The sequence below is a fragment of the Cupressus sempervirens genome, chromosome 1 (assembly GCF_028749045.1).
Source record: "Cupressus sempervirens isolate cs-2001-9-10 chromosome 1, ASM2874904v1, whole genome shotgun sequence".
Lineage (NCBI taxonomy): Eukaryota > Viridiplantae > Streptophyta > Pinopsida > Cupressales > Cupressaceae > Cupressus > Cupressus sempervirens.
Window position 1 is genome coordinate 794,552,401 of NC_143118.1, and position 72,089 is coordinate 794,624,489.

The 72,089-nt window shown below is 36.8% G+C and overlaps 1 protein-coding gene across 1 annotated transcript; it reads right to left on the minus strand.

Moving 5' to 3' along the window:
* Window positions 1-5,972: 5,972 nt before the first annotated feature.
* Window positions 5,973-37,593, minus strand: LOC149580267 (WRKY transcription factor SUSIBA2-like). The gene is made up of 5 exons (XM_089790151.1): window positions 36,768-37,593; window positions 14,048-14,239; window positions 12,175-13,319; window positions 11,934-12,092; window positions 5,973-7,030 (listed from the first exon to the last, which is right to left on the minus strand). The coding sequence occupies exons 1-5, from the start codon at window positions 37,287-37,289 to the stop codon at window positions 6,331-6,333; spliced, it is 2,718 nt and encodes a 905-aa protein (XP_089646277.1). The 5' UTR covers window positions 37,290-37,593; the 3' UTR covers window positions 5,973-6,330.
* Window positions 37,594-72,089: the final 34,496 nt, after the last annotated feature.

The window sequence follows — 72,089 nt, forward strand, 5'->3', positions numbered from 1 at the left end:
GTACCAAGATGGAGCACATGGTGTACTTTGATCCATGATGATGGATGTGCTAGGAGGGAGATTTCCCTTGTTCATTTATGTGGCTATAGATTGACCCTATGCAATGTATAGAACAAGTGGGAGATTGTTGAGATAATGGGTGTTGCACATTGCATAATATTGTTATATTGTATTTTTTTTGTGCAACATGAAAAGATTCCCATGGGATATACTTGATAAGTTGTATTGTAACATTGTGCTAATATTTGATGTAATTATTTAATATTGAGAAAAAGAATTAAATGTCCAATATTAAATATGGGGTCAGTGGGTTAGGTAGCACATGGTTTATGTAATATCATTTGGTGGTTTCGTGGGACTTGCTACTATATAAATAACCACAAGGGTAGTTGTAGAGACAAGGAAAAGGACAGAAGTGAAAAATGCAAGTGTTGATCAGGACAAGGCTTGACAGGTTAGCCAAGGGGGCATTTGTGAAGGTTGGAAGCATGGCATGGGATGTATGGGTTCATGCTTGTTCACATGGATTGTTTGGTTGTGTCTATGGCTTTGAAGGCTTCCATGGTTGTATTGCAATGGTGTTTTGTTAAATAATACATAGGGATGGATGCTTTTGGAGGCTGAATTTTTTCTTCAATGAGGATTTCCCAGGGTATATCTTGTGTCACATTTTTGTGGGTATGTTGTCTATTCTCTTGCATGTGAATTTTTAATTACTTATTTATTTTAGATCTATTGAGGGTTATGTGGAAACAGTTATATTTTTGTTGCAAGTTTCCTTATAGGGAGAAATGTCTTGTAGATTTTCAGATTGGGTGGTATAAGGATCAAGTTTTGTGTGATATTATGGACATGAGTAATTGTCACATATTGCTTGGTAGACCTTGACAATATGATTGCAGAGCTATGCATGATTGTGTAAAGAATGTGATTACTATTGAGAAAAGTGGCAGGAAGCATTCCTAGATTCCTTTGTAGAATAAAGAACTCAGTAGGAGGGACCTGAGTATTAGTAGTCAAGTTGAGTTGAAAGATTCTGAGAGGGTTAGAGATCAATGTGGAAAGAAAACATGTAGGGCATCGAGGATGGATGTGAAGAAGCAAAAGGGAACAAGGGAAAGTGTGTGCAATTTAAAGACTTGGAGGACATGTATGTGAAGAAACAATTCGAGATTTATGTGTTGAATCTCAGAAGATGTTATTCCAACTACTGAGAACATCTTTTCGCACCTAGGGTATCTGACGCAGGAGCATCCTAGGGTAGTTGTCAATCATGTACATTGGAGTGGTTTTGGCCTTGGAGTTGGAGAACTTGGTCGTAGAGGGACTGGTGCTCAGTCAATTATTGGGTAGTTCTTGGTCGCAATGTTGGTCGAGGTGTTCGATCACTGAAGGGGCTCGGTTGCTGAAGGCGCTTAGCATCGTTACTCAAAATATATTGTTGCTCGGCACGTACTATGATAGCTCGACAATGGTCGTAGGAGCTCAGAGTGCTTCGTTGGTGGTTGTTGATCCTTGACAGTTTGGGCTTGCCAAATAGAGTTCTTGAGGTTTTGGTTGGCCGACTTAGTACATTTAATGTGTGTGGCATGAGATCGTGACGTGGATCGATCATGGAAGTTTGTGTGGACCTATTTGGGTCTTGATTATTTGTTCTAGGTGTATTTAATGAGTGTTGTAAGCCTTCAAAGATAAGATAAGATAATGATATTAATGTCCAACAAGAGACCAACTAGGGTCTATGGGACTGAAAGATACAACAGTGTAGAAAAGAATAACACAGCGGGAGCACCAAAAGGGCGTCCAAGGAAAAAAAAAAGCGGGGGGGGGGGGCAAACAAGAAGAGAGAAGGATCAACAATCCTTTTTGGGTATAAAGAAATCCTGCACAGAAAGATAAGGCCTAGGACGAGCAAGGGCTAGGGCCTGGCTTTGTCGCTATCTCTGTGTGGCAGTGGGGATAGGGTGCTACCATCTGAGGAACCCAAGGTGAGGTTTGACCGATCTGGTGTTTCTAGAGATGGGTGCATACGGTCATTTCATGCCCATAGAAGTGGTGGACATTGAAGGAAAAAATTTAGTGATGAGTTGATTCGAGGTTTGGCTCTGAGAAAACAAGATCTACAAAGTATGGTCTCTGAGTTGGGACACCTCCCTGAGGTAGAGCACTACGCACTGCTAGTTAGAATAACTTAAAAAGCTTGAGAGAGATCTGAGTCATTTGGTATTTAATATCTGTTATAGGCCAACTTGTGGTTCAACAAGTATTTAATGTAAGTTTTATTTAATTTGCAGTTGGCTAGGTTGACTTGTGGCTTAGTTGGGTATAAGTAGGGGGTTTAGGTGGAGTCTTGAGGCATTGATTCAAGGGACTAAGTCGTAATCATCTAGCTTGGAGAAGAGGACATGGAAGAGGGGCAAAGTTTGAGAAGAGTTAGTAGCTGGGGCTTGGGAAACAAGAAGATTGCTTGGTGGCTTGCAAGCACAAGTTTAGATCTTGTTGGAGGTTTCTACCATAGTGCTATTGTGTTACAGATATGAGCTAGCTAGGGTTTGGATTGGATCTTGAGGGATCTTGTAGAACTATTATATGCTTTGTATTTGACCATAACCAGGAAGGCCTTACAGCCTGACACATTTGTATGTAATCAGTTGTTTATGAATAAACGAGTTTTGTTTGGTATAAGATCTTATATCTTGTGTTGTGTTTCCACTGTATGGTTGGTTTTTGGAGGCTAAAACATCTCCTTTTAGGGTTCTCCTACCTTGCATTGCATCAATAATTATTGATCCTTATTACAACATGCATTGGAACATGAGGTGGTTTGCAACCAAGGGTAGACACAATGCCAATTATTTCACCAATAACTCTATTTTCATAGCTTGCTTGTGTCCATATGTTCCTTGTGAGCATGATGTGTTGGCATTTGCAACGTAGTACTTGTTTCTCAAGTTATTCGTCACTAGTTACACTACATCTATTTTTCTCTTGGTGTTTGTTGCAATACTTATCGCAATAAGATAGTTCAACAATTTCAACATTCTTCTAATGTGTAGATTGATTAAATCATTGGTAGAAAATAGGAGCATTGAGTTATCAAATTCTTCCTATTTAGTTGATGCGACTTGTTTGACTATTCACATCATCAAGAATTGCCAATCTTCTTGTCTTGATTCTCTATTTCATATATTTTGTTACACTCGGCAAAATTGTGTGTGGGTTGTAGTTTCACCTTACTATCAAAGCATTATTTGTAAGGTGACAACTATTGTGAACTACTCCTATTTTTAATAGTAGCTATGGCACTACGAATCTCACTGCATCAATAAAAATGTATCTTACATCATTTAACTCTATGGAATGTCATCAAAGTTTGTCCTTGTAATGATTACATTTTTTTAATAAAAATCCTAAGTGTTGAATGTATGGTTGATGCATGCATGTTTAATGGTGCAACTATTGTATGTGATAGTATGTTTAATGGTAATGGTGCAACTATTGTAGGTGACTGTATGTTTAATGGTGCAACTATTGTAGGTGATAGTGTGAACAACTAACTTTTTTATTGTAGTGTCTTACTATTGAGGGGATTTCTTATGCAAGCAATTAAGTAGGATTTTTCTATACTCTTATTCTTTGAATGATCATGTAAAGTGGTTTGGTAGATGGACATTTGTTGTGGTTTATAATTACTATTATTTCTATATATTATTTTGGTGACAATGTATAGCTTGAATTGTCAAGTTAGACAACATGTTTTCTTCTTGTACGCATGATTTTTTTCATTTATGAATTGCATTACAATTTCATGCAAATGTTGTGATATTGCAATCAAATCCATCTCTTGTGATCACCTTTTGTTAAACTCTTAAAAGATATGAAATAGGAAAAGAAAACTGTAAACAAGTGATTTTTGAAGAAGTATGTGACATGTTTATTGTGTCCCTATATCACACTCTGCAACAATCTCTATCATGAATTTTTTATATGCTACTAAAGCTGCTATTTCTACTTGTTGGACCATCTATTTCTATTTGTTGGACCATCAATATTCTTTTGAAGATGTTAATGCAAATCTAAGAATTTTTTCTTCTCCATCATTTGAGTTCAACATCCATGTGTTCAACATCGAGACTCCACGACTTATCTTGAATATGTTATTTTATTTCATGAATTTGTTTTAAATTGAATTCTTAATAGATATAATTTTGTAGAAAAACAAATTCCAAAAAATCATATGTTTTGATTTAACATTTTTGAAATTAAAATAAATAATTCTTAAACGTGTACTACTCATTACAAAATATTAACTATTTGATACAAATCAAGTTACTCAAATTTTATTTATAAATTTCTCTGAGAATTCCTTAAGTTTTTTAGACAGCACGTACCTAACATATATTAAGAATCATTTCAGTTCATCTTAGCAGGATGACTTTTTCAACCTTTAATATCATCGGATTTGGTAATATGGAAAGAATAAAACCAATTGAAATGAAAAGTATAGGCTAGTTCGCAAGCTGGGGTATTCTTAGTTTAAGCTAAGGCAATATAATGTATTTTAGCTGCTGCTTTGTCAAACTACTTTGCAATACACGAATCCAGATCATCATCAAGTTAATGAATCGATATACATTTTTCCCATTATTAAATTAGGTAGAATCTTACTTCCCAGGTTTTATCTAACCAACTCGCACAATTAAGTCTTTTGCACGACATATTATAACAGTAAAAATGATTCCACATACAGTATTTTAAAGATCCCATAGCCAACGAATTCGAAGTTGGATCAATCACCCAAAATCAGAAGACTGTCTTTTTCTTAATGCAAGTTAGCTTTGTGAAAGTATCCTTCAGATTCAAGACATTGCCAATCCTCAATTTAAATATTAATGATGCAATCAAACTTTAACTTAAAATTGACCATCTAATTTCAGAATATCGCACAAGATACAGATGTTTCAAAGCCTTGAATGTAATTGCCAATGCTAATGACACTAGGCAATAAATGTTCTGCATCCTAGATCAATCCCACCAGTACTTGGCAAGTAATTTTTCTAATGGAAAAATAAGTGATCATGATTACCCAGTTAAAACCCCACAAGCAAACCCTTAAAAGAATTGTAACATTAAATTCTCATGATGGAACTTGATGTGTAGAATGGTTTATAATTTTTGCCTGGAATGTCCTGTAATTGATTGCTAGTTTAGGAATCAAATGATGAGTTGCAAACTCTCCTCAGAAGCGTTTATAAACGTTCTTCCCAGGAAGCATTATCGTACCCAATCTTAACATTGTTACAGTAAAATCATTTCTTTAAACTTGGGAAAATTGATAACTAGCACATTTTTTTCTTTATTAATATATGATTAATCTCCGCAAATCTTCAAATTAAAACCAATTCAATTTTTTTGCTCTCATACAACAATCCAGCATAGTATTAGACATAATATTTGTAAACCGGATGATCTTTTATAAATAAATGCCCGTAAGTGCCCAAAAATCTCAAAGAAAATGACAGCTTTGTAGGTTTGGGTTAGCATTGAAGTCATAAGATGAATTAGAAAACAAAGAATGCACCATGATATTGAAATATTCCAATGCGGTTACTTTATTCAGTATAAAAATCAAGTTATAAAAGAAAATATATTTTAGCTGAGTTTTATCAATTCTGCAAATCATATTCACTTTTATCCGCTAGGGTATTTATCATTTCTCAAATACATGTCAAAAGCATGACACTGGAGCAAGAACCGAGGACAAATGACATCTGGCATGTCATCTATACATCAGTACTTGACTCGAACCAGAGATGAATAAATACACAGTGCTTGCAAACGTCGTTGCTTTAAAACTAGCATGGACTCAGATAAGAATAAGGTAATGGAACAAAGGCTTTTAACGTGAGCCAACATAGCCAACACTAACATACACAGATGGAAACACATACCAACTCTAACCTCAAAACAGATTGAACTGAAAACGTACCAGATCACCACTTTGAAGTATAATATACATATAAAAGGATTTTAAATACAGTAACAACAATACCGTGCACAGCATGAAAAGCTACAACAAAAGCAGTATTACTTGCTTCTGACTGTTGAAATTTAAGAAAGTTATACATGGACAAGAATTAAGATCAGTTCAGGGCCACAATATGTTTACAGGCCTGCAAAGATATATACTCCTTTATTTTCAAATATGTAGAGTGATCACAAATAGTTTGGAACTTTGTGATGATACTCTGCACAAAACGCATCTTTGTGTTTTCAAAAAAATTACCATAGCCTATAGCAAATTTACCTCACAAACGAAGAATTAGCCAATTAGGGTCCCATTTGTAGCCTCCCCATAATTTGCTGGTACAAGGATGAGTTTGGTGTATGTTGACTCAATAACGGATTTCTGAAGCTAGAATCATCAATTGCTTCTTCTTTTGGCCTTAAAAGTCTCATATCACTCTGTGTAGCTTGCCCAAAATACGATTGAATGGGCATTACTGGATTTCCCGTATGTCGTTCAATGCCAGGTAACCCATGGTTCATAGGAACATGCATCTGCATTGGGAGTGTGTATTGCCCACCAGCTATTTGTTGTTTATCACAACGATTACTATCTGGGCTAAACCTCCTAAAATTCATCCCTGCTCCCATTCTCAGGTCAAGAGTTGCTGCATTCTTTTCTTGCAAACGCAAGCTCTCATCTGTGACTTTCCCAAAAAATGTGTGTTTACCAAATTCATTCCCTGAATCCAAATTCCTATCAAAATGGGAAACAATATTTTGTACTTGAGGAATAGACCGCTGCATGGTAGCCATAGATGATGGGCCATTAGCCTGCATGGCAGAAGCAGATGCACCATTTGAATTGCCTTTGGCAACATTGTCATGATTGCTGTTTCGGGCAGCGGGTACATCATGATTATGCTTTCCCTCATATGTCGTGATTACTGCCTTCAAATCATGTGAAGCTCTTTCCACATGCTTTCTCACTGGACATCCTGCATTAGTACATTTATAGTAACTCCTGTAGACCAAACAGTTTCCACAGTGCAAACCATTAGATGGCACTCTAACAAACAAACAAACAAAAACATTGCATGTTTCAATAACAAAAAGTACAGTGTACAACAGAAATCTATGATCTCAAAACATATGATAATGACAAAGACTCTTAATCAAATCTTACTGGATAAAATTAAAGATCAATACATCCCATGGCAACATAAAGAGGCAAACAGAAGACACGGTGAGACTACCAGACTTGGCATTTGGAAATGAAACCACCCTGCCGCACAGAAAAAAAGGGAAAATAATATAGCCCTCACTATTGCCTCAGACCCTCTTATAACGCTAACTAATCAGTACCCAAGAATTTGCAAATAGTAATCAGAAATATAATGTGCATCAGCTCAACAGCTTGAAATAATCCAAATTTATGGCAAGTTAACTTTCTTGCCCACAAACTACTGGAACTGGCAAAGAACTTTTAAGATCAGTGTCAAAATCAGTTGTTTGTTAGTGTAGCAAAAATGCTCTAGCTACTAAAAAAGCGAGTTAGTTTGAATATTGAAACTGAGTCCCAGTGGTTGCAGATTTATTCCCTGATAAAATCATGAATCGCACAAAAAATTGATGACCAATTTTCAACAATTTTTAGCTGATTAATCACAATTAAAACTGTCCAAAAATATCAACAAAATTACCCGCAGAAACCGCAAAAAAAGGAACTAACCCCCTAAAATCAAACCCACTAAATAAGAAAAATTGTTATAAAAAGGCAAGGCATGATGTTCTAGCAGAAAACTCAGCCAGACATGAGAACGATGTCACCAGTTTTGCAATTTGTGAGAAGTTGGGGCACTTACCAATAACAATCAGAGCTCAATCAAAGATATCAGGGAGTTCTTTCAGGTTTTCAATATCAACCCATCTCAAGCTCCCTCATTACTACATTCATTTTAAATTGTCTGATAGACATTCATGAATTTGATGATTCAATGACCTTGTCATGAACAGTACAGTATATGTTATATTTTCTTCTTTTCCCAAACTGTGTAGCTGTCAAGAAGTGAAGATGATATGCTGATAGAGGGTATTGAGGGTAAGCAGCTTCATAATCGCATTCTACGCCCAGTATGAATGTTGTCTGTTAGGATGAATTGTTGGGTCTACTGTGACCAGTTTTTGTCCCTTGAAACTTCAAAACACATATATGTTCCAACAGGGACCAATTTCTGGGTCCAATTAGGTGTACTTGTAATCAATAATATTTGTATCTTCATGTTAACTGGGTTTTGGAAAGAAAATGTAAGCATTTTACATGCAAAACAGAAAAAAAAGCTTTATGGGCTCTTAGGTGGTAAAATAGGGCATTTGTTTGTGAAGAAATTCCATGGCCCGAGTCCAGGGTGATTGTCTCTTGGCCACCAACAAAGACCACGTTGCGCCTGGAAATTTCCTTGACTAAAGAAATTTCATTACAACCATAGACCACTATCAAAATTCTATAGATTGCCAAGTAGATATTTCCAAAATTCCATCAACCACTATCAACGATGATGTCATACTCAGCTGCTCATGGAGAAGAAAATCAACAATCAATACTTGTGGAAGAAGCCATGATTAACTAACTGTATTACGAGAGTCTGTAGATGAAATGGAGCAGTTCCTCTTACAATGCAATTTTGATGTTATCCTCAATCAGTTTGCGTGTACTGAAAAATTTTCAGTAAACTAAAACGTATAAAACAGTTCCTCTTTTGTGGACTGGAAAGAAAGCTTCTTCATACAACACTATTGTCTGCTGTCTGCATACATTTACAATAAAAGTCTTCACCTACACATTAATTGGTCTGAATTTTTTTAGAACACGTGTTGAATTGACCTTTATATTCTGTGACTCAATCAGCAATAGAAACCATAAATTTGACATAAAAAGTTATAATGCAACAACCTGCATGAGCTTACCAAATTGAAATATAACTTTTCTTTCTTATCGGGTCTTCTATATCTGTAAATGAACTCTTCTTTTATAGCTGTTTTGAATTGCTAAAATTTAAGGCTTGCGGTCTCGTGCAGCTGTTGTTTTAGGGAATTCTGTAAAAGTTCTATCGTGTGTTTTTGATATTATGTAACACATCTTGGGTCCATAACAAGTGTTACTGCAAACAACTTGAGATATCCATGTATTCTAGGATACTCATACAATTACTAGCCCCTCATGTCTTGTCATAGGAGATCAATGGACCTCCTGTATTAATTATAAAGGTCTCAAGTGAGAATAGTTACTTCATATATGATTGTAATTTGTAATGTCCGGCACCAGCTTGATCATTAGCTCATTAACATCACCTCCATGAAAAATTTAGAATGCCATTACCAGTGATATTATTACATAGAAAGCATGTTCACCTCAATTTGACAAGGGTGCACCCTCAGTTTTCTGTGTAGGAAATCTACTCAAAAACCTCATAAAGCTTTAACCAGGAGCTTCATCATCAGGACTTCATGCACTCTAGCATAGGCCTATTTGTAGCAGCAAGAGTTTTGGGAACATTATACTTAGTTTATGTTGACTTTGTACAACTATCATCATCTAGTTATTATTTATGCACTCTGAAGCGTACTTTGTGCAATGCTATGTAAACAGCGATATGAATATGAACAATAAGAATCTATTTTTAGATTTTTTACACAAATTCACAGGTTAAACTCTCTATTTTATTCTCTCTAAATCTCTATGCTATGGTTACTTTTGGTTTGCCATTTTTCTCCCCAAACGACTAAAGCTGCTATGAAATCCGGTACAGATCTATGACCAATTTTCGAAGCTTCTGTGATAAAACACAGGTTTGGTCATCTCTGTGAGTTATGTTTCTGTATCCTAAATTTAACATTTTTACTTTTTAGGAATCAAGTTCTACAATTAGAAATAAATGAGCATCTTACAAAACCTTTAGGCAAATGACTGATATTCCCATAAAAATTACCAATGTTACCAGGAGAAAGTTACCTGTACATGAAACAGACTGCAACAGTACAGCATTTTCAAAGAAAAGATGACAGTGAAAAGATTCTTTTACAACTTAAATTTGTTAAAAATATTATACAACAGGGGCAATATTAAATAATGTCAAATACTAAATGCTTCAAAATTGAAAAATTTATTAATTTAAAAACAAAGATTAAGTACTTGATATTTGATAAATCCACATGATAAACAAAAGAAATTTTAATAAATGATAACATAGAGTCAACAGATATGGAGTGGGAGAGAAATTTAAAATATGGGTTTTCTCCAAGATGACTACATGTACATACTTCAAGCGCATATACTTTTTCTCTATGCATGCTATTACCTCTTTCGAGATTTACTATGACTTTTCTATGTTACAAAAAAAAATTGTAAGTTTTTATGCAAAAAATATAAAATTACAAATCTAATAATGCACTTCTTTAGTTTTCTTGGTATTGTCCAACCACATATCAGCAACTAAAGAAAACCTAGAGTATCTTTTGCGATATATCCCATGTTCCCTGGAGCTTTATAGTGGAAATATGCAGGGACGGTTTTAGGTATTGGAGAGACTATGGAACAGAATTTGGGGAAGACAGGAAGACAGTGTGGCTGGTAGCGTAAATATGATATATATCTATTATGGGCTTTGGGGGATAGGACATAACTGGGGCATTCCCCACAAAGGACATCCCAGTGGCATCCTCTGTGTGCCTTTGCCATTGTTTATATTATCACGTTAGACACTAATCAATGGGAGCAGCTGTGGATAGAATCTTGTCCAATTTGCATCATGGAATATATGGACTCAAAGAATTGGTTACAATTGTGCTACTTTGCCCTTGAAAGCACAATCTCTAACTGCAGAATTGTTTAGTAAGAGCAGTTTCATTCCTCTGTGATCACCTCTGATACCCCCCAGATATGGACTTAAACAGAATCAACCCCGAAAATGAGCAGTGAGAAGATATTTAAGTAGCAACAACAGTTACAATGGAGTATGGTTGGACTTTTTACTTTGGACTCTTAACCAGAGACAGATGCAACATCCAACCCAAGGCATCTGTGATACATGTCCAATATAAAATTTATTTTAAGCTGATCTATTTAATTTCCTCAGATTTGAGACTAAGATTGCTCATTGGTAATTCATGTTGTTTGTGTGCATGTTAATCCTTTTAGATTAAATCTATACATGAAAATCACTTTGAGAACTCTATTAAATATTAATTAAAAGGTTGTTGGTAGACTTTAACCCAACATCTGTTATACATATCCAATATAAAACAAAAATTTAAGCTGATCTTTTTAATTTCCTCATATTTGAGATCAAGATTGCTCATTGGTAAGTCACATCGTTTGCGTGCATGTTAATCCTTTGTCTTTAGTGTTTAGATTAAATGAAAATCTATACATGAAAGTCACTATGAGAACACTATTGACTATTAAGTAAAAGATTGTCGGTAGCTATGTACATGACAAAATAATTTATATGTTTATGTGAATTTATAACACTTTCTTATATTATTCTCCTTAATTAAGAGCTACAAATATTTGCTCCACTATATTTTGATCCAGAGAATTTCCCTTTAAAATTACAGAGATATTTTAAAAGTAAAATATCGCAAAGGAAAAAGAAGTAATATCCACATGTTACTAGTCAAGAGAATGGCCACACTGTTTAAAGATCACATTACAATAACACAGCCCTTTAGCTAAATAAATGTTAAGAAAACATTTCACCTAAATCATATAGAGAGAATGCTGGGCTACAAGTTTTTCATCTGCAAAGACAATTTCCTGAAAACTATCTCTTCAAAAATGATATGGAAACCAAAAGTTAAGGAAAAACATACAGAAAGACTTCTCAGAAGGAAAAGAACTGTATTACACAAATTTAAAAAAATAATACCTTGGGTTTGGGTTTCCTTTAACTACTTTCTGGCCATATTTGCGCCATCGATATCCATCATCGAGGATATCAATCTCACTGGTGGTTTGTACCACCACACGTGGCTCACGAATAGCTCTTGATGCTGAAATGATGTCCATTGCATTGTTCTCCTTCTTCCTGCCATGTTAAAGGATCTCATCACTAACTGAAATGATAATATCCTAAAATATTTATAAAGCTTAATCACTATGAAAATCACCTGCGCTTTGAATCAGATTCATCTTCATCAGCATTGTCTCCCAGTGATTTGCTACCATTTGTGCCTTCATCATCACCTTCATCATCACTTGCTAGAGTTGAAGAGGGCTCTGGCGTACCTAGTGACTCTAGCTGACTGGAACTTTGTACTTGAGCTGTAGAGGATGGATCTGAGAGGTCTGTTACAACAGAAGTTGAAGAGGACCTCTCCAGATGCTCATTTTTCCATAGCTTGGAGCAATCTGTACCATCTTTGGGTCCTAATTCTGTGTTTCTCCACATATTTCCACCTTCAAATTTGACAGTAGCATTCAAGCCATCGGTACTTTCTACACCTTCATGTATGATATGAGCAGCACCAACTGCTGATCGACGGCTAGGAAGAGGTTTAGAATGATTATGTGCACCCTTGTAGACTATTTCTGCAATTTGTCCATCATGAGAGCGTTCCACCTTCTTCTTCATTTGACAACTTGGGTGTGTGCACTTATAGTAACTCCGGGGATACTCACTACCTTTCACAAGCTTTTGCCCATACTTCCGCCAATTGTAACCATCTTCTGAAGGTCTACCATTTATGGTCTGGGGAAGTGGGCATTTCTGGTCCATTTCTTCAATCTGCATCTCAGTATCAGCACCTTGCTTCTGCTCTGCATCCTCTGCAGCTATATTCCCTTGAGATGTAAAACCACCATTTTGAACAACTTGTAAAGGTTCAACATATTTTACATCATCTAGGACATTATTAGATGCTACTGAATCAGGTAGAGAATGTTGCACAAACTCTCTTGTCCTAGAAGCTAATGGCACAGCCTGTGCCCAAAGCTGGGCCAAGGCTTGAGATTGAAAATGACCTTGAGCCTGCACCTGTGGTTGACTTTCAGGTTTACCATAAGCTTGAGCATGGGCCTTGTTATCAGCAGGAGCATCACTTTGAGCTTGCACTTCGGTTTGAATTGGAGCAGCAGCATGAATGTATGTCTCATTATGAGCTATTCCATAAGGTTGAACCTGACGCTGAGCATGGGAGAGAGATTGTGACTGAGCCAGACACTGCGGCTGAGACAGAGAATTATCAAACTGGGAATGGGACTCTGCCTGAACTTGAAATCCAGCTGAAGCTTGTTGACTAGGGCAAAAAGCAGGCTTTGCAGAGTAAAAAAGCATATAGTTAAAATCATAATACTCTAAGAAAATGCTTCGTCTTAAAAACCAAATCGATAATTAAATGCAATGCTTCAAACTGGCGCCAACTCTTAGGGAATTGGGATAGAAGCTAGAATAAAATTATAGTCACACAATTAAAATTAAAATTCTCTACTACCATGTGTCATTTGCACTGCCGCAGAAAGATTGACAATATTAGAAATCTAATGGGCCCCCTTTCTGCTTAATCTACTTTACAATCACACCTCTATCTCATCATCTTAGATAAGCCCAAAAGTGCCAAGTTTTTCATTTGTTTCATTGGCTTGTATTATATGTGGCTGGCACCTAATACTTACTAAGGGAGAGTACAAATAAAGAGGAGCATGCAGATGCTTCATTACCAAAATGAAAATAAGAACATGTTGATCTATCATCCACTACATGTTATCATGACAACTGCCTATATTATTCTTGTAGAAAAGTGCCATGCATCCAATACATTTACCTAGCCGAGTTAGGTAAAAATAAGGCGAACTTTTCGATTTCAAACCTTGGATACAAAATGCATAAAGATAAATAACTTCTACATTAAAATGAAAACAAATTTGGGTATCCATATGATGATTTCCAACTAGACCAGAAAATGGAAAGAAAAATAATCCTTCCTTTACATTAGTTCATTAAGAAGATAAAATTGAAAAGTGGAACAGGAACAAGAGAATTACCAAGCCTCCTAATGGGGAGAAGCATGAAGAAGATCCAGATTTCACATAGGGTTTGAAAGCAAAAGAACCTGAATCACCAATCTCATTACCCTTGTCCTTGAAACCATCCAAACCAGAGTTAGGTGAGGGTACCCCACTTTCATAAAACAAAGGAGGCAATGGAAATGTTCCAGTTGTTGGCGACTGCTCTGCCTGCATCATGCTAAATGAATTATAAAAAAGGAAGAGAGACTAAATGGTACATATACAACTACATACACATGGAGAGATAAAACAAATATTGCTAGAATTCCCACAAACCAATAAGGACAAACAAATCCAAGCAAAGCCACAGCAAAAATTAGAATACATCCAAATCCTAGAATTATGTACTAACAGTTTACAACTCTCATTTTTTTTTGCCCATGTCAAAACATGACAAGAAAGTACCCCAAAAAGTTATCGCGGATCATAAAGCTTATTTCTCTTATTCCCTTGAGATGGCATATTGAAGCAAAGAAGCTTACTCTATATTATACAACATTTTTTTCTGTTTTTAATAAAAAGCTAAGGATAAATTTGGAGCCTAAATAAAGCATTAACTGAATAGTGATAGACATTACATTAACTAACTATAGGTTTGATAAAAAAATTATAGAAAGATATCAGAAAAGTTCATGCTAGGAAACTTTTGTACCCCAAAACATAAAACACACATAATCGCATCTCTGCTTCAATCATCATTCATGAGGATGTTTTCACAAAGGAACTCAGAAAGATGCAATGATTAAAGACTACCAACACCATTGTCTATCACTAAGAATGCACGGTTAAACTATAGTCTTAGCAAAGTTCTTCAAACAACTACAATGAGGAGGATCCAAGATTTCTACAAACTTTCTATGGGGATTAAAGAACCAAGTGACAAATTTGTATCCATTAAATGGTTTACAATTCAATTGCACGTTTACCATGTATGTGGATTCACTTGTATAAGTGTGATCCATGTCCAGGCTTGTAGTGGTTGAAATGGGACCCATTCATAAACTTTTAAGATGTTAATGTTAATATACCATTACTATCTCCTCAACCCATAAAAGAGATTAACCATTGCCTAAAAGACTTTAAAAGGCATGGTCATCTATTGAAGAATATTCAAAACTGCTAAATTCACAATAACATATAACATGATAGCCAAACCAGATATGGAGAGTGGAAGCTTGATTAAATATTTGCACATCCTTTCATGCTGCACATAGCAATCCAAATTGAAGATTAATGGCGAAGTAAGGAACAAAATGTGTCAAGGTTTATAGTTTCTTTCCTCCAAAGCGTGCAATACAGAAAGAAACTGACTTAAAGGAGACATATTAAAGAATCAAATGCAATTCTACTTGCCATTAGATAAAAAGGAAGCACAAGAAATGCATTGTATTTACTCAAATAAAGCATTAACTGTAAATCTCCTGCAAGTGCTTGAGGAATATATACACCAGTTGTTGTAAGGGTTGCAAGGGCATTTAGTAGTTGAGCATTGTACCACCTACGGTGTGAATGAATGAATGCTTTTTAATGACGTCCACAAGACCAGAGCAATCTAAGGGACCGAAGAACAACCAAACTAGATAATTTCTGAATTCGTTTCCATTTCTAATCTTTTGGTATGGATCTTAATTAAAAAAACAGCAGTCTGCTTTATCTTTTTCCCTTCAAATAAGCTATGCATGTTGTCAACCTTCAAGATGACATCAAAGAGAGATCGGATGTTGTTGTATGCATATAGTTGGAAAACTCGCCAAATGCAAAAACTCGCCAAGCCCCCCAAAAGTTTAATCGGGAAAAACTCGGCGATTTAAAAAAAAAACTCGGGAAAAACTCAGGAACCTAAAAAACCGCTGAAATTTAATTAAAAATACATTTATTTTGCAAAATTTAATGAGAAGATGCATCTAATAAGTTAATTAAAGAGAATACAAAAGAAAAACATAACAGCTCTTACGCTATGCCGAAGATTAAATCAGAAAAGAATTCCACAACCAATTTCAGAATACAGAGAAAAAACTTCAATAGATTGGTCTCACTGTGCATACAACAGAGATATTAAATTGCGAAGTTAAAAGAATTGAAATTGTACTGATTTGAATTGCTTACAAACTGCTGTATCAGTAGCTTCAATAAATAAAGAGAGGCAGTTGAAGTCTTGACTGTGGATGAACTAAAATAGAAGAAGATATTATTACCTAATGAATCTAATAAGGAGATATGTCATGCATTCAAATGCATGGAGAAGTCAGACAAAGAAACTAGCTACCAAACTGCAAGGAAACTAAAATTGTTAAAACATAACTAGACTCAGCGGAGTATACAATACACATCAAATGCATATTTAACTGAAGCTAAAAAAGATTAAGATTGCAATAAAATGCAGTTTATTGTGCAAAGTTGCAAACAATGATAGTTGAATAGGCATGCATTCAATCTCTAGCAGTTGTTAATACATTAATACTTTAAATACATGCTAGAATATGCATGTCTTAATGTAATGCTCCACTACTTCCTCACTATGATATTTTTCTTTTGTGTTAGCATTTTATGTAAAAGTCAGTATGCCCTCCATGATTGAAAAGACCAAATGAAATTATTTGACAAATTTCATAAGCCCCTTTTCGTTCCAGCTAAGCATTTCTACATTGTCGAAATATATGAAGCATTGAGGAACAGATTAATGCATTTTTCCCGCTGAAAATTAAGCAAAAATCTGAAACTCAAGCAATTCACGAGTTTTTGAAAAAGACTCGCCGAAAACTCGCCGAGTAATTGGCGATTAATCGGCAATTAAACATGGTGCAGCCGAGTTTTTAGACCCGCGAGTTAAGTGGTGTAAAACTCGCCAGGCTGAAAAAATCGGCGATTTGTTAAAACTCGCCGAGTATTCGGCAATTTTTCCATCTATGGGACTCAACTTGTATGTAGTGCATTCTGAGAGAAAATGCCATTCCGTTTCAATCTCTCAAGACTTGCAAAATATGCAAATTCTTTGCTCCCAATCGTCTTTGGGCCTCTTCCATCTTCTCGTCTCACACCTAAGGTGATAAGATCCCATCCTCAGTTGTGCCACTAATAACCTTGCCTTTCCTTTAATAGCAGCCCCAAGGTACACTTTTTCGCCAAGTTCTGCTGTTGGATTAAATTCTTTAATATAATAGGTTTTTTTTCTACTCATATTATTGTTCCACATGGCATTGTGAAACTTCTCTCTAACAAACTTTCTTACGTCCGCATTTGTGTTTGGGCAATCTTGTAACTCGATGTTCCATTTAGCCAACGATTTAATGTTTTGCTTCATCCATGTTTTCTTCCTTCGATGAAGAGCCTCTCCTTTCACAATTTTCGGCCAGCAATGATCTTGCATGTTTTCAATCTTCTTTAAGAAATGAAGTAACCGGATTACTACTGAAGCCTCTAACGAAAAACCCCCGGCCTCATCCAAAAGAATTTCATAAGGCCCACAACTCTTGACTTTGAAATTATTTGGGATTAGTTGTTTCTGAATTCTCTCTATTTGTCTCCACCCCCATTTGGACGCGTTGCTCCCCCACACCTCGTAGCCATAGAGAACCACCGGTGACCAACAAACCAAAGAGAGTCTTCTTGGTTTTCCAATCCCATAGTTCCACTATCCTACATCTATTTTAGAGAAAAAATGAAGCTTTCCAAACCCCTTGATTCCTTTTCACTCTATAAGTTTCCCAGTTGAGCTTATAATAAAAGTCAATCCCAAGATATTTGTATTCTTTCACAATTTCCAGCAGTTTGCCTTCAAACAGGAATGTGATATGCTTTTCTTTTCTCCTTAAAGACAAAATCAAGACTGTGGTTTTAGTAATATTCACCTGCATCCCAACTTCCTGACAGAATTGCTCTAAGGCCCCTAAATGATCTCTTAGCCCTTGCATTGTTTTTGATATCAAAATAAGATCGTCAACATACAGAAGACACTTCACCACATACCTTGCCAAGTGAACACCCTCCCCCTTAGTTTTATCTAACCAAGCTTCTAGATTATCAATGTACAACCCAAACGAGGTAGGACATAAAGGGCATCCTTGTTTAATGCCAATGTCACTCCAAAAACATTCCAACATTTTGTCACTAGTTCTGATTTTGGCTCTAACTCTGTCATATAATCTATGCACTGCTGCTCTATACTCATCCGGAATCCCCAAATCATTCATTCTATTCCATAACTTGTCTCTAGGGACCATGTCAAAAGCTTTCTTGAAGTCTACAAAACAACAATAGACTTCTTCTCTCTATTTGTCCCACACTTTCTCAATTATGTGCCAAAGAGTGATGCAATGATCAATTGTGGAGTCTCTGGATCTGAAACCAGCTTGCCCTCTTGCTCTCTTACCTTCATTTTCTGCCCATTTGCTGATCCAACGTTCTACCATGCTCCCGAAAAGTTTGCCCAAAAGTGGGTTAACCATAATAGTGCGGTAGTTTGATGGATTGTTGATATCTCCACTCTTAAAAAGGGGGATAACCACACTAGTTGTCCAGTCTAATGGGAAACCCTCACAAGCAACACGATTGAAGATATCCTTTATATGAGGCAAAAAGATTTCCACTCCCCATTTTTAAGATTCAGCTTGCAACCCATCAATGTCCCTAGATTTACCATTTGCCAGATTCTTTATCCCTATTTTGATATCCTCAACCATGAAGATTTCCTTCGTTATACTCACAAAAGGAGGGGTGTTCTCCTCTTGTGGGCGCTCATAAAGTAGCTTAGCATACTCAAGCCATTGAGCATCTGTAATGCTGTTATTTATTAGTTTTTTTCTCCTACTACAACTCTCTCCAAAACTTCTTGGGGTCATATTTTCCGAGGGATATTAACTTTTGCCTTCTAGTTGTGACATACTCTTCTTTCTTTGTGTAAATCAATTTTTTATACCATTTCTTGAGTTCTTTGTTTGTTTCATTCCCTTCAGATCTTTTGCTGCTTTACATTCCTCATCATACCATGGGTTAGCCGGACAAGTGTTAGTAGCCCTCTTTTTGTTGTTTGATCTTTTGCACGTGTCTAGAGCATTATGTTTACTAAAGGTCAGCACGCTGCTATGAATCAGTTCACATTTCTCATTGAAATTGCCATCCACCAAAAGATTATTACTTTCACAGAGTTGCTGCTCCAACACCGCCTTGAAAATGACTTTGTTCTCTTGATTTAAAATGATATTTCCTTTGCCTTTGCCAGTTGTCTTTTATGCATGAGAGTCATGTTGATATCGTGGGCTGTTTGAGGCAAAGTCCACCAAAAAAAAAAAGGCATGTGATCAAGGTTCAACTCTAAAGGGCAAACACCAATTTTAAACTCAAGCACTTCAGCTATAAGATTTTGTGAACAGATTCCATGGTCAACTACACTTTGGCCTTTATACATTTTACACGTGATACATCCTGATTTTGGCTAACTCTTCAACTCGTTGCAAATCACCATATCAAACACACTACACAACCCCAGTAATTCAGTTCCAAAGTGTCAAACAACTCCCTTGCCATCCTCGAAGGTTCTCTTCCAAAGCTGATTGTTGTCTTCTTCTAGCCATATAGGGTTATTTGCCTCTTCCTCACTGTCAGTCAGCTGCAGGGATTGATTGTTAGCTGTCCTAGCATTGAAAGTCATCCACACTAACATTATGTCTCTGGTGTTGCTGAACTTTAAAATGTCTTTTTTCAGTGATGCATAAGGATCTTCGCTGTCCAGCTTCCTCTTCTTGTAAAACTTGAGTTTTGTGGAGCAAAGTAACAAGCAGCCAGCCTGAAATTTATTGTGTTCCCTGATATTTGCAGCCAAATAAACTGTTTATTTGGGTCCTCCTTTCCAAATTTCACAATGCCACACCACTCCTCATGAATCAGCACCGTAATCCCTCCATGTCCTTTACCTGTCTCATTCCCTTTATTCCAAACTGAAATTTTCTTGTAACCTTCAAAAACTGGTACTTTGCAACCATCATGCTCATGCGTATCTACAAGGATGATAATATCCCTCTCTTCCACTATGGGCCCCACCCCCGGACCTCTTCTCCATGGATAACCTCTGCAGTTCCAACTTACAATACTTAAGTGGTCTTGTGGGGTCCCTAATTGCTATTTCTCCCTTGAGAAATGCTCACTGATTTGGGCTTTCCCATGCTTCAACGAGGTCCATTTCCCTTGACCTCTTGCTGTTTTCACCTTTTCCCACTCCCTTCTTTGATCTTCTTGTTGGAAAAAGGTAAGATCTTCATCCAAATAAAAATGTGTGCCTCGGAGCAGCCCTCTATTCCTAAGAATGAAGTATAGTGTAATGTTCCATTGTAATACATTAAATCAGAACTTCTGGGATGGAACCAGGTCCTTGGTTTATAGGTGATTTTTCATACAAAAGCATGCAAGATGGTTTGTAATTCCCAATGTAAGAATTTTTATCGTCTTTTCATAATTTAGTGTAATACTTCATGTGAATGACTTACTTACCATGTTATTTACTTTTTGCATAAGCAACATTTCATGATCATTATTTTTTATTTATTTTACACTATAAACTTCCAACATGGAGCCACGGCCTCAATTAATGCTTTTGTTGGAACCTTGTTTGAAACCGTTTATCAAAATTCCGTATTTGGATTCCTTAAGCCAGATTAAAGTGGTCATAAGATTCACATTCATTGTACTCAAATGTATGAGAGCATTTATACTTAAATCTCCTTCAGTTAATTAAAAAATATGCACCTCTTATTATCATGTTTGTAAAAGGATTTAAATTGACCATCATATCACCTAGACAGTGAAGCGCGAAGTCTTATATGCCAAAAAGCAGGCGAGATGATTTTTAATTCCTGTTTTTATCACTCGTTCTTATCTCGATTCCCCCCTCCAAATGTGAATGATTCACTGATCATATTATTTACAATTTTCTCATATATGTCTCACTTAATGATTATTTTATCAAAGTTAAAACATTAATCTAAACTTCCAATACAGAAGCACACAAGATGAAACCAGAAACTTGGTTTATGGTTTATAGTGGAGTTTTCTATGCCCAACAGCAGATAAAGTGATTTTAAATTGCCATTTTAAGGGTTTCTTGACACCCATTGATATCTTTCACTTTCAGTGGCCCCTCATGTAAAAGATTAGTTCCCATGGTATTTACTTTTCAGATGAATTCCTTATTTAATGAAAATGTTATTGTATTTATTTCTGAATTAAATCTGAACTCGAACATAAAATCATATGTTTAAATTCTCAAATTTGATAAGCACATGGATGTCCAAGAAGTTGCTAGGTACCATAATTTACCTATTTATTAGATGCTGCTCTATATTTTAAATTTTAATGTCTGTGAACCATATTTAGTATGAAATGAGAAATATGTGTTCTTTGGTTCTAGCATTTTTCCAATGATTTTATATAAGATTTTTCCCACACAAAGGATAATATATTAATATCCCAACTCTTCAGTCAGACTGAAGCAATGCCAAGTGCAAACCTGGCTGCTGTGATGAAGACCTGAAACATAAATTGAACCAAACCCAAACTTTCCCAATATGCAAAGAATTGCAGCTGGTAACAAACTCCATGACCAGAACTGACCACAAATAAAACTTCTAAAAATAATTCTACCTTTTTCCTGGCCACAGAAATAAGACACGGTAAAATTTGTTCTAAACGATAGGCAGACATAGCATCCTCACTCAGAAAGAATCAAGCTACATTCAATCTCGTGCTGGGGGTGCTGCTTGCTGTCCAGTTTAAATGGGCATGCATGTTTCCCAATCTTAATGGCTCTCTTTTGCAGTGATCGGACAATATCATTGACAATGATAGCTGCAACATTTTGGGTGATCTTGAGAAGATAGCTTAACCCTCCCCCATTAGGCATCTACCTTGAAGCGGGTGCCTAGAAGAGACCATAAACTCAGTCTTCCTGTCCACTATAGAATGTTTACAAAACTCCATGGTCAGAAATGACCTCAGATAAACTTCTAATCCTTTTGCTACCTTTCCCATATAAAAGAAATTAGACCCACTCTAAAATTTGTTCCAAAACAGAAGCAGACACATTCAGAAAAACCAAGACACACTAAACATCCAGATGAAATGCTCCTTGGAGTCCAGTTTCAATTGGCATGCAAGTTCCCCCAATCTTGATGGCCTACTTTTGCAGCAGCCTCACAATACCGAGGAGAGCTGCAACGTCCTGGGTGATCTTGAGAAGATGCCTTAACCCTTACCCATTGAGCATCTCCTCCCTTAAAGGTGGCATCTCCTGCCTTGAAGGCGGTGCCTAGAAAGGGCCATAAAATCAGCCTTTGTCCATTATATGCTTACCAATGCGAAGAGTAATTGAGCTTTCTAGAACTACAAACAATTTTATGAAGCAATCCATGATAAACCAAAATAGATAAGGCTTCTTCGCATTTTGAATTTGTTAAAATACAATTTTAATTCAGGATTTTGCATTGTTTCTATAAAACACCACCTTAGTCTACAAAAATAGTTCTTTGCTCCATTTTCATTTTTTACAAGGGTTATCTTCACTCTACAGAGTACACAGGCAATCACCCTTTCATCATCACAATTTTGTAAGGGTTGGCAGAAGACAGGTAAAGAATGAATTGTAACAAATAATAGAATCAACTCAAGCAAACTTCTTGGCTCCTCCTCGTCCACTGAACCAAGGAAGAGTGTGGCTTTACCTTAAGGTTTGGTCTCATTCTGTCCATAGGGGACTATGCATGTTTCAGGAAGCAATCCTGCTGGAAGGATTCAGTGGAGTTTAACTGCTAGGCATGGGTCTCCAGGTGGGTGCGTGAGAGAAACCAAATTTTCTGGACTTTTCTAACTGCTTGCATGTGGCATGTTACATAGATAATAATCTGCCCGCCCTCCCTACCTACAACTAAAGACTTGCAACTAGACTCACACCTGACAAGCACTGCAGAACATAGTTGTAAAACTCATGGGACTCGCTACAGACTCAGCATGGTTCACGAGTCTTGTGGCAGGCCAAGTGCCACGGACTTGCCAGCCGAGTCCGGGTGAGTCCTGGTCTGAGACTTGCGAGTCTCTGGGGTCAGGATTCACAAGTCCTTATCAGAGACTTTTGCGTGCTTCTTCACCACTGCCCCAGACCACAAGAGGTGCTATCTCTTGACCACGCTTGTTGCCCCCAAGACTCCATTTGATTTTCAAAGCACACAACAACTTTGAGTTTGCAAAATAGGAACCATTGCCACCACTCTTGTTGCCACTAGCCTTTAATCAATAAAGATATATTTTACTCCCATATTTGGTACGCACTACCATCTTTATTATTATTCCATGTACGTAATTTATTAGATATATTAGTAAACAGTGGAAGTTCTTTGTAATATTTGAATTATGGCTCTTATATTCTCTTAATGCATTAATTTTTTTTGTTTTTTTCTGTAGATCTATGGTTTTCTTCCTTATCAAGTCCTCTCCTAAGTTTTTCGCTAAGTCCCGAGTTCCTATTTTGTGCTACCAAGTCTGCATTGAGTCCTTTCCCAAGTTTTATGCCAAGTCCTGAGTCAAAGTCCTATTTTGGGCTGCCAAGTGCCGAGTCTCAGTTTTCCAACTATGCTACAGAAAGCAAATCGGACCATACAGTCAGCACATCAGGCTGAGGATTTGTTCTTATCAGCAGGGGTGGGTCTATTTATATTTATTTAGTTTGATATTTTAGACATTCAAATACTAGGTTCGAATACATTTAGATTCAATAATATATTTAAACTTAAACATTTATAAATTTAATATAATTATATTTAAATCTTAATATCTTAGAAATTGTACTGAATTGAATCACAAATTTGTTCGTGATTTTTATCACCAAAAAATTTGTTCTGCATATTATCTTTGAAGAACTCAAACACAAATGCAAATCTTGTGACATAATATTAAAACAGCAGATAAACTTAATACACAACTGAAGCCATTTTGAGGTGGATTTCTTTTAACATTTCCACACCCCAACAACTCTAGCAACTCAACCATTACCTGAGACCAAGATGGGAGCTTGAAAATGCAACCCTGGCCACTCTGGTTCCTCAACCATCAATTATGACTAATTTAAGGTAATAGATATTCCTCAAATTTCTAAGAAACAAGAATCGAGGTACTATAATTTCAATTCTTTTTAATAAATAATAATTTAATGACACTAACACAGCTGTCATTCTCATACAGAATAAAGCACTATGTTTTACTCAACCGAAAATAATGCATCTGAGAGAACAGCGGACATGTCTGAGATGGGATCAAATGTGGTGTTCATCATCTTCACACCTCACTGGATCTGAGCTGAAATGGGCACGTCTTAAAGTTTTTGGAATCACAAATAACTCTATTTGCTATATCTAATTTGATTTTCTTGTTGGTACCTCATAGCAGTCATACCAATCTACCCACCAGATGAAGTATAAGCTAAGATGGGATTTCTTTAGTTTTCCCAATCCCAAGTCAACCTCCCAATATAAATCCTTGATTGAAACTGAGGTGAGGTGCTGATTCCAGTAGGCTTAGCAAAACTGAAATAAGTTGGGCATTTCTTAATTTTTATGAGATCAATAGCTAGCCTATGATCCAGCTATTATTTGATTCCTTGTGTTTTACCCATCAGAATATGATATATTGCCTAAAACTGAAGACCCTGGCTAACATAGAGATGGGGGATGTGTCAAGGTAAACTAAGATCAATATTTCTCACAATTTTCAGCAGAAATTCTATTATCTAATTGTCCTTTGATTGCATATTTCCCAATATTTAACAATCCTACCAAATATGACAGCATTAACAGCAACAAGAGGAGAATACACAATATTCTAATCATCTGTACAAGGTTTATCAGATGTGAACAAAAGGAGTGAAGGTTTTCTGTTACAAATGTAACAGATTACTGTCTGACGGACTACGCTGAAATGACCCTAGCTATAAAGGTCACTAAATCCCAATATTGTACCGTGGCAATTCGTCAAATAGTTTGCAAACAGGCTCTGATACCACTGAAATATCCCCGGCAGGTATTTTTGACTCTTTAAGCACCAAAAACTTAAACTTCAAGGGTTTGACATTCCGTCAAACAGTTAGCAAGCAATAAAGGTATATTCCTGTTTTAAAATCCTGTAGATGCACACAGGGAATTTTTTAATACTTCTAATATGCAGAGTTGAGTGCTTGATCATATACGAAGGCACCATGTGGAAAAGCCTGTTATGAGAATGAATAATAATAATGATGAGGCGATATAGTAGAAGAGATTTTTGTCTCTTTTATCGCCCTGATACTTTTGCTGCCGTTACAAAACCCGCGTCACACAATTATATGAATCACACTAATAAGTGATGCTAGTGTATGTCATAAGAAAACGGTTGCCTCTCGACATGAGAATGATAATGCCCCACACAAAGAATCTGAGACAATTCGGCCTGCGAACTTCATATGGAGTACTGCCGCTGATTTCTTAAACTCCCTCATCCCTTCGTAATACCATCGACCTTGCTTGCTTAACAGTCTTCAACCTCGGTTTGATGCGTATGGGTTCCTCCTGTGGTGAAAGTGGTTAACCTGTATGCAGATTATTATGCTTTCGGCTTGTGAGAGCTAACAAATGGAGTCGGATTTGGATTTACCCTATCAACAACAATGTTCAAATTGTCTTTAGAAGGGACCCCGTACTCTGTGCAAAATAAGCTGCCAACAAAGTGTGAGATTTGTGTGTGACCCGTAGTCGAAGACAATGCAAATTATATCACTGAGACAGTGGAGGATTACTGTCGGATTAATATTGGAGCGGTGGCTTGAAATTGCGCAGGTCTTTAGAGCCGCAGCGGAGGTTAGTTCACCTTCATAAACCCACGACTTCCCTTTTTCCTACGAATTTTCACTGATCTTTAAACAATGAAAAGAAGATGCCTACCTCGAGAGAATTCAAACGGCTTCTAGTTCATTCAAATCGGTTCCACCTCCTACTCGTTTCCAATGGTGTCACCTTATAATAGGACATTGGTATTAGCTTCAGTCCAGACTTTGATTCCAATATTAAACAGAAATGCTTGCTGATAAGACGTCTTCCGTTCTTTGAACCTTAAATGCTTATGCAATTTCTGATGTCGTCTGTAATGTATGAACCTGGCACATCGATGATAAGTATCAAAATCTGCTGGAGGGTGCTCGGCTTTGAATTCGCTGAAAGGGTTTTTAGGAAAATCGTAAGAGATGAGAAATCATATATATGTTTCCAATCGTCGCTAATACGGATGGATTCTCTTCCTTAATTCTGGCTGATAAAGAACAAACCATTCTATACTACAGCCATCTCCATGTAATTATTTGGCCTTAGGCCCCAATTAACGCTCTGATGAAATGACTGAATGTCACCTCCAATCTGCAATAATTCGGATGATATTTCACACCCTCAAAATTGCGTACCAATTGAGAGTTATCGTTCTCAATGGCCAACTGTGACAATTGCAGAAACCCTAGGTTCCACAATGCACCTGTGATTGAATCACAATCTGGAAATCAAGGAGAGATAATCAACTGCCTGATTCGAATGGAGCCCCGGGGTGCCTATTTATTCTTTTCCCTCCATCCTCTCCAGAGACTTCTAGAACCTTTTTAGATCTTATCCCTCAAGTGACTTTATTAAATATTTTTATAATCCAAGTCACTTTATTAAATATAGAGTTATCTTTTAATTTTTATTTATTTAATTAAAATAATTAATTAGTCGTCCTTGGACAACCAGATTAATTAAATTAATTAAATCGAATTGTCACCAAAAATTGGGGACATGACAGTCCACCCTTCCTGAAATTGCTTGTCCCCAAGCAATGGCTGAACCATGAACCAATCAGTCTTCCTGGATCCCAAATGTAAATCTGTGTATCATCCCAATCCTCATCATACTCCCGTGGAGAAATCATCAGTACCAGTGGCTGAGAAACTGTACTCAACATCCAAACAACTAACAACTCTGATGAAATCATCTGTAAACCAACTGTAGATGTCAGTAGAAGAAACCATTCTGCGGAACTCAAGCCAACTGAAACATCAACTCTATCAAAACTCAAACCCCTGTCAAAATGACACCTGCACCCAACTGCATTGTAGATATGATAACAGCCATAGGCACCTGAATCACTGCCATCAAATCCAATCTCTGAAAAACTGCTCCGGGCGTGTCGATGATGCAGGCCGAGTAACTTGCTACTACCAGTTTTATTTTCAAAAGATGGTGCCAATCTATCCCCTAATGGATGATAAGAAACTGGAGCCAATCTACATCTGCGTGAAATAAAATCTTCTATCTCTGTGTCAAAAGAACAATGATGAGCGTACCCTACCATATAATGCCGGTAAGAACCTCCAAACTCTGCTGCTGGCTCATCATCACTGAACTGGGAATCAACAGATGGCTCCATTTTCTGACTCCAAGTGACTGTAGGCTGGATAGGATCCTGTGCATTCTGCTCAACAAACCCTTCCTCGAGATCCCTGTGAGGTAGCATAGTAGAAAGGACCCCTATAATCTTCTCAACCAATCTACAAATAATACTAGTATCTTGGATGAGAACACCTTCCGTCACTTTATGCGAGTCCAAATGAACACATGCACTATCCAGCAAATATTCCATGAACGGTTCAGTGCAGTAAAAATTATATGAGGAAACATTAACATACTCCCCTTTACACCACAATTGGTCCTCCTGTAAGGGTGGCATACTCAGCTATACCACACTATCAACTATCTGAGAAGAATCAATCTGGAAACTTGACTCTACCGGTATCCCAAACTCATTAAGACCAACTTCTTCCAAACCCTGAACATGTGTGTCAGTCTCAACAATAAGCTCCTCAAAAACAACTGTAGGAGTGTACTTACCGTCATCTACCTCAATAGACAAATGAACTGGGTCTGGAGCTGGTTTTGACCGCAAATGCTCCAACTCCACGGTCACCTCCTTCAATTGAAACTGCGACTTCTGTAGATCTCGCCGTGTGTCCTCTAACGCCTCAGTAGTCGCTATGAGCTCTTGGGAAAGCTCACTCACCTCCTCTTCACGATCCAAGAGTGCCTCATATGCTGTACTCCCCCACTCAACCAAGTGATCACGGTCGGCTACCAATCGTAAATAATCCTGCTTCAATATCCGAACAGCTTCACGCAAGGCATGAATCTCTGCCAAAGAAAAGTAACCACCGCTGGACTCATCTGTCATAGAAGAACCCCAACCAGTAACAGCCAACAACTGACGAGCAGTATCAAAATGCTCACAAGCGATAGCAATGTCTCGCTCACTAACTTTCAACTGGCTAGTCACACGATGGCTCTGGCTGAACTGTCTCCAACAATCTTCTTCTGGAGCTCTTAAAGGAGTATCCTCAATATTAACATCCATATCTCGTGAATCATCTCCAAGGTCCATATCAATATCCAATTTGTCAAAAATTGTCGTACTGTTATCAAGCTCTTCTGTACCCAAAGAAACTGACAAAGAAGCTGTGTCTTCAAAACTGTCCATTTCATTCTCCTGGATGTCATCAAGGCCAAAATGATCCTGGGACTCATCCGTACACACTGGCAAATATGAAAAATCTTCAACACCTTTCAGCAAGAAGGGTCGTCTACATATATGAACCAAGCCCAATACCGGTGTATAAAAACTAATACCAACATCGGATGTTCTGTCTGCCATTGTCCTTGTATCCTAGATGTGAATGCAAGATGAACTCGTAACATTATCAGCTACCATATATGATCTTTCTGCCGCAGGGAGCTGAATGTCAAGCATGTAAGATGCAACTAAGCCTAGCTCCATGCCATGCTCATTTCCATACCTCTCCCAGTCCTGTAATGCCAAAGTTGCTCGAGTGTCCTCAAGCTCGCAAGAAAGCTTGACAACTTCCTCCTCCTTCCTCCTCAAGGCATCTGAATAGTCTTTGGCAAGGCTTAGAAGATGATCACGGTCTGATAGAAGATGAAAATAGCTCAACTTCGTCGTTCCCATTCCTTCACCAATTGCATGTAAGTCACAGCAAGAAGAATTCGCCTGAACTCCCTTATGTCTTCCTTGTAACTGAATCATCTGGATGTGCTCTTCTAACATCTCCCGCATCCTGTAATGATGAGATAAAGAAGCCACAATACTATCTTTGCTTACCTTCAGCTGGCTGGACAAATCATGTGAAGTACTACCAGTTTCATCCTTATGTGACGAAGCATCTAACTGAGCCTGGTACTCTCTGTCAGCAAGATAAATGCTCGATGTCTGCTCATTTTCACCAGGTATCTCATCACCATGCACAATGACATCTTCATCATCATCTGAACTCACTTCACTGTAATCATTGCTTGTCGAAACCAAACTACCCTGAGTACATGAGACATCACCTTTGGGAAACTCGTATTCAACTGTCTCAACTTGAGTGTCAAGTTGACAGTTACTATCCATCAGCGTAATATCCTTCACCACTTCTTCCTGTGACCGAACTGAAGCCTCTGACTGGTTGCACACTTGTTTCTCGAACTCCTCATTAAGGTTCCTAGTAGCATCTCTCATTGTATCAGTCAACGCTTTGGGAGAAGATTTGTCAAAACGGAATCCAGTTGATTTATTCACCTTAGCTGGGACGGACAGCCTGTCAAGCATACGGTGGTGTTTAACCAACAGTTCAGACATGTTATGTTTGATTTTTTTGAGCTCATCCTGAATACCTGAATAGTCCTCCTTTCCACACTTCTGACTCTGAATACTGCGTCTATTGCTTGTCCGAGATTGTGTCCTCGGAGACTTTGTGCTGTATTTGTCCATCTTGGTTGAAGTAGAGTGCTGATCACTCATGTAAGTCGGTTCTCACCCCACAGGATGGCAAGAAAACCGGCTCTGATACCACTGAAATGACCCTAGCTATAAAGGTCACTAAATCCCAATATTGTACCGTGGCAATTCGTCAAATAGTTTGCAAACAGGCTCTGATACCACTGAAATATCCCCGGCAGGTATTTTTGACTCTTTAAGCACCAAAAACTTAAACTTCAAGGGTTTGACATTCCGTCAAACAGTTAGCAAGCAATAAAGGTATATTCCTGTTTTAAAATCCTGTAGATGCACACAGGGAATTTTTTAATACTTCTAATATGCAGAGTTGAGTGCTTGATCATATACGAAGGCACCATGTGGAAAAGCATGTTATGAGAATGAATAATAATAATGATGAGGCGATATAGTAGAAGAGATTTTTTGTCTCTTTTATCGCCCTGATACTTTTGCTGCCGTTACAAAACCCGCGTCACACAATTATATGAATCACACTAATAAGTGATGCTAGTGTATGTCATAAGAAAACGGTTGCCTCTCGACATGAGAATGATAATGCCCCACACAAAGAATCTGAGACAATTCGGCCTGCGAACTTCATATGGAGTACTGCCGCTGATTTCTTAAACTCCCTCATCCCTTCGTAATACCATCGACCTTGCTTGCTTAACAGTCTTCAACCTCGGTTTGATGCGTATGGGTTCCTCCTGTGGTGAAAGTGGTTAACCTGTATGCAGATTATTATGCTTTCGGCTTGTGAGAGCTAACAAATGGAGTCGAATTTGGATTTACCCTATCAACAACAATGTTCAAATTGTCTTTAGAAGGGACCCCGTACTCTGTGCAAAATAAGCCGCCAACTAAGTGTGAGATTTGTGTGTGACCCGTAGTCGAAGACAATGCAAATTATATCACTGAGACAGTGGAGGATTACTGTCGGATTAATATTGGAGCGGTGGCTTGAAATTGCGCAGGTCTTTAGAGCCGCAGCGGAGGTTAGTTCACCTTCATAAACCCACGACTTCCCTTTTTCCTACGAATTTTCACTGATCTTTAAACAATGAAAAGAAGATGCCTACCTCGAGAGAATTCAAACGGCTTCTAGTTCATTCAAATCGGTTCCACCTCCTACTCGTTTCCAATGGTGTCACCTTATAATAGGACATTGGTATTAGCTTCAGTCCAGACTTTGATTCCAATATTAAACAGAAATGCTTGCTGATAAGATGTCTTCCGTTCTTTGAACCTTAAATGCTTATGCAATTTTTGATGTCGTCTGTAATGTATGAACCTGGCACATCGATGATAAGTATCAAAATCTGCTGGAGGGTGCTCGACTTTGAATTCGCTGAAAGGGTTTTTAGGAAAATCGTAAGAGATGAGAAATCATATATATGTTTCCAATCGTCGCTAATACGGATGGATTCTCTTCCTTAATTCTGGCTGATAAAGAACAAACCATTCTATACTACAGCCATCTCCATGTAATTATTTGGCCTTAGGCCCCAATTAACGCTCTGATGAAATGACTGAATGTCACCTCCAATCTGCAATAATTCGGATGATATTTCACACCCTCAAAATTGCGTACCAATTGAGAGTTATCGTTCTCAATGGCCAACTGTGACAATTGCAGAAACCCTAGGTTCCACAATGCACCTGTGATTGAATCACAATCTGGAAATCAAGGAGAGATAATCAACTGCCTGATTCGAATGGAGCCCCGGGGTGCCTATTTATTCTTTTCCCTCCATCCTCTCCAGAGACTTCTAGAACCTTTTTAGATCTTATCCCTCAAGTGACTTTATTAAATATTTTTATAATCCAAGTCACTTTATTAAATATAGAGTTATCTTTTAATTTTTATTTATTTAATTAAAATAATTAATTAGTCGTCCTTGGACAACCAGATTAATTAAATTAATTAAATCGAATTGTCACCAAAAATTGGGGACATGACATACGCTAAAATCCCTGAGTAACCAAGTACTGATCAATCTTTATGTACCAAGCCCTAGGGGCCTGTTTAAGACCATAGAGGGCCTTCTGTAGTCTACATTTGGTTCTGAACCGACAAACTTGAAACCTGGGGGCTGCGTCATGTAGACTTCTTCCTGTAATTCAACATTGAGAAAAGCACTCTTCACATCCATCTGATGAACTTTCCACCCATACTGAGCTGCAATGGCAAGAAGAATGCGAATAGTGCTCATCTTGGCCGTCGGAGCAAATGTCTCCTCATAGTCAATGCCTTCACGCTAGATGAATCCTCGAGCAACAAGTCTGGCTTTGTATTTGTCCAAGGTACCATCTGCATGGTACTTCACCTTATAGACCCATTTACAGCTAATGGGTTTCTTCTTAGGAGGGAGATCTGAAAGAACCTAGGTGTGGTTCTTTTGAAGACTCTGAAGCTCAATATCCATTGCCTATTCCCTTTTGGAATTCCTTTGGCCTCTGCATATGTCTGGGGCTCAAGGATACTGTGGATGTTGGCCATAAGAGCTATATTAACTGTGTTGTGCTGAATGCTCTTATTTCTGGAGTTTCTACCCTCAATGCGTTCATCAGGATAAAGATCACTAACTGTTTGAGCCCACCTTTTTGGCTGAAGAGTTAAGGAGCCAATATCAGATGCTACTGGAATAGTTGGATGAGGAGCAAGAGCAGGAGCTATATTATCTGGAAGTGGCTAAGGTGGTGCATCAATAGCATCAAATGACTCATATAAAATAGAAGAACCCAAGTCAGAGATTGCTGAAGGCTAAATCTCGAAATGCGGTAGGGAGGCAAAGAGTGGAAATAGTCTAAGTTCCGCATCAAACACAACATCACGACTGAAGATTAAACAATCAATATTTACATCAATCAGTCTGTAGGCCTTATGTGTCTGGCTGTATCCTGTAAACATGAGTTTTTGGCTTTTGGAATCCAACTTAGTGTGTTTGGCATCAAGAATCCACACATATGCTAGAGAGCCAAAAACTTCCAAATGGTTGATCCTAGGTTTACGACCAGACCAGGCTTCCTCAGGAGTCTTATGGTTAACTGCAAGGGTGGGTGACCAATTAAGAAGGTAGACAGCTGTGGATACTGCTTCTGCCCAATATTTTCTTAGAACATTTCTATGTTCTAGCATAGCCCTAGCCATTTCTGTGATGGTACAATTTCGACGCTCTACAACATCATTTTGTTGAGGGGTGTGAGGTGTGAACTGACGTCTAATGCCATTAGTACAGAAGGCAGAGAAAGCAGAAGAACATAATTCCCCCCCATTATCGGTCCTAAGAGAACGGATGGGGGAACTAGACTCTTTTTCTACTAGGGCTTTAAACTGCTGAAATACAAGAATAGCATCTGATTTTTGCTTAAGAAAATATGCCCACATTTTGCGACTGAAATCATCCACAAAGAGTAAGATGTACTTGTTCCCAATAACAGAAGGAGTATTCATAGGACCACATACATCAATGTGGACCAGCTGGAGTACTTTAGATGCCCGCCATGATTCACAATCCTTAAATGGTGTCCTATGTTGCTTCCCTGCTTGGCAAGCTCCGCAAATGTGATGGTTCTGGGTCTAGATATTAGGTAGGCCATGGAATAAATTATCCCAAACAAGTTGTGCTAGATATTGAATGTTCAAGTGATTGTATCGTTGATGCCAAAGGCTGTTGAGAGTAGATGATTTGGCAATGAAGGGACGCTCAAGGGAATCACCTAAATCTACAAGCCTATAAATACCATGATCTTCAAGACCGTTAGCAAGTGTAGTGCGAGAAGCATGATCAATAATTGAACACTTATTTCAACTGAAAACGACATCCAACTGAGGGGAGTGCTTTATAATCTAACTAACAGACAGAAGATTATGTTTCATGCCAGGAACATAACATACATTTAGGAACATGAGTCTTTTTCCTCCAGACTGAATCTGAACATTGCCCTTGTCGACAATATTGTATTCTTCACCGCCTCCAAAGATTACTGAGGCAGAATAAGGAGTGAATTCAACAAACCAATCACGCCTGTGAATGAAATGTCAAGAGGCACCGGAATTTATGTACCAGGCAGAAGATTTCACATGATCTACAGGTATGCTGGCCATAAAGGCATGGTAGATAGATTCTTTCTGCTCTGAGTGTTGGGCAGCATTGGCTTGCTTCTGATGCTATTGATTAAGATGCTCATAATATGTGAATATCTTAAATGGCACAAACTTCGAGGTGAGAAAATGAAAGACCCAAAAAAATCGGAGAAGTACCCAGAAGAGAGCTGAAAAAACCCAGAAATAAAATGTTGTCGAAATCCGGATCTGTTGGCTTGAAAATTGAGGCACCCACAAAAATCTGATGAAGACCGATTTGAGATCTCAAAAAAACCACCAAGAATATGTGATCAGAAAAATTTCCCGAGGTCAAAAACTAGGGTATCGAGGAAAACCCTCGTCGACAGCTAAGGAGGTCAACATTTGCAGACAAAAGGGTGGATTACTTTAAAAAACGGCCAATTCTGCTTCCCAGTGCACAATTATAGATTGCGACGTTGCTTAAAAATAGTCTATGACCTCCAAATAATGGTAGATGTTGTGTCTTTTAAAAAACCAGAGCCATCAGACACAAGTTGAAAAAAAGGCATAAGTGCAGGATTGAAGACGCAATTTGTTTTCTCAGTCGCAAGTTGAAGAAAAGGAACCAAACAACCCAGATACAGCAGCTGAAAACGTGATCTTTCTAGTCGATTTTACTAATCCGACATGAGCAGAGAGATCGCCAAAAATGAACGCGATTTTGGGAGATGATTTTCAGACAAACCCAAATTTGGGATTTGCAAACAAACTTGAATTCAGGATTTTTCCTTTAGGCCGAAAACCCTAGGCGGGTTTCTTAGAACAAGCACCAAGAAAAGAACAAAATAATTTCGAAAAATTTATGCATTGATAATTTCAAAAGAAATTATAAATTTTCAAAATAATAATGTATAAGGCTCTGATACCATGTTACAAACATAAATGGCAGAATACTTGATAATTAATCAGAGATCAAAATGATCTATATATACAAAGAGGAGAGTCGAATAGAATAGAAACAATCTATTCTAGAGTACACCTAAATATTAGAAACATTATAATATTTACAGACATATAATAACATACAATAGTGAGCATTAAAAAGAAACATAAAGATTATTTTAATAGTTTCTAAGCCCTTTCAAACTCTCCCTTGATGTCCTTTTTATCAAATCATTACAATCCCAGTATGAAGTAAAAGAACACTAAACAGAGCAAAAAAGAGAATATTGATTTATCAGAAAGTTCAAAATACTCTATTGGCTGAAAAGAGGACATAACTGACAATGTTATTGTTTTTTTATTGTTATTCCCCAGATAAGAACTGACTGAGGAAGCATTTCTTAAATTCTGCCAATTAAAATCAAGCCTAAGATGTGTATGTCATCTTAATCCCTATCTGAAACTAATTTAAGGTGGCCATTCTTTTCGCAAAATCATATGCAAACTTAAAATCTAATTTTTCTTGATCCATCAACTACAAACAAAATATTAGCAGCTAAAATGGGTGTGGGTCAATAAAAGTGTGTGTTAGAACTCTTCTCTTGATGCCGTTTGCTGATTTATGATACTCCCTCCAAAACTAAAAATTGCAGCTTAACAGGTTAAAATGTACAAGGTTTTAACCTTAAAAAAAATGGCATGTCAGCTCAAACAGAGATGAGATCTGACATGAGTGTAGATGTGATTGTGAACATCTGATATTTCAACTCTCAAATACAACTGAATTAGACAAATCAATACTTAGTTACTCCCGAGTCCTAAGAAACCCTATAATCTTCTTCCCTCTTTGATTTCCTTATTACTATTACAGAACAAACCTAATAAACTAAAACAACATTGACGCTGTGCAGGGGAAGTAAAGAAAATTACTTATCACAAGAAGCGTTGTTGGCATTAAACAGAACATGTAGCTGACATAAGCATTAGTTGTTTAATTGGCATTTCAAATCCTAACTAAAACTAAGCTAAATTGGCTAGTAGTTCAAATTTTCAGAGCCATTCGCAACCTTTTAATAGAATTTCTTTTTGATTCTCCCTTCACTTTACTCGTCAGAAATGAGTACAAAAGAAACAGATAACGTGGCTAAACAAAATTAGGTAAGCGTTTCCTAAATTTTCAGAATGAGAAGCAATTCTATATCTAATTCTCCTCCAATTTCATTTTTCCCCGTCGATAACAAACCTAAGGTGTGTCTGTCAACTCAATCCCTGAGTGGAACTATCACCTAACTAAAATGCCCATTTCTTAATATTTCCAAAGAGTTACATTCAGCCCTAAGATAATTTTTATTTAAATTCAAAACGGTATACGTTAGATAAAGATGCATCAAACAAGAACGGAGACAATAGTCAATTAACCTATGTGTGGGTGTTTCTATGCCTATAAGTCAATTTCATCTCTTATTTCCTTTCTATCTGTTCATAACTAAATTAGCTAACAAAACCACTGTGGATGCTGAAAATTGAAAAATATATAAGATGATTGTCAACAGAGAAGGGAAAAAAGAAATCAATCAGCTTCGGGCAAAGGATATAGCCGAACCGGATGTAGATGTAATAATCCGTCATCTCAACCCCTAACTGGAAGTAGACTAAATTGGATTTTCACAAACTTCGCAGAATCATATGGCATCCTGTAATAAAATTCTTGTCTGATTTACTTTATTCTGCTCTTCATAAAAACACTACCGGCGAAGAACAAAAGGCACTGTCGAGCACTGGTGTGTGTCTATCTACCGTAACATGCTCACATAAAAAAGGACTTCATACCTGAGAGTTGGAAAGCAGAACAGGAGAATCCAGCAAGGTAGTAGGGCTGAGACCAGGCGGAATGGTCAATAATGGAGATTTAACTCCACTTGGCGAAGAAAGAGCAGAACCAGACTTAAACCGAGCGGTATTTAATCTGGGCGCATTAAACCCTCCCCTGGCAGCCAATCTCTCAGACAATCCCCCCTTAGTAGCCGGTTTTGGCGCCTGTCCAAAATCCCCTAAACCAGTTAATTCAGAATTAGTCGTAGCTGTCACAGTAGTATTAGTCAGAGCAATAACATCAACAGAAACATTAAATGGATCAATTTGATTGATGCTCTTGCTTCTGCAATTAAGGCTTGACGGCGACAATGGTTTCAGTCTCTGCTCCTGCATCATTGGCGAATCCATTGACAAAAACTGTGAAAACGGCCGAGAATTGAACTCGTCCCCCAAAAGCGACGAAAACAGCGTTGTAGGGCTGGGCATTGGTCCCCAATCGAAAAAACTCATCTTGTTATTCTCTTCATCCCCCGCCATTACCCAGCAATTTCAGCTCTTCGCATACCAATTAAACACAAACGGGGTTTCAATAACTGTCCTTGAATTCGAATCCTTCTGAGAATAAATCACTACCAATGCACACATGTAATTAAACGCCTACACCCCAGGAAATCCCAAATGGGTGCCCTGAAATCCGAAGTGGGTGTTCCAAATATTGAAATGGGTCACCCCCAAAACGCGCCTGGACGGTAATTAGTACTCAGAGTGGATGCAATATCGTCCTCGCGTGATGCGGCTTCTGTTCAATGCCGTATATACAATGTATATCCCTCTTCTGCATGCTTCTGGCGTGGTCGGGTGGGTCGTATTTATGTGGATGAAAGACGATCAGACAACGAAGTAGACGTGTTGTTAATTCACTGTAAGATTGAATGGTTCCTCAACTAAATGACCGCCGGGGAAAACGTGTCGTTTAACGGGAATATCAGCGTCGGAAGACGGGAAAATATGCGGCCCCGTCAGATGCCGTAAAATGGTAATTTGACCGTAGGTTGAATATAATGATAGTGTTCTCGTGGGGTAAAAAGGTCAAAAATTTATGGAAGTAATTATGAGGTGCTGGTTTCACGATTCTGTCAAGTGTTGAAAAGTTCCCTTTAAGTCAGATGTTACTTAACAGAATGTGGAAGGATCTTTTTGACCATTGACTGAATATATACTGTGATTTTTATGAGCTTTCCCCATATTGAATGGTAGGGAAGGTCATTTTGAAAGGGACTTTCTATCTTAGTGTGAGTGGTGGAGAAAGTTGTTCCCTATTGGGGACTCTACATTGGGCCCTCTAGGATTTTGTGTACTTGTTTTCCTTCTATATGTTCTTCATCATCTCACAAATAGGTTGGTTGCATAGGTTACAAATATTTATTAAAGTTTGGAAGAAGGGAGGTATTACAAGAAGATAATCTTAATTTCTACAAAATTAAACATATCATAATAATTTCTATATTGTAGAATGGGAGTAGTTCTTTTTTAGTTACCCTATATATTGAGCCTCTTACTTGTATGCATATATAATTATAAGTTAATTTTTTAAAATTTAATTTAGAAGAAAAAGAAGATTTTAAAGTCTAAAATAGTATATGGGGGAGTTTTCCAATGAAAGCAACTTGGACAAATCAATCATTTTCATATGAAGTTGATTATATTTTGTTATTTAATGAAAATAATTGAAGATTAACATCAAAAATGGAAGAATATAATACTTATATTGAGAAAAACAAAATAAGAGTGGGTCGGATTAGATTAAAAATAATTATTTTTTTGTATTGTTGTACTTAAAGAGTGTCCTTAATGTAATCTTAGTTTTGTTTAATATCTTTGTGTTTCAAATATAAAATTCTAAGAAATTTTAAATATGTCATGGAATGGAATAATGAGTGAAATCACATGTTTTAAATTATTTTTTGTTTTGTGATCTAAAGGTGGGTTAAGTTTAAGCCTCTTGAGAGGAGACTAATCCACTAGAATTTTGTGTTTTTATTTTCCTTTATGTTTTTTAAAAATAAATATCCTACATAACTAATGAGTTATGTAGCCAGATGCTTTTAATAATAATTATAAGCTTAAAAGTATTTATAAAAAATTGAGATTATGTTTTATTATCTTGTAAAAATAATTATAAAAGGTCAACATTATATATGGTAGAAAATATCAATTATATTGTGAAAAATAAAATAATAAGGGGTGTTATTATTTTTAGGTTTACACTTTGTTTTTAGGTTATTTGTATTTAAGAGGGTTCCATCTCAAATATATATTTAATTGCTTTGTGCTTTAATATTAGATTTTGAACAAAAATTATTAGATTCATTTTTAAAGAGAAATTTCAAATGTATGGTCAAATTTAATAATGAGTGAGATTAAATGATTTTAATTTTTTACAATATTTGATTGTTGTTGTTTTTAGATTATATTTAATTTGTATGTAATAGTTCTATATGACAAGAGGTACTAGAAGAAATGAGGAGGAACATGATGCAAAGTTAAGGGTTAGGGTTTCAGGGTACGTGTTGGGCTCGACTAGAGAACCAACAGGATAGAACATGACATGGGAAAGAAAATTTAGCATAGCGTCCACCTAGTAGGGCCTAGGAGGATCAAAAGAATGATAGGAGGCACCAACAACGTGCTTTCAACCCGCAACACCTGGAAACATATGAACCTATTACAAATCGATAAGGTTTTTCCAAAATCTTTAATGGTCTCATAAGCATTTTCAAAATAGTGAAAGGGAAAGAATGGACCTAAAAGTTCCAATGAAGACTCCCACAAGGGAGTCCAAAATAGTGGAAAGAAGAGCCTAGAGAATGAAGGATAAAATAATAGAATATGAGAAATACAAGGCTAAACCCATGACTATGATGAATATTGTCTCAATTTGCATTCAAATAAACAGGTTGAAGGATTTAGTCGACCTTTATAGGGAGAGCACTTTTTTCATGAAATGTAGTAAACATTAGTACATTTCCCCTTGTTTTTCTACCAAAATTTTTTACCAAAGGCCATATTGGCCTATAATTTTATCTTTCTTTTTATTTTTATGCTCGTGTTGGTCAAAATTTTGACCAAATTAGGGTTTTATGCCCGAGTTGGTCGAGATTTCGACCAACTCGGGTTCATAACAAAAAAAGAAGAAAAAATGTTATGTCAGTTTGAGATCGATAAAGCTTTGGTTGTGACATGTTATGTTTCCTTCCCTCCATTGCTAGCTTGTCGTTCAGTCAAATAGGGCCCAACTTATGAAGAATCAGTTAGTGTGTGCCCTCACTTCTCCTATGTCTCCTTGTCTTTGAAAATACAATAATACAAAGCAAAACATAGAATGCAAATTTTAAAGTGCTCATCATTTGTCATTGTTTACCTAAAACCTTAAAGCTATCAAAATGTAGATATTAAAGACAGCAAATTCTGTGTCCATTCCCTTCTCAAGGGAAAGGTTAATGGTAGGTACAGCAGCAAAGGTTTGGCCTAGGTACTTTGGCTTGCTTGGGTGAAATGAAATAAGGATAAACTATATTTTGCATCGGTCGGACGAGGTTTTGTCTGCATCGTTGTGGGAGCTTTTTGAGGTAAGTCTTTTTGTGGTTTTTGTAGTGATGTTTGGAAGTTGATTTGCACAGAGGGGTGAGACAAAACCCTAATTTGTGGCATGAAATATGTTATTTAAGATCATCATTCCCTCATATGGTGGTTATTTAGTGCTAGCTCTTTTCTTTTGTTGATTAAACATGTAATTTTGATGGCTTTCTTCTACAATCAGCTAAACATTATTTAGCTTGCTATTGTACATTTAGCAGATATCCATTAAGGGTCAACTATCAAGCATGAAACTATTTATAAGGATAGAGACAACCTTGCAATCAAACACCACTCAAGCTATTATCATCTTAAGATAGATTGTGTAAGAACTGAGTAGATGTGAGGGGCCTACCCGTTAATTCTTCTTATCGAACCTCTATCTGCTTGATCTTGCTTAGTTTGAGAAATAAATCTACTATATCTAACATCATCACTGTAAGGAACAAAAATGCATATAGTGACATCCTAAAATGTTTGTCAAGAACATCAAATCATTTTTTACTCATAAGAGTTGGCATCATTATTTAAGGCATGCAATGAACACATCATTTTCCTTAAAAATGAAATTGATTAACCTGCCCTTTAATTGTAAATTGCCAAAAGCTCAACAGAAGTTTAGATCTTTCACCACAGAGCTAAGAAAGCAAAAATAACAATTTGTAATTAAAAAATGTTCAAATAGACACCTCCAATATTAGAGATATACCAACCAAGCTAAGATCAATAACTTATTTACTTTTTTATTCCAATGTCATGACCACATGTAACCTAAAATTAGCCATAAATTCCCACAAATAGGCAAAAATTTGGATTGTCAAACAAAAAATCTTATCATAAATAAGACTGTGGAAATTAGTCGTACTAAATTTTAGAATTCATGATTTAGTAATTTCCACCTTTTACTTACAATCCTTTGGCTTATGGTTTGTCTTTTCATATCCCAAACTCAAGGATCATAAAACAAGCCCTCTTGTAGTGTAAGGTTATTAGAAGATCCACACTATAGTAATGGCAGCTGTTGTTTCGACCTCACAAACTATGGGATTGATTAAGCTTGGCTTCCCTTAATCCTTAATGTTCAGAGTTTGACTTCACTATGATTTTTACTATTGTAATTTGAAAGATACCTTTTACATGTCAAAAGTCTCAAAACCTTATTTCTTCACATGTTAGAACCCAAGAAGAGAGATGTTTAAATCCCTCGATTGAAGTCCATATGTGGGTGAAAATGCAAACTACAGAATACAAATTTAATGCTATATCATCTTTCTAACTTCTAATTTCAAAATTTGAAAAGATTCACAAGTTAAAAAGGTAAGTCAGATTTCAAAACAATATTCCATGCATCAATCAAATGCCTTTTGTGGCTTGCATTTGCTATTGTCTTATAAAATTAAGAACATTATCCATAGTAATGATCTAGAAATATGAAATAAAAGATATATCTTACCAAGTAGTTTTTTGAGTCAGTGTAAGAATATTTAGTCAACTTTATCAACTGGATAAATTAATTTGTCATTGGCTACTAAGAGAATCACTAAAGTCATTCCTTTGCATGAGCATGGTTATTGTGCACTTCTATGGCCTAGAGAGCCTAAAATAGAACTAAACACATAACTATGTTTGTAATGAGAGTCATCGCCATCATAAAACCAAGAAAGACGCCTCTGAGGTGCTTGGTAGGCAAACTTGAGGATTGTGCATTGCTTGTAAAATGTTCTGTAAAGATGATATAAAATTATTTCAAATGTGAATGCTCTCGATAGTTAAATGAGTGCTGAAAATGGTTCTAAGTTCTCAAATCTTGTAATATTTGTACTTACTCCTGAACATCTGTCAAAGTAATGGAAACTTGTTAGCTTTGCGTGATTTACTATTTAGCATATGTTCTTTTTATTTCTCCATAATCTCCTACCCTAGAAATCAACAAAACAAAAAGATGAGGTGATGTTATAGTTTTTGATGATATAGTCATAGGAGATATTTCTCTCCATATTCAAACTAAATAAATGATTGTTAATGTCATCTCTATATTGTGTCACTGCTTCATATGTTGCTGAAGTCGAAGCAACACAGTCATCGTAGCAGGTATTCTTATTGTCATCTTTTGTTGTATCATTTTGACAGTAGGAATCACAAAAAGACATGGAGGAATTCATGTAAGATGCAGTAGTTCAATATATCATTTTACTTTGTAATAGTTTTTTATATCCTTGCAACCAATCTAAAGAGTTCAACCCTTCATAACTAAGTAAAACTCTTGTGTAAAAGGGCATATTGCACTCTATTTGTTCTGTTCGATATTCTGTGCTGAGTGATTATATCATATAAGTATATTTTATTGTCTGTAGATATATTTTAGAGGAGTGCTTATCGTTGTTTTCAGATTGATATAATTTTAGGCAAAACTTGGAGGGTTTCCCTGGGGTATTTTCTATGTTTTTGTGTTCATTATTCTTGTTTTGTTATTTGTCTTAAATTCTGTTATAAAATCAACAACGGTAAAATTTAAAAAATCACATAATTGATTTATTCATTATATCTCCTTTTATTTTATTATACTTGCCTTAAATTTGGAATTGTTTCTCTATTTAAGGTGATGTGCTTTTTTGTCACAGAGCATAAAATAAGGACAATTGTTCTGAAGAAATTTAATCCTTGCCAAGGATTTCATCAAGGATTTTTTTTTTCTCTATAAGGATTCAATTTTCACCATTTTAATCATCCAATTTAATTCTATTCAATGCAAAATCAAATACTTGGTTGCATCAAATCAATTTTCAAAGTTGAACGCGCATTATCTGCTTCTTATCTCTCTTCATATGATGAGTGTTTTGGTTGCAAGTTATTTCTAGGAACTGTGGGATTCAACAATCAACTCCAATATGATATCAAAGCACCAACATGTGACTTGTTCTTTGTTGATAGAGATTTGTATTTGAGGGGTGGGAGGAATTGCATCATGGAGCAAAACAAACATCATCATTGCCTGTAGAAACCCAAAAAACCTAAGATCATGATATTGTTGTCAAGTAAAGTGTGCATGTGTACATGCTCTAGCCCAAAACTATCCTAAGTAAGTTTGTGTCATTATAATTGGACACCAAGTACCATCCTCTACCTCTATCATGATGTCTTGCATTATCTCATCTGAAGTTACCTTATAGCTCAATAGCTCTGTCATTGATAATGCATGTAGTGGAACATGAAGGTGTGATTGCATTGATCCTAATGAAAGCATCTGATCTGCAACATCCATACCCCCTACAATCTTCTTAAGTGAACAATGTGCCTATGGAGTGATAGCCTTGTAATGGTTAAATCCAATTTTTTGTTTAAATGTCAAATTAGATTTAGGTTACTTCATTCTTTGGAATTATTTTAATAGATCAATTGAGAAGTAATATTTATAAGTTGGTAATGACTATACAGATATGAATTTTCTTTTGTCTACATTTTTCCATTAGATTTATAGAAATAAAATTATCATAATATAGTAAACCATTATAATAGTTATAATTTATTTACCCGAGGACCCATTATATCTCCATCATCTAAAAGTAGTGACAAACTTTCAAATGCCTTTACTAAATGATTTACTTTTCCCCCACCACACATTGGAATGTTATCCAATGTTTCCTCTTGCACGGGCCTTCAAAGGGTTGTGAAAACCCCTTTCCAAGGAGATGACAATAAAGTTGCACTGCTATATTCCTTAGCACCCTCCATCATCTTCTCATCCATGTTTCCATTTTTTTGCCCAAAAGTCCTAATTTTCTCATCATTCCCATTTGACTCCATCTGAGGAGTTACTAAAATAATTGCATTGCTAGTTAAGATTTCCATTTTTTGGGGTCTAAAATCCCAATTATATCAGGAGTCCTAAAGAAAAATCTGTTTTCCTCACCATCTGACATCTGAAGAGTAGATAATGTATCATTGGAAAATATATCGCTCTTACACAATTTAGAAAATTCAGAACTAGCAATATTCTCATTCATGGTGCTAATTTCAAGCTCAACACTCTCATCTTTCTAACTATTCCCACACATTTTAGAGAAACCATCTTTTCTATCTTCAGTAGATGATTATTCTGAATGGTTACCATAATAATCATGCAATGATTATCATAACAATCAATCATTGACTAATTACCATACTAATCATGTCATAATGTGTAGCTATGTCGTGTAGAGATAATTATAGAATATTTTAAGTGTGATTATGATGTATTACCAATTTGATGTGATATGATCATATACAAGGAAGGTGCTCTATATTGATGTGGTGGCATGATTGTATGACAAAGAATGTTATTGGTTGAATGATGAATGCAATTACGTCATTTTGGATGCATGTATGTATGATATTATTATACTACTATTGTTATGTAGGCATGACAGTGATGATTGTGGTGCATACATATATGGCAGGATGTTGATGGTGTGATATATCATGGATGGATGTATGCAAGGTGATGGCTTTTGCATATGCAACTGGATTACTAAATGAAATGTATATTATGATGGTGATTACAAGATTATGGTTACTACAACCAATCATCAAGCCATCAGTCTATCATATAGCCAATTGTTATGGTGGGATTTACAAGTGAGAATTTATGGTCACTTATAAATAGAATCATAGTCATGTTGCCTACATGATGATGGATATAATGTTGATTACCAAGCTCCATCAATCGCCACATGTTTATTACTTCATTATAAAATACAAATTATGTACAAGAGACAAGTTGTATCTACTTGTCAAACTAATTTTAGGATGTTGGGATATCACAATTACTGCAAGTTGTTGAATGCACAAACCAAATAAGGTGACATGTGAAATTTGTCAATGTGCATAATAGACTTCTTGTGAATACACTCATTGATAAGACTAGCCTAATCTATGTAAATTTCCCTTTTCCTATTATGCTCATGGTGTAAAACATCCATGGCTTGAATATTTTATTGCCTTCACTTTTCTCTTGTTTGAGAAGAGTAATCATTATAACGAGTTATTGTTGGAATTGTTCCTTCAAGGCACCTTCAAGATTTGATTATTTCTCTCTTTTAGTCCCTTATTATTATTACTTTACTTTGCCTTATTATTAAGTGGATACCCTATATTGTCATATGAAAAAAATTGTGATTCAACATTCTACAAAACTGCGACAATGGCTTGGTCGGAGTTACACATATGGTGGAAGATTATTATACATTCTTAGAGTGCAGAGGAACCTTGAAAAGAGTAGAGTAGCGAAGAAATGGAGTTGTAGGGCAGCTACGTTATTCAATAAGGAAATCCTCATTATGACACGGGTTTGGGAATTCTACCATTTACCCAATGATTGGAAGCTCAAAGGTAAAAAAATTGTTCTTAGTATTTTGTTTCTTATTTTCTTCAAGACCTTAATCACTAATCCAATGATATGAATGCTAGAATATATGATTTTTAGGTGCATTCAACAATCAAAGTGAAGGCATCTATTATTGTAGTTTTCACATCATCAAGACGGGCTGTAAGGTACCCATAATTTTCTTTTTTTTTAATGATTACTATAAATGTTTCTTAGAAACTAGGCATAATTTCAATATTATATCCCCTTTGCTTTGTATATCAAATAGAATTTTGACTTTTGATATTTGTTTTTAGGTTGATTGTGAAATACAGGCCATCTATGCCTATTTTGGCTATTGTCATTCCACGACTTATGATTAATTTGCTAAGGTGGTCTTTCACCGGGGCATTTCAGGTTAGTTCACTAGTGCCTTAGCTTTTATTGCTTGTAGATGTACCACTACAGTAAAATCAAATCAACGTTCAGTGTTAATGATATGATTATGTTTAGTTTTACTGTCTTTGTCTTTGTGAGACTTCAAGAGGTACCAGGAGAGTACTTTATAATCTTAAGAGATTTCATAGATGTTTAAAATTTTTCAAGTAGTTTCCCATATGCTAGAGTGTTTCTCTGCACAGAAAATGCTTTGAATTTTTTTGTGAGATAGGGCAATGCACATCTAAGTGAGAAACAAGAAGAAAACACTTTTTTTGAAAAAGACAACAATATCAATTAAAGTGAAAGGATGTAGGCTCCATAAATATGACACACTAGATAAAAGAAAACTTCATGGGAAAATGTAAAGCTGCTTTTAGCACAACAAAATGTTAACATGCTGAGACAAATTTGTGGTATGCTATCCATTTATATCTGCTTCCTTAAATTAATTTGCTTCTAATAAATTCAAATGCATATTCACTGTATACACAAAAAATGGCAAGTCATACATCATCTGAAATTTTCCCTTTGCACTTGCCATTGTTAACCCCTGTTCAAAGGTGTCTAGTATGTTTTGTCCAAGAAGTCGTCACTTTCAGGTGATATTACACAGGACCTCTAGAACTACCTAGCTAATTACTCCCTTCTTGAAGGTCGTAACTAATATTGAATTTTGAATGCATTAAGCAGTAATGCAAGTATGGAGGTGATAACTATGTTTTAACTTACTAAGTCTGCAACTAAGGCTTCTTCCAAGGCAACCAAGCATATCATATGCTATCCCTTAGGATTCTCCAAGGTTAGAGACTAGGTGATGGCCTATTACTTGTACCACTCTCACCTATTCCAATTGTCCCTACCTATACATTCACAAAACTACTCAACAACCTCTCTCACCTCACCACACAACAACTCCATCACCCTACACCTCCAGAATCTTTATCAACACCATATCTTTATAAGTTTCCAAAACAATTAACTCATCTCATACTAAAGGTAGATTGAGATATATCTCACTGATATTGACATGATTTCAAGACTATAGATTCCCACTATTCAATCACATAAACGATCTACAAGCCCAAGTCTAAACAAACAAGCCTACAATACATCTATTCACTATTGTAGACGCTCAAAAATGGTTCGCATCTACGACCTCATCACTTCTTCATACTAATTTGTCCCATTTTCTCATTCTACTAACTTCGATCTTTTGGCCAAATTGACCATATTTTGTCATTTGTATCCCCTTTCACATCAATTTCATATCAACTTGAAATCACCCCAAATCAACTCAAAATCACTCGAAATTGGTCCTAATCAACCCAAAACATATCAAACATCCCAAATCAATCATCATTTATCTGCTCCTAGGCATTGTTGTGGCTTTCAGTGCCTTAGAAACCTATCAACTTATCAATCTTATCAATCTGACCTTAGTATTGTCATGGCTCTCAGTGCTAGGTCAAAATATCATTCATGTCATTCAATCTTTGACGTTGTTGAGGCTTTCAATGTCAGATCATGGCATCATCAACCATTTTAATAATATTGACAGTGTCCGTCAGTGTTATTATGATCAAACCTTATCAATCAATTTCAATCCTGTAGGATTTACAATGTTGGTTAAATGTTACATATCAACTAATTCATGTCATGTGTCCTTGGCATGTTATCAATTTCAATCTATCAATCAATTTGACCATGGCTTTGGTCTACTAGTCATCATTTTATTCCATATCCATCATCGTTACATTTTCATCAAAGGATACAGTTGCATTCATTTAATCAATTTGGCCAATCATCTACTAATTTTCTCTATAGGATTAAATAACCCATAATTTAATTCTATTATTCTCACTAATTATTCTTCCTAATTATCATCCTCAATTAATTAATTTTATTAATTAATTGATTCATTATCTACAAACCATGGAAATTTACAATTTCCTAAGTTCTATTTTCCATCATTAATTCCATTTCCTACTAATTCTTATTTTGTGGAATAAAAGGATTTTTAATTCAAATATTCCATAAAATATTTCATCATCATGACACTTGGATGTGACACCTCGTGGATTCTCCTTTGACACTTGGCTGAGATTTGTCATAATCAAATATTCTTATCTCTTACGCATGTCCCTATTTGGCTTATTCGTCATAGATTCTTGGCTTTAAGTGGGTTGAGGAATCTTATGACGCGTCATAGATTCTCTTCCAAATTTGACTCTCGTGTGTTATGCATAGAATCTTACTTTTGGCATATTCTGTCATATGCGTCATAGGAATTATTATTACCTCTTACACATGTCCCTATTTGGCTTATTCGTCATAGATTCTTGGCTTTAAGTGGGTTGTGGAATCTTATGACACGTCATAGATTCTCTTCCACATTTAGCCAAATTTGACTCTCGTGTGTCATAGAATCTTATTTTTGGCATATTCCATCATATGCATCATAGGAATCTCTTGCCACATCACATGTCTATGGGTGACAAATCCAATGCTCTCACCCTACATAAAAATTATAAAATGAACACTCTTTCTCTCATTTTGGGTCCTTTAATCCTAGAATGCTTAAGTTTTGAAAGTCCAAATCTTTGAATCTTTGAGTCTCTACTTCTTTTCATGTTGCATTCTCTCTCTCTCATAAAATCACACTTCAAGTAATCTCATGGCATTATCCACATCATAGGCTTTGGCTTCAACCTTGTGTGCACTATAGGCGAATTGGAGCTACAATCATTGGAGAAGAAAGAAGAACATGGGAGCTACAAACGAAAAAGGGGGTTTCTATTGCTTTCTTAATTAGTTTGGCTTTCATGGTAGACTAGTGGGTGCTAATACATGTTGATTGAGTTTGTGATTTGCTCATAGTGTGTTATGCATATTACCCATTTTTCTGGTCCTAAATTTGGTGAACCCGACGTGAACATGCATATCTAACTTGGGTTTTCTTGTTTGTGCTTGTAGGTGCAAGGAAGGAGCTCACTTGAAAGGGTATAATGACTATCTGCTCTTCCTTTTCACACCTAGATCTGTACTATCGAAGCACACCTAGGTTCATAGTAAGCACATGCACTAATCAAAATCTACATTTCAAGCTCCTATCACTCTCTAGGACATAGATTAGGTGATTTTGTGTTACTAATGGTCTATTTGCAGCATGTGGCGATCGTTGGATGAAGATATGATCATAACAAACTACTGATGTGTGCTTTGCAGGACGTTGTCGAAGACTTTGTGTGTCTTTCAAAACTATGTGTGTGGATTTCCTAGATTAGATAACATTTCATTTGGTGCTTAAAAAGAATCTTTTTCTTTTCTGCCTGGCGTGTCTACGGTGTTAGATCCCTAGGAGTTGCATTGGACGTATCCTCTCCCCTCGCCATTCGTGGATCTTGGGTGTAAGAGAAATTCGTGTAACTTCTAGAGGAGGCCTGCCTTGGACCAAGATACTCGATATTGGGTATGCCAAGGGACGACCTTAGAGCGGTAACGGGCCAAAGCCAGGTCAATGTTCCAGCCGCTATATAAAATTTGATTATGGTGAAAGCTGTATCGGCGGTATTCTTGCGTGATAGCTCTCCTCTAGTACCCTTGTGGTGCATCAAACCCTAGTTCTCGGGGTTGGGAGACCTTCTGCAGAAGTTTATCATTAACTTGCCGAATGGAATGCCCGTACTAAAAACCATGTTTTAGTGGCCAAAATCCTTTCTATCCACTGGCTCAAGGGGTCACCCATGCCCGTGAAGATATCCTACATTCTCGTGGTCCTTAGTAGAGGCAACAATCCCTTGGGAAGTCATGCCCCTTGGGAAGTGGATCTTGATAGCCCCAAGAATTGAGTGCGTTGTAAGGGGGAGCCTGTGGTGCCAAGATCCTAGGTTGTCCGCTCTGGATAAGCGCGGTTGAACTTCGGTTCAAGTAGGAATTCAGTGGATACAGTCCTAAAAGCCTAGGTTGTGGTGTGTTTGTTAACTTTTACAATAGTAATTCTTTTCTTAATGTGTCTTGTGTGTGTGTAAAACATAATCAAGATAAAAGCCAAACTTTTAAATTTACACCTTGGATATCATTTGAACTTGTCAAAACACCACACATTGCCAAAATATTTCAACCTTTATCAAACTTTGCAAACATTTATTCAACACACTCAAACCTTGGAAAACATGGTGACTTGTGCTCCTAAACGTGCTTGGCAAAACGTAGATCTCACACTTGCATAGATTTCACTTGCATTCACCCTAGTCTAGGCTTCATTCTTGCATCATATAGACTTCATATTGCACCTTTTAGTCCGCATTTAGTATCTATTACCTTTCATATTGCATCCATTTAGGTTCAATTTTACTTTCCTTAGTTTTTGCATTCCCATCTTAGAATCAGCACTTTGCATTCACCACCTTGCATCTTTACATACCTATTCATCATCTTGACCACTTTATCCATCATTCTCAGTGTCCTAATCATCATTTTGAGCATCCAAATTGGCCCTAACACTATCGTCTACCATTTACCTCTCTGTGACATCCCGCTTAGCATCACCGTCATTTTGAGTCCTCAAAACGTCATTTTGAAGCCCCAAAACCTTTGAATTTAGTCAAAAATCTAGAAAAAGTATAAGTCTTAGAGTATCTCCTAGTGTTGACGGATAATGGATCTTGACTAGTCCTTTTATCTTTGCTTATCATTTTCTTTGGTCAAAATTTATCTATGTCTTGATATTTGACCTTTTCATCTTTTATCAATTTGATCTTTTCGTCTTTTATCAAGTTTTGGTCAAGATCCAAAGTCCTTTATCACAAGGTTAAACTCTTAGGCAAAATACTTTCAAAAGGTTTTATCTAAGTTCAAAACTTTCCATATACCCTTGTCATAGCATCGCCAAACATCATTTTGACCTACCCTAGTAGTATATCCCATTCATATTGCATTGATCAAAATCCTTAACATCATTTTCACTACCAATCCCTATCAAATTGTCCATGAACCAAATTACCTTCTTGAGCATTTACCCTCATTTTGCATGTCCCAAATGCCATTGCGAACCCTAGAACATCATCCTTTACATGATCTACCTTGCATACATCAACCTTTAACACCCTTAACAAGTCCAAAACATAACCCTAATTTCCATTTTACATACTTTAGAGTAATTTTCATCCCCTCTAGTCAAACTTCAAAACATCACCTTGCATTTGCATTTGCATAACATCCCTAGGACATTTTCACTTTGCACATCAAAACCATAATTCATCTAGCATTTCCTCACATTGCATAACATTCCTAAACACTTAAAAATCCCAAAAACACTCATATCTTGCATACCCACCACTCTTTGCACTCTTAGGTATCATGCCAACACTTACTAGGAGACAAGCAGCTCAGAGACCAGAGGAACTCTATCAACCTTTGTTTTTCGAGGCACAAGCACAACCAAAACCTCATACAAGATAAAGAAAGAGCAAGAAAATCCAACAAACCTTTGACGAAGACCAAATCAAGGCATCACAACCATTACTATCAGACCCTTTGAATATGTATCCGCAAGATCCTCATAATCAAGCTATGGCACAACAAACCTTGAACAATGCACCTATCATGATATTTCATCCAAAAACTTCCCCCACACATGGGATGGTTCAATGGAGTCCTGACTTTGAACCTATATTCGTGCCAATGCCACCAGGAGAAGGAAGTGTACCAACCTCCCCTGAAGATGAACAATCACATTCATTTGAATTCAGCCAACCTAACACATCAAACATACAACAAGGTATTGTACACCTAAGTGATGACTCTGACACTGATTATGGCATCACTGATGAAGAAATGGCTAGGGCATGTGAAGACAAAAGTTTTCGCAAGAACTTCAAACGTTTGGCAGCTCAAGAAATTGTCAAATTTAATCCAAACTTGGAAGGTCCTAGGTCCAAAAATTAAACCAACACAACAATTGAAAACATCCAACCCATGATAAATTTGGACTTAGACAAGGGAAAACAACCTTTGGAGTTTTCAAACACAATAATGGCACCTATAAGATCCCATCAAGAACCAACGATTGAAATCCTCCAAAGTAAATTTGAACACATCAATGTCAACCCTTTGTTTGATGAAATACCACCAATCCCTAAACACCCCAAAAGAAGATTAAGACTTGATTTTAGTCACATGATGCAACAACAAGATGCACCTAAAGGGACCCATGCTCTAGGGATGCCAGACATACCTTCTTTGGAGGCAAATCAACAAAGTACACCTTTGCTCCTAACTTTACCAAGTGTTATGGCATCAAATGCTATGGAGCCTGTCATTAATACAACATGTGAAACATCAAGTACAACCATCCCTATGGATGCACAAAGGAAAAGTCTTATTGACATTATGCCCATTCCTAACAAGGACACATCTTATAGTCAAGTCAATATGATGTCGCAAGTAGGAACATCTAAAACACAAAGGTACCAAAACAACAATACAAACATGACGTTCAATTCTCAAGGACTTAGTCAACCCCCACAATAACAACGACCTACAATGGTACAAGGACTCAACACTTCCAAGGCACAACCAAGTCTACATCCGCTTGACACACATCCCACATATCAACAACAATATCAAACGCAACAACAACAACCACAAGTGGGGCAAACATCCAACATTCCTAACACGCAATCCCATGTGGACCCACTTGACTTACACACAATTTATCAAAAACAATTCCAACAACAACAAATGATGTTTGCTAAACAACAAGAGCAACTCAAGCAACAGTTGGAATACCAAAGATGCCTTGAGCAACAAATCACATACCAGCAACATTTGTTACAACAACATGTGCCACAAGAACCTCAACAAATACCTCTACAACAACAAGCACGCACGTGGTCTCACATACAACCAACAGAGGTATCCCAACAACAACCACAACACACGGCACAACAACAACACATGGTACAAAAATCGCAGTCAATCCCACAACAAGTGCCACATCAAATACCACAACAAGTACCCCAACAACAAGGACCTTTCTGTCTTCGAGGTGCCAACATACCTCCACCACTTAGAGACACTTCATCAAACTCATCAGACGTAGAAATTTCAGAACCAAGTAGACATAGTTCTCGCCACAGCAAACAGTCTACTCATAGACACAAAAGACTTGAAGGAAAGACCATCATGCAAAACCCCAATGAAGAACTATTACAACAATTCAAAAAAATTTCCAAACAAGTCGAGGCATTGGGAGTCCAAAAGAAACAGGCTCTATATACAAAAAGGGACCTACATCCTAACCCATTCGATAAAAGTCTATATATGCCTCCATTCCCAAGACACTTTGAGGCTCTAAGGTTTGAAAAATACCGAGGAAAAGGAAACCCTATTGATCGTATCCGAAATTTGTGTGCTTCATGTACCGAACTCAGTGATGAGCCTACGTACCTTATGAGATTGTTCCCTCATTCTCTAGGTGGGCCTGCACTTGAATGGTACTCCAAACTTCCTAGTGATATCAAATCTTGGTCAGAGCTAGCAGACAATTTTATCTCCCACTTTGCCTTTAACATCGCAAATGAGGTGACACTTTTTGATTTGTGCTCAACTAAACAGAAGGCAGGAGAATCATTCATCACATTCTTACTGTGTTGGAGAAACCTAGTTAGTCAATGCTCACTGGATATTCCTGAAGAACAACAAGTAAACCTGTGCATTGAAAACTTAGTCCCAGACTTAATGTATGAACTCAAAATCAAGAGTCCAAGCACCATTTCTAAACTAATGAAAAAAGGGGCTAGTATTGAAGATGCTCTTATCCATAAGGGAGTCCTCAAGATAAACAAAGAAAATACAAACACCAACTCGTCTAATGACAAGGCAAAATTTTTCTCCAAAAACAAGAATGTGACTAATGATGGCATTGTGGATGCTCGCACAATTAGCACAGCACAAACTCAATTGACTTTGAAAGGTGTAAACCATACAAATTCACAAACTCCTAATCAAACAACACCTCAACAATAGAAAACTGAGACTTCCACTCAAGACAAAAGACATCCTAGAACCAAGGATAGAAAATTCACACCATTGGGAATACCACTTGCGACTGCATTACAACAGTTATTGAGTAATAACTTCCTGCAGCTACCCCCAATCAAAGATGAACCATTGACTAAAGCTGATTGGTGGGATGACAAAAAGTATTATGATTACCATCACACCAAAGGACATAAGACTTCATCATGCTTCCAACTGAAACATGCAATACAAGACCTTATTGATGATGGTGTCATCACAGTTGATCCATCATTGTTAGCATCCAACTCTGATCACACTATTTTCAAAGATCCTTTGGGTAATCATGACAAAGAGAAACACTCAAGTTCAAACTCAAACTCGCAAGATAATGTGAATTACACACATACCGGCTATGACTACACAATCAATTGCTTTAATGAGTCTGACTTTCACATATCCACATTCACATTGAAGGCTAAAGACCCTCATTGTGCTGTCACTACATGCCGTAGCAAGATCACCCTACCTGGAGCCCCAGCTAGACCTACTGCTTCTACTAGACCTGTACCCCCATCTAGACCTACTGCTCCTACTTCATCTGATTATAGCCTAGTTGAACAACTCGAAAAAACCCTTGCACAAATATCCATTTTGGACCTACTGCGTGCATCCCCCCAACACCAAAAGATCTTGGAGCAAGCCCTTAAAGAGTCAATAGTCCCAGATAACATGGATGTTGCCCAGTCCCAAGCCATGGTTGGGAACCTATCTGCATCACGACATATCACCTTTTCCCCTCGAGATATTCCTAAGGACAAACCTAATCATAATGATCCCCTTTATCTCGAAGTCTTCATCCATAATGCCAAAGTCAAACGTGTCTTAATAGATGGAGGAGCAAGACTGAACATCTGTACTCTTAAGGTTGTCAACAATTTGGGTTATTCTGAAGATGATGTGGATCCCTCTCGAAGAATCACAATAAAAGCTTATGATGATGGTGAACGCTTCTCTAGGGGCACCATCACATTACCTGTCAAAGTTGGTCCAGCTTCTGAAGACACATTGTTCCATGTCCTAGACATTGAAATGAATTGCAACATGATACTAGGACGCCCTTGGCTTCATGCTATGAAAGCAGTCCCTTCTACATATCATCAATGTTTGAAGTTTTCCTATCACAATGTAGAGGTTACCATCCCTGGTGATCCAGATCCTTTCCAGTTTTGTACTAATCTAAGAGATGCTACTGCATACCAAATCCCAACAAACAATGAAGCACAACCCACAAATTCCTCTAAGTATGTGGATGCTGATATACTACTCAGTAAAGCCAAGGAAAAGATGAAGATTGAAGACAATGGGTGTGGAGAGTACTGTATGTCTCAAGTCTCTCACATTAGGGAGTCACCACTTTCTCCCATCAGTACAAAGAATTATACTTCTATCAATGAGAATACATCCGTATGTATTGAGAAAGCAAAAGCAGAATGAGAACCCACTTTGATATCTCCTAGCAAGTATGGACTTGGGTTTACCATCATGCAGAAACAAGGCTATGATGGCTATAGTGGTCTTGGATCTCAAAAACAAGGAATCATTGAACCTATCACTATAGAAGGACAACCTCCTAGTTTGGGGCTTGGATTTAAACCATTACGAATAGGTCCTCCTAGTACTATGGTACCTACGTGTAAGACTATGGATGTTTTGAACGATGAAAAGGCATCTGAGGATATCCCACTTGAAACCAACAATCCCCTAGCCTCTGAGCATGACCCCAATGACCTAGTTGAATTAGTTACCCATATATCTTCCTTCAACCAAAGCCCATTCAACACTGGTGATGACATCTCCTCAAGTTATCTTGACCTTTGGATTGGGACCAATGTGGACCTCCAATTTTTGATCGATTCGATGATGATGACACTCTCATAATAGACTTTGAAGGCATTATGACTGAAAATCATAAAGAAGCAGTTTCTCCTAAAGAGAACACATTGGCATACTTTGGGGAGTCTACTCCACTTTCTAGCTACAAAGCAAAAAGAGAAAATGATAGCAAGCATAGGTCTCTTGGTGAAAATCAAAAGGCGCCATTAGACTATAAAAAATCAAAAGCTAAGCAGCTCCCAAGGATACAAAATGAAAAATATGATGCCATGAATATTAGTGTTCTAGTGTTCAACATGCCACAAAGTCTTTTGGAGCTCTCTCAATCAGCATTCATGCGGAAGGTCATTAGTCTCAACCCTCCCAACCCTCCCTTATATCCATTTGTTTATCCCCAAATCCAGCTACCAAATTTGTCCAACAACCAAGCCTTCGTATATGTCATCATCAGTGACATCCCACATGACATTTCTATTGACCCAATTATCCTTAGATGCTTTGATTCACGAGAGGTAGACATTGTCTTACATACGGTACACAATGGTATCTCTCGAGGCCTTTCTAGTGGTTTAATTTTAGCTACAGACTCGGAACAAATCCTCCATAATTATGGTCAGTCATGGATCTAGAGCTCATCAGCTAGCAGCACCAACAACAGATATCTTCTCAGCATTTGTTAGTGACATTCTTGATTTCATCTAAAAGTCCTGAAAAAATATTTAAAAAATAGCAAAAAGTCATGAAAAAAGCAAAAAAATGGATGCCTTGATGAAAACCTGGCAAGCAGGCATCTTAGCACGAAAATTTGAGTCAAGAGAAAAATTTCGTCCAAAAATGAAAACCTGGCAAACAGGCGCCATGTGTAATCAATTATTGCTCCTCCATCTATCAGGATTCCATCTTTTCTTTTCCCCCTCCATCATTCCTGGATCATATCCTTCATATTACAAGACATCCTTGGTTCCTTATCATGGCTCACGAACTGGTTAATGTCCTTTGTTACCTTGCCTAAGCATCACCAGTCTGCACACACACTCTGTCATTGGCCTTCGTACATAGTTTGCGTCTTGTTTGGGGGCATATTACCTACATGGTGCATGAGTTTGAATTTGAACTAGGGGCATATCCCCAAGTTCTTTCTATCCATTGGACCTATCACATAACAGATTGGAGCTAACACTTGTATATGCTTATACGATCCTGAAAAAATCCCTAAAAATCATAAAATGTCTTGAGAAAAATCCTAAACATTCACATAATGTCCTGAAAAAAATCCTAAACATTCAAATATGATCCTGAAAAAATCCCTAAAAGTCATAAAATGTCCTGAAAGAAACCTAAAAATCGTAAAATGACCTGAAGAAATCAGTTAAAAAAATAAATCAAATATCTCCACAAAACCCTAAAAATCAAAAAACTCATCAAAAATTTGCAATAAACTTTGCACATTTTCACTATGGATAACCACCCCTTTTGCATAAACACTTGCACTTTGCAGACTGAAAATCAAAGCACTATGCTTCAATGCCAATCACAATATCTGTGCAACTTGAACCAACAATCAATCCAACATGTCACTATGAACTTATCAACTGAATCCACAACTAGAACTATCACATTATCAACATGTCGAACACTATCTACACACCTAAAACATTAACAAGAACGTAATAATGGGCAAGAATAGCTGTTGGCTCACGCTGTTTAGTGAGTGATTTATTTTTGCTTTGTTTTTTCTTTGATCATGTCCCTATGCTACTCAATGATATAAATTGATCTATGAGAGTGGCCAGGATGGTTCATGGTCATCTTTTTTTATTTATGTCAGTTACAATGTACCTTTGAGAGTCTGGGGCATGTACATATGCCTTAGGAAGGACAAGGTCATTCTTTGTTTGCATCATGCTTGTTTACGCAAAAGGCTTGCATTTGTGCTCTGGCCCTTTATGCCATGATGCGTTGCATTCCATTTGCCATATCAAAATAAAGCTCCATTTGACATATAGTGCACTTTTTAGAAGCAAAAGTCTTTCCATCATACTAACATCTCCTCATCTCATCTTTCTTCTTCATCTCATTCTCCATCACCACGATCATGTCTTCCGATTCACCAAATCATCTTCATCTCGCATTCATGCATTCTTGCATCATCCTACGCTGTCAATCAACTTTCTATGGTTTTCCACCTGGTTCAACCTCAGTTTGACATTTGTCTCATCATCTTTGACCAAATACTACCATTTTTAATGATTTCCCTCATGCTCTGACATCTTTCCATCATTTTGGCTCTGATTTTCATTCCATCAGTTGCTATGGTTTTGTCTTCTTTTTGTCGATAAATTGACTTATCAAATTCTTATCTTAGTCAATTTCTCGAGGGGGCACCCATATATATCATCTCTATTGGGGCATGTTGTGGCTTTCTCATCAGTTATTCTTTGATACAACACTCTAAATCACATTGTATCAAAGAGGGGCAAAATGTAGATGCTCAAAAATGGTTCGCATCTACGACCTCATCACTTCTTCATGCTAATTTGTCCCATTTTCTCTTTCTACTAACTTCGATCTTTTGGCTAAATTGACCATATTTTGTCATTTGTATCCCCTTTCACATCAATTTCAAATCAACTCAAAATCACCCCAAATCAACTCGAAATCACTCAAAATTGGTCCTAATCAACCCAAAACATATCAAACATCCCAAATCAATCATCATTTATCTACTCCTAGGCATTGTTGTGGCTTTTAGTGCCTTGGAAACCTATTGACTTATCAATCTTATCAATCTGACCTTAGTACTGCCATGGCTCTCAGTGCTAGGTCAAAATATCATTCATGTCATTCAATCTTTGACGTTGTTGAGGCTTTCAATGTCAGATCATGGCATCATCAACCATTTTAATAATATTGACATTTTTTGTCAGTGTTATTATGATCAAACCTTATCAATCAATTTCAATCTTGTAGCATTTACAATGTTGGTTAAATGTTACATATCAACTAATTCATGTCATGTGTCCTTGGCATGTTATCAATTTCAATCTATCAATCAATTTGACCATGGCTTTGGTCTACTAGTCATCATTTTATTCCATATCCATCATCATTACATTTTCATCAAAGGATACGGTCACATTCATTTAATCAATTTGGCCAATCATCTACTAATTTTCTCTATAGGATTAAATAACCCATAATTTAATTCTATTATTCTCACTAATTATTCTTTTTGATTATCATCCTCAATTAATTAATTAAATTAATTAATTGATTCATTATCTGCAAACCATGGAAATTTATAATTTCCTAAGTTCTATTTTCCATCATTAATTCCATTTTCTACTAATTCTTATTTTGTAGAATAAAAGGATTTTTAATTCAAATATTCCATAAAATATTTCATCATCATAACACTTGGATGTGACACCTTATGGATTCTCCTTTGACACTTGGCTGAGATTTGTCATAATCAAATATTCTTATCTCTTACACATGTCCCTATTCAGCTTATTCGTCATAGATTCTTGGCTTTAAGTGGGTTGAGGAATCTTATGACGCGTCATAGATTCTCTTCCAAATTTGACTCTCATGTGTCATAGAATCTTACTTTTGGCATATTCTGTCATATGCGTCATAGGAATTATTATTACCTCTTACGCATGTCCCTATTTCGCTTATTCGTCATAGATTCTTGGCTTTAAGTGGGTTGAGGAATCTTATGACGCGTCATAGATTCTCTTCCACATTTAGCCAAATTTAACTCTCGCGTGTCATAGAATCTTATTTTTGGCATATTCCATCATATGCGTCATAGGAATCTCTTGCCACATCGCATGTCTATGGGTGACAAATCCAATGCTCTCACCCTACATGAAAATTATAAAATGAACACTCTTTCTCTCATTTTGGGTCCTTGAATCCTAGAATGCTTAAGTTTTGAAAGTCCAAATCTTTGAATCTTTGAGTCTCTACTTCTTTGCATGTTGCATTCTCTCTCTCTCATAAAATCACAATTCAAGTATTCTCATGGCATTATCCACATCATAGGCTTTGTCTTCAACCTTGTGTGCACTATAGGCGAATTGGAGCTACAATCATTGGAGAAGAAAGAAGAACATGGGAGCTACAAAAGAAAAAGGGGGTTTCTATTGCTTTCTTAATTAGTTTGGCTTTCATGGTAGACTAGTGGGTGCTAATACATGTTGATTGAGTTTGTGATTTGCTCGTAGTGTGTTATGCATATTACCCATTTTTCTGGTCCTACAATTGGTGAACCCAACGTGAACATGCATATCTAACTTGGGTTTTCTTGTTTGTGCTTGTAGGTGCAAGGAAGGAGCTCACTTGGAAGGGTAGGCACTTAGTGGATGCATACACATGGTCACAGAGGAACTACCAAATCAACTAAATGCTATAAAGGAGTTAGCCAGAGAACATTCCAAATGGCTCTTAAGGTATACCAATATCCACGTGCCTAAGCATGAAGAGCTCATCCCAATCATAGTTGCCACCAAGGCCTACAGAGCAAAAGTAGAAAAAGGGAAGAAGTCGAAGTGATTCACATTCTGCCTTTTCTTTTCTTTTCTTTTGTAATTATTGAAATGTGACAAATTGATGCCTTGCCATTTGTCAATCTCGAGAAAATGAACCGATTGAACTTCCATTGTAACGGTCATCTCAAAATTGTATATGTATGAGATTGAAAGATTAATAAAAGGTCGGCAAATTTTTGGTGTGAAGTACTTTATGTTGCAGAGACAATTGAACGGTATTTTTATATCAATTATTTTCTATTCCAGTTCTATTATATTTAGTTTTATGTTTTCTCTTTTGTTTGAATTGAAGAGAGGAAAGAACAGAGTTTCATTCCCCTATTTCAAAATAATGAATGAATGTGATACGTAGTGTCATTATTCATTCAAAGAGAGATCCTTTCAGCACTCTTTGTTTTTTAATTGTAGTTTAGATTCATATTAACCTCGCTCTAACTTAGCTCTGCACTAGCTATTACTCAATTAAGCTTTGTGAATTCATAAGATGTGTGGATTCATGAACTTGTTTAGATATTCAAAAAAAAATTATTTGCCCGAGTTAGATTCTATTTAGGTTTAGCTTGGTTCTACCTCTTCTATTCTTAGGTTAAGAACATACCCTGAATTAGTTTAGGAGAAAAACATAATTCATTGCAAATCTATTCTAGGGAGTTGTGCCTATCAATTCAGAGAAAAGGCAATTAATTCATAAGTGGATTTTCAACTATTCGTAACCAAATATTGTTCCAAGTTTGGGCATTTAAGAGTTATAATTTTAAAAAAAAATCTGTTTACAACATATTCTTGGTGACTCTGCTGGGGATATGAATAGTCACTTGACTAAAAAGCCTCTGTCATGAAGAAAAATGGTACTACCTCATTAAAACATTATTCCAATGCTCCAACCTAATCTTGGTTTTCAAGACTATCAAGAAGACATAGTTTCATCACTTTATACATTTGTTTAGAGACATAGGAGGAACGCTGAACATTACAGGAATGCTAGTCAAATATTGGAAGAAGAAGAAAGGAGAGCTGAAGCTTTAGAAAGAATTATTCAAAGGAGGGACATCTAAAGAGCAGAAAGACAATTGAGACAAGCAGCTCAAAGATAAGATTAACTTAGCATCCTGGAACAAGCAAGGTTCCTCAGAAGTACCAAGGAACAAGGTGGGCAAGACCCTATTTTTTATAAACTTATAGAGCTTGGTTTTCCCATCTTAGATGTTCTAAAGCAAACAGGCAAAAAGAAAAGTCAAAGTAGATTGCGTTCCCCTGTTAGGAATGAAGACACTAGTACTTTGCATTGTACCTGTCAGGTATTGGCCCTGCATGGAATTACTGCTCCCCTAGTTGTTAATTTCCCACCATACATTGCCAGAACAATCATGGCTGCTCCAGGGGCCGCAACAATATGACCATTAGCACTAATAGTTTACCATCCCCTCCCAGCTAGTTCAAGGAAGGATTTCCCAAAATTCTCAGGAGATGGGACAGTTACTACAGATGAACATATCAAAGCCTTCTTCACAGCTACTCACATCTTAGGTGTTGGGCATGAGGATGTTGTCATAAGATTATTTGTGGAAACCTTAGTAGAGAGTGTAGCAGACTGGTTTTATCATCTAGATGATGGCTCAATAACTGATTGGGATACAATGAGAACAACCTTTGAGACAAGGTTCAAAACTACAGAAGATGAACATGCCTTGTTAACATAGTTTACTTCAATTAAAAAGTAATCCACTATGAGTATGAGAGATTTTGTTGCCAAGTTCAATAAGATTATTAGCATAATTCCAACTGCTGATAGACCTACAATTGGTAATTTGAAAACCTTCTTTACCAGTGTGATGCCTCTAGATGTCAATTATGATTTGAGAAGAGCACATCCCATAGATTTAGCAGATGCACAAAAGAAGGCAATTGAATTTGAAGATGATTTGATATCTGTGGGAAAATGGAAGTGAGAACTTCAAACTAAAGGAAGTTCTAGTAATACTACATCATTTGATCAGATGATTCAAAAATTGTCGAATGAATTAATAGTAGTAAAAAGATAATTAGCTAGATTCAATAATTCTTATCAATGAAATTATCAAAATTTTCCCAAGAAGAACAATGATGGAAAATATTCGCAACTCATAGGCTTGCAACCTAGGTTGCAAATTGAAGCAACACCAAAGAAGTGAAACAAGTCCCTTTGCTTGGGCAAATCAAAGATGCTCAAGTAGACTTGGCCTCACATCCAAAGAAGAAACTCTTATCGACTATTCTAGTAGTAGATATTCCAACAAGCTATGGACTTCTTTTAAGCAGGAGTTTTTTCTAGGACTTAAGAGGGGAGATTAAGTTGGATTGCTCCCAAGCAGTCATACCTATTGGGAATAAGAAAGTTAAGTTAGAACCCAAAGAAAAGGCAAAATTCACGGTTCTAAAATCAGATGATCTTAAAGCTCAGATCCTCTATCAAGAGTTAGAATTTAGCAACTACATGTTATTTATTGAAGAGGCTCTAGATGAACAAAGAGATGAAGATCAGGGACAAAGATGTAACAGGCATATGGACACTTGAATTTGATGGAAATTGTGCCTCCTTAGGGTCTGGTGTAGGTGTAGTGTTGATACCCCCTAAGGGAGAACCTGAGCCCTTGGCTTTCAAATTAGAATTCGGGAATATGAATAATACTATAGAAGATGAGGCTTTGTTATTGGGGATAATATCAACAAAAGAAAGAGGAGTACAGATCTTGAGAGCTTGGGGTGATGCAAAACTCATTGTTAGGAAAATTAAAGGACAATATTCTATGAAAAATCACAAGTTAAAGAACTATAGAAACAGAGTTTGGGATGAAATAGAAGGTCTAGATGCCTTTTCTATTGAAGTAGTGCCAAGGGAGATGAACACCAAAGCTGATTTTCTAGCAATTTTTGCTTCTTTGCTACTTCCCCACCCAGAATTCAAGGATAAGAAATACTAGATTGAAATTGTGTATCGAGTTTTGTTCCAAACAATGTGGAGTTTTGGCAAGTTTTTGAAGATGACAAGAGCTTACAGCTGTTCCTAGAAAATGACAAATCTAGTTTTGCACATGAATCCAAGAATGTGAATCATGAAAGCTTTGATGTTGAGAAGAATCAAAATGATAAAGTTCAATTGCAAGGTAATATCATTCCCCCATACTTTGTAGCCTTGGAAAAATTGTTTAATAAACATGATGTCTACATAAAGCATAAGAGGGCAGAAAGGGGACCTAACATTGGAGAGTATGAACGGGTAAATATCAGAGACACTCATGATCCTAAACTGATCAACATTGGAAAATTTTGTTCATCTAAAGAAAAGGAAGCTACAAAATGACTCTTCATGGAATATAGGGATGTTTTTGCTTGGAGTTACGAAGATCTAAAAAGCTATCAAGGTGGGGAGGTAAAACATCAAATTCCACTCAAACCTGATGTGGTTCCTTTCTGGAAAAAATAAAGGAATTATAATCCTAAGGTTGTAGATGCCATTTTTTGGGAGGTGGATAAAATGTTGAAAGTAAGAATCATCTACCCCATCCATCACTCCACCTAGATAGCTAACATAGTACCAGTCAGAAAGAAGAATGGAGAAATAAGGATCTGCATTGATTTTTGCAATTTGAACTAGGCATCTTTGAAGGATAAATTTTCCCTTCCCAATATGGATTACTTATTACAAATAGTGGTTGGATATGAAATGATGTCTATGCTTGACGAATTTTCAGGTTACAATCAAGTAGAGGTAGAAGAGAAAGACCAACATAAGATGACATTTACCACTCCTTTGGGTACATTTGCATATCACAGAATGCCCTTTGGACTCATCAATGATGGTGCCACATTCCAGAGATGTATGAGCAAAACATTTGCTGATCTAAAAGATTGGATTATAGTTATATATCTAGATGACCTCATCGTGTTTTCAAAAAAGTGAAAAGATCACATGGAAGATTTAAGGAAAGTCTTACAAAGATGCTGAGAACATGGAATCTCACTCAATCCAAAGAAATTAGTTTCTTGTGTGACAGAGGGAAAGCTCCTTGGTCATATATTGTCTCAAGAGGGTATTAGAATTGATCTCGAAAGAGTAAAGGCCATTCAAAGGTTAAGCCTGCCCTCAAACAAAATAGGGGTTAAGTCATTCTTTGGGCAGGTGAATTTCCTCAGAAGGTTTGTACTAGATTTCATAGAAACCACTAAACATGTTGTGGATATGATGAAGGGAAATTCAAATTTCAAATGGAATGAGGCGAGAAAATAGGCCTTTCAAAATATAAAAACAACTATTGCTAATGCCCCAGTGTTGAGTCACCCAAATTATAAGCAAGACTTCCTTATCTACTGTTATGCTTTTGAACATACTTTATTGAAAATACTTATGCAAGACAATGATGAAGGTGTACAAGCCTCGATAGCTTTCATGAGCATACCCTTGAAAAATCATGAATTGAAATACTCACAGATAGAAAAGCATGCTTTTGTAGTAGTCAAAGCACTTAAATTTTTTTTGGTTCTATATCTTGCATTCACATTCTGTCATTTATGTCCCAGATGTAGCTGTGAAAAGTGTGTTGACACAACAGGATGTAGGTTGTAATGCCAGAGGAGCATGGTTGTAATGCCAGAGGAGCATGGATAGAAAAGACACAAGAATATGATTTAGAAATTAAGCCTACCAAGCTAGTAAGGGGTAATGCATTGTGTAAAGAAATTGTAGAAAACAAGATCGTTGAAGAATCAGAAGAATTAGAAGAAAAGTAGCTAGTGTTGGCAGTAGGTCTTCATGATTCATGGTTTGAAAATATCACTTATATGTTAACATATGGAGACTGCTCGAAGGGCCTAAATGCAAGAAAAAGAAGAGATTTTAAGTTGAAAGCAACTAAGTATGTAATTTGGGATGGAAAATTGTTTTAAAAGGCTATTGACGGAACTTTTATTAGATGTGTAGACAAACAACAACAAGAAAAGTTGTTGAAAACATTTCATGATGAAGCTTGTGGAGGGCATTTTTCATCCTCAATCACGGCTTTCAAAATATTGAGACATGATATTATTGGCCTGGGATGTTCAAAGAAGCCTATTCCTGGGTGGCAAAGTGTGAAAAATGTAAGATGTTCGTTGGGTGTCCTTAATTGGTTGCTCTACCATTAAGGCCTGTCATCATTAAAGGACCCTTTCAACAATGGGGTCTTGATTTTATTGGTCCTATTAGTTTGACATCCAGTACTAGCCACCAGTACATGATAACTACAACTGATTACTTCACTAAGTGGGTGGAAGCTAAAGCAACCAAGAAAACTACTTCTGAAGTAGTGTGTGAATTCATTAAGGAGAACATACTGGTCAAATTTGGTGTTCCTATCAAATTAGTGATGGATAATGCGACCTACTTCTCTTCAATTGAGATTACTAATTTTTTCTTTGAGTATGGAATTACTATTAGTCACTCATCTAATTATTTCCCACAAGGAAATGGTCAAGCCAAGTCTAGTAACAAGAATTTGATAAATATTGTTAAGAAGCTGGTCTTAGACAATCAAAAGACTTGGCACAAGAAAATTTAGGAGGCACTGTGGGTAGACAGGGTGACAGCTAAAAGAGCAATTGGCATATCTCCTTTTGAATTAGTATATGGGATTGAAGCTAATCTACCATTACCATTAGAATTGGCTACAAACAAACTCAGAATAGTGATCGAAGATGATATTTATTAAGATGGTCTAGAGAAGAAAATTTTGTATCTAAGCAAGCTTGAAGAAGAAAGAAAAGAAATGGTGGATCACATCACACAACACTAGATGCGGGTGAAGGATCTATTTGATAAAAAGGCCAGACCACAGAAATTCATGGTAGGAGACAGTGTGTTACTCTGGAATAAGTGAGGTGCTCCAAAAGGTATGCATAAAAAGTTTGACACCTTGTGGAAAGGTCTGTTTAGAATTCATCAGGCATTTGAGAATAATTCTTTCAAATTGGCTTATGAAGATGGTGAAGTACTACCTCTGACCTATAATGGTCAAGATCTAAAGCTTTATCAAATTGAAAATTGAGAACAAGTAACCCCTGTATTGTATTATACTTAGGTTTAATTTCTTTTCATGTTTCCTAGTTAGTTTCTCCCCTGCCTTTGTTTTCCTATTTTTCTTTTGTTGTGATAGCTATCTTTTATTTTTGCGTAACCAGAGATTTTGAGTTCCTTGCTTGGGTATGCTCTACCTAAGTCCCCAGTCAGAGCCAACTGTTGCCCCACTTTTCATCCTTTACCCATTTTGCAAAAATGGAAAATTTCATGTCTTAATTTGGTCTAGGTATGTCCGAATCTAGTCTTTCCTCTTTAGGTGAAAATATTCTCCATTAGATTTCCCATCTTTCCCTTCTCTCACATTTCATGACCGAGTGGGTCTCTCCTTGATGTCGTATGGGTAGCTTAGTACCTTATTAGATGGAGATTCTTGCATTTCATGAAGTTGTTCACTGAACTGGACTGGTTCATGACTTGTCTTACTTTTTCTCATGAAAGAATGACACTTGCGAAAACTTGAATATTGCCTTCTCCTCGGCAGGTTTTTAACCCATGAAGGTGATTTCGTGTAGTGGTTAATAAATAAAGATCATGGATCAAAATAAGAAGATAACAAGTTATTTTTATGAAAGATCTTTGTTTTCATTATAGTATTGTACTTTGAGAAACACTTGGGATTCATCACGATGCTCAAAATCACCTTAAGTGTAAAACTTGAAGATGACTTCTCCTCGGCTAGTTTGTGACCCATGAAGTCCATTTTCTGCTGAAAGTAATTGTGAAGGAAAGAAGTGAAGAAGTGGGCCCTCTTTTGACTTTCATAGTCCTTTTGTGGTTTTTTGAACCCAGAGAAAAGGTTAACTCAAGAGTTAGAAGGTAAATAAAGCTTGAGCGAAAAATTGAAGATCACCTTCTCCTTGACGGATTTTCAACCCATGAGGGCAATTTTCTGCATTCACAGAGAAATCAACTTTTTAAATAGATTGGGTTTGAAAATTACACATGAGGCATCTCAAGATGTTAATAGAAATAATCTAACCGCTCTTGGGAAGGTATACTAGACAAAATCTGGCTAAGCAAATATTTCCTTACAGAGTACTCTATTCTTCACTTTTCAGAACTGAATGGAAAATAGGAAGGTAAATATGAAAGGAAGGAAAGTTACTGTTGGGCCAATGGAAATAGTGAAAAGACATAGAAATGTATATTAGAAACTCTCGCATTTACTAATTCAATAGATTTATCTTTTAATTCATTCGTGTGGTGCGGATCTTGAAGATTAATAAGTGAATTAGGATTTCTATATAGAGGGAAACATAACAAATTTTCAAATTACAACTTTTTCTTGAACTATTATGCTGTTGAATTGCACAACATTTTCAAATCTCTTATACTTACAAATTCTATCCTCTGCACTTCCTTCAATTTCAAAGTTTCTATTCACTTCTTCCTTAGATAAAATGGCAACCAGATTTGTTGGGTTTGACAGACTTAATAGGATCAAATCCACATTGCAGAATTTCACAGATACCTCACCCTATTTCTATGACATGCAAGATTTTTAAAGGAGGTTAAGGTCAGAGCCAATTCATCCTATAACCAAGAAGCTCTGAGGAAGTGAGCTAGTGGAGGCAACTAGGTTTCTAGTGGTAGTTCAAGCTCTTGAATTGATTGTTGAATGCATAAATCACTACAACCTAGATACCAGACAAATTCTACTGCCTGATCATACAGTTCTAATCTTTATTGATAGGAAAACTATTTTAAATTGCCTCCAAGTTCCAGAACGGGATGAGTTTTTGAGTTGATAGTAGGAGGAGCAATGTCTGAGTTCTCCTTGAAGAAAATGGTGTGGAGAAAAGAAATTATGAGATTTTGCTTTCAAAATCCCTAGGGTGCCAAGAGTAAGGTTCCTAAAACTCTATTCAACACTGATCTCAAGCTTAAGATCATAGACATTCTGGTTCTCTTGCACAGATTGAAAGGTGAGGTAGAAGCACTTAATTTTATTGAACAATATTTCTTTCTGGTACAAATTATCTATTCAGATACACAGTATGTTGATTGGGCCTATGAGGTAAGTGAGCATCTGTCCAGAGCCCTTAGCGCCATGAAGTTTTACAACACCTTTTGTATGTCTTCTTTTTTGATTTATATGCTAGCTTATCTACAATTGTGGCCAAGCCTTCCTAGAATAGAGAACTTTCCTGATGAAGTGAAAAGCTATGAATTCTATCCATGTTTGCAATTGCAGAATAGTTATGCAGAATATGTCAAGGTTAATGACACATTTACGATGAGAATTTGTATACGATGAGAATTTGTAGGGAACTCCAAGGATGCTTGGAGAGGAGGTTAAGCCCGGAGGCAATGGTGGCTATTAGTCAATTTGGTAGCTATTTTATCCAGTTCTCATCCTTCTCATATTTGCATCTTGCAGCTTTCAATGGATTTCCTTTGAAGCTGCCCAAGTATTTGAGTGATATGATTGTGCTGATAGAGATCGTAAGGTAGGTGATCTAGGTGAACGTGTTGAGCATAAGCCTGAAGAAGAAAGGGTATGAATTCCCTATGAAGGTTGGAGCTTACAGTTTCGAGTCTCACTCTGATGCAAAAAATATGCTCAAAGCATTCAAGACTAAATATCAATTAGAGGCATATGAGGTTGTGAGACCTATGTTCGACCCGAATGGGTATACAAGAGATGTGTTGTAGATTGGGAGCATGATCAAACATGTTACCACTGTAGAAGACTATTAGGCAGACTATAGAGATGAGCTTGAAAGCAGAGATTGTGCTTTTGCTAGGCTCAGAATGGAGCAAATTAAAACATATGGTATTAACTTTGATGTAGAAGGCTTGGAAGACGATGGCCAAAATATGTATAGTAATACATATTTAACTAAGTTAAGGGGGATTTCTATCAATTCAAAGCCTTATGTAGATGTTGAGGAGAATTTTGATATCATGATGGCCAGAATCATCAAGAGAATGGGGAAATGGGTTGAATGGACAACCAATAGGAGCTAGAGCAAAGGTCCAGCCACTCAAGCTTCTTTAGCAACTACAACACCTTCTTCATCTTAGAGTGCTACACCAGGTGTAACAATAGCTGCCACTCAAGGGCCAGCTCAACCTTCAGGTGGAGGTGGTCAACCTCCAGACAAGAATGTCCCCATAGCCAAGACCTATCATGATGGTTCCCTCCCAGTTATTGGAACCCAGACTGGTACTAAAGAAAAGAAGATGGAGGAGCCAAAGGATAGCATGGCCACCTCAATTCCATCCCCCCATGTCACACCTTTCCATCACCTCATATTTATCCAATTCCTTCTCCCCATACTACTCTAGTTCCCTCTCCTCATCATAGTCCCATTCCACCAGCAAGTGCTACACTTCTGCAACCAAGGGGCTCTTCAATACATATAGTAGACTTAGGGGATGGAAAGAGCAGTAGTAGTGAGTCTACTGAGTTTGATGAAGCAACAAAGAAAACTCCAAAAGTAGATAAAGGTTAGAGTTCTTCAAAGCTCATCTCCTAAGATCCAAAGAATCCTTTCTCTTTGATTGTTGTGACAACCACTCCAGCTAAGAGGAAGATGTTTAGTATAGAATCACTCGGGACGACCTCCAAGGTGATAGGTACTGACTCTTGGTTGGAGGATACTTTATAAAGAAAAAGGAAAAGGAAAGATGAAAGCACTTCTGCTAAAGATATTGTATCTCTCGCAATCCACTTTGGATTTGCATTGACAAAAGTAAAGAAGCGAAAAACCTTGTCCATACTTGGGCAAGATCCAGAAATAGGTCACCTGACAATGGAGGTCACCAAGCCCAACAAAAGAGGGAGGATTGAGGACATGATTGCCAATGATTTTACTCTATACTTTGTGGATCTTGGAGAAGCTAGGCATGACACCAAAGTTGTCTTGTGGAAGTCAACCAACGAGGTGATTGAGGGGTAGTTAGAAAGTCTAAAGTTGTCCAAGCCAAAATGAAGGATGAGATAGAAGAATTGAATAAATTCATCAGACAGTTAGTCACTCCATTAGCAGCCATCTCTGGAGTATCGGTGACCAAAAATCTTATTGTTGCTGAGGTTCAGACCCTCATCTCTCAACTTCAAGAAGATAGGCATTTTGGTCAAATTGGTAAAGAATGGATTGAGAAGCTCAAATCAAAAGGAGCCACTATTGTAGAGCAGATTGGTAATGTTATCTTAAGGTTGGAAATAGAAAAAGATAACATCATATCAAATAGCAATACTTTGGCTAGAGATAGGGTGAAGCATGATGATTGCATCTCTCTCTTGAAGATGATCATCCAGATGAAGGCTAAGGAAGTGGTTGAAGCAAAAATCTTGCCAAAGGGAGACGAACCTCTATTCGAGTGGCTTCAAATCATGCAGTTTAAGGTTGAGATAATCCAATCAGAAAAGAAAGGGCTTAAAGAAATAGAGGATAAAGTGAAGAAGACACAAGACAAATGATTTGAACTTATGAAGGGACTACACACAGATTCCTAGACTAGTGGCCAAGGAAAAGCACTTATTGGGATCAATGTTATGAAGGAGAACTTCTCACAATTTCTGGATAGTTTGTCTAACATATCTTCCCATAGTCAAAATAGGGTTGCTAAACTCTAAGCACTTAGCAGATGCATACACGTGGCCACAAAGGAACTACCAAATCAACTAAATGCTTTATTGGAGTTAGCAAGAGAACATTCCAAATGGCTCTTAAGATATACCAATATCCATGTGCCAAGGCATGAAGAGCTCATCCCAATCATAGTTGTTGCCAAGGCCTAAAAAGAAAAAACAAAAAAGGGGAAGAAGTCAAAATGATTCACATTCTGCCTTTTCTTTTGTAATTATTGAAATGTGACAAATTGGTGCCTTGCCATTTGTCAATCTTGAGAAGATGAACTAATTGAACTTCCATTGTAACAGTCATCTTGAAATTGTATATGTATGAGATTGAAAGATTAATAAAAGGTTGGCAAATTTTTGGTGTGAAGTACTTTATGTTGCAGAGACAATTGAATGGTATTTTTATATCAATTATTTTTTGTTCCAATTCTGTTAGATTTAGTCTTATGTTTTCTCTTTTGTTTGAATTGAAGAGAGGAAAGAGTAGAGTTTCATTCCCCTATTTCAAAACAACAAATGAATGTGATAAGTAGTGTCATTGTTCATTCAAAGAGAGACCCCTTCAACACTTTTCATTTTTTAATTGTAGTTTAGATTCATATTAACCTAGCTCTAACTTAGCTCTGCACTAGTTATTACTTAGTTATGCTTTCTGAATTCATAAGATGTGTGGATTCATGAACTTGTTTAGATATTTAGAAATTTTTCATTTGCCTGAGTTAGATTCTATTTAGGTCTAGCTTGGTTCTACCTCTTCTATTCTTAG

Coding starts and splice junctions, on each gene's coding strand:
- LOC149580267 (XM_089790151.1), bottom strand. CDS start 37,289: ATGGCGGGGGATGAAGAGAATAACAAGATGAGTTTTTTCGATTGGGGA. Junction 12,093..12,174: donor GAATCTGATTCAAAGCGCAG/GTGATTTTCATA, acceptor TTAACATGGCAG/GAAGAAGGAGAACAATGCAA. Junction 7,031..11,933: donor AAAGGAAACCCAAACCCAAG/GTATTATTTTTT, acceptor TTTGGTCTACAG/GAGTTACTATAAATGTACTA.